At 38.6% G+C, this 72,089-nt stretch overlaps 4 non-coding genes across 4 annotated transcripts in view; 1 reads left to right on the top strand and 3 right to left on the bottom strand.

The window, feature by feature from the left end:
* LOC141603745 (small nucleolar RNA R71) overlaps positions 1 to 100 on the bottom strand; it is a 107-nt gene extending 7 nt beyond the window's left edge. The window contains exon 1 of the small nucleolar RNA XR_012525602.1: positions 1 to 100. This exon is cut by the window's left edge and continues 7 nt beyond it. This is a non-coding gene — a small nucleolar RNA (small nucleolar RNA R71).
* A 29,354-nt stretch (positions 101 to 29,454) lies between these two features.
* On the bottom strand, positions 29,455 to 29,561 carry LOC141602984 (small nucleolar RNA R71). Its single transcript, XR_012524885.1, has one exon. It is a non-coding gene; the product is annotated as a small nucleolar RNA R71 (small nucleolar RNA).
* Positions 29,562 to 49,601: 20,040 nt separating this feature from the next.
* LOC141603940 (small nucleolar RNA R71) lies at positions 49,602 to 49,708 on the bottom strand. The gene has a single exon (XR_012525774.1). It is a non-coding gene; the product is annotated as a small nucleolar RNA R71 (small nucleolar RNA).
* Positions 49,709 to 64,285: 14,577 nt separating this feature from the next.
* LOC141603647 (small nucleolar RNA R71) lies at positions 64,286 to 64,392 on the top strand. Its single transcript, XR_012525507.1, has one exon. It is a non-coding gene; the product is annotated as a small nucleolar RNA R71 (small nucleolar RNA).
* The last annotated feature ends 7,697 nt before the right edge of the window (positions 64,393 to 72,089 follow it).

Below are 72,089 nucleotides of genomic sequence, written 5' to 3'. Positions count from 1 at the left end.
GAGCTCAGATCACGGGCTTTAAACAAGGGCCAGATGAAAATTTCCATGAGGCATGGGTCCGATTCAAGAAGTTGGTGCGAACCATACCGCACCATGGGTTTGCTAAGTGGAGTTTGTGCAATCATTTCTACAATGGGTTGTACGACGATCGAGGGCCATTTTGGATCTTTGCAGACCAATGGGAGATTTGCTGAAAATTTAGGAGCAACCAAGGGGTGGAAGATCATTGACGATCTAGCTACCCACAAGGCCGAGTATGGGAATTCGAGAGGGAACCGAGAGGAGAGTCAGTCTGCTGAATTATCCTCTGTTCTTTGCACTTGAGGCTCTTCTTTGCGAGATTCGACAAATATGAGCTAGGGGAGCATCTAAAGGTGGGATGTACCAAGTCAATGCTTTGTGCGGGACGGTCCGTTCGTCTGTGAAAGGTGTGGAGTTGAGGGCCATGTCTCGAAGAACGCCTAGTCCCTTTGAATCTTGTCTTTGCCTTTCAACCCTATAGGCGAAACAACTCATACTACGAGCCACCGCATCCGAACTTGAGTTGGAGGAGCCAGAATGTCCAAAACCCAACTCAACCTCCGCCACAAAGAAGAGTATATGTTCCACCTCATCAAAAGCAACAAGAAGATGCCGAAGCCTCCTTATGTGCCGCAAAGAAAGAACAATCACAAAATTCTGAGTTTTCTGAGCTTAAGAATCTGCTGCTAAAGGAGTCCCAAGCAAGAGAGGCCGGGATGAAGTTACTTGAGAGCCAAATTGCTCAACTAGCTAGCAAAAGCAACACTCGAGCTCCCGGGCACTTACCCACTCAACCCGAACAAAAGGAGACCCTAAATGCCATCACATTGAGGAGCGGGTCCACCCTTGACGGTCCTGCTATGATTGAGGATCTTTGTTGGGAAAGATGAGCCAGAAACAAGCAAAGAGAAAGCTTCAACGAACAAATCAAAGAAAAAGGAGTGCCGGGAATTTCGGTCGATCGATCGATATCCCTAGTCGATCGATCGAAATACGGGTTCCGGAGCTTCGAATCTGTGCATACCGGTCGATCGATCGAGGAAGGTGGTCGATCGACCACTATCATCGCTGATATTGAAGAGTCTCGTCCTTTAATGCCAAATAATTTACGAGACCACTTGTTTCGGGGTACCACAGTCCCGAAGATTTTAGGGGCAGACCCGAGTGCTGATGGGTCGGTCCCGGCTCCGAAGTTCGATCCAATGACGGTCAATGGGTCTCATTTGAGACGGTCTGAGGAAGGGTCTAGCTTCAACAAGGAGAAGGTGACGGACTTTCAGCCAAAGTCCAAGGACGCCGGCGCGCGCGAATTGGAGGAGAGGGCTAAGGTGCTCCTTACAGCCCCATATCCGGAGAGACTCGTGCCAACCAAGGAACAGGTATCTTTCAGTAAGTTTGAGAAAGTTATCCGTAGTCTGAATGTGCAAGTCCCCTTCCTTGAGCTAGTTAACCAAGTACCCGCTTACACCAAATTTATGAAACAAATTGTTGTCTAAAAAGCGGTCACTTGAAACAGTGCACACTGTCGCACTTACCAAGGAGTCTTGTTCTTATCTGTCTCACACTGCGCCCCTTAAGTTAGAGGACCCGGGCAGTTTTTCCGTCCCTTGTAGCATAGGTACCTTTTCTATCGAAAAGGCTTTATGTGATTTAGGGGCTAGCATAAGTGTCATGCCCTTGAGTCTAGCTAGGAAGCTTAAACTGACCAGGTTTGCTATTACTGAGATGACAGTCCAGATGGCTGACCGATCTGCGGTCGAGCCCATAGGAGTCCTAGAGGACATACCCGTCCAGATAGGGAAGTTTTTCTTCCCTGTCGACTTTGTTGTCCTTGACATGCCTGAGGATGACCATATTCCCATCATTTTGGGTAGGCCATTTCTGCACACTGCTGGTGCAGTCATCGACGTCGGTTTAGGAACCTTGACCTTCAAAGTGGGAAAGCACTCTATTGTTTTTGCCCAGCCGGCTAAGAAAAGGGATGCCATGTGGCCTGTCACCTGTAACACGGTTTCTGAAAAGAAATCGTATATTGTGCTTCCTGAATTACCTGTCCCTATATCTACTGCTGTGTTAACCCCTCCGCCCCGAACTGGGAGCAAGAAGGAGGAAAAACTTGTTGTTTTAGACATCGCAGGAGCTGGTTTGGGGAAGGAAGAGCCGCTGGATGCTCCTGCTGCGACAGAGCAGATCGTTTCAAGAGGAGGTCTTGGATGCTTAAGCTATGGGACTGATGAAGAAGTAGAGGATGAGCCAGCCAAGGTGAGATGGGCTGATTTGGACTCCGATGGTTCTGAGGGAGTCCTTGATTGGGAAGTCGACGACGCCGATCACCGAATTCTCCGTCTGTCGAAGGCTGGAAGGGTGCAACTGATAAGATGAGCACCATTGAGGCTACCTCTAGTAGCCAGAAGCCGACGAAGTGGGCCATACCGTGGTCCTTTTTGATCAACTATTAGTTGATCGAGTTCGTTATAAACTTCATTTTATTGCTTTCGAACTATTTTCTATTACTTTTGTGTGCGCGAAAACTTCGCTTTTATTTTGTTTGCTTAGGATTTTTGAGTACTTTAGACTTCGTTCTGGGTTTTGCGCATTTTTTGGCGCGTACTATTGTGCATTTGCAGGTAATTAGAGCTTATTAGCTCAAATCATTGAGCAATTACGAAGAAATAAGACGCTGCAAGATATTTTTTTCATCGATCGATTGGCACCATTGGTCGATCGACTGAATTGCAGGTTACAAGAGCTACTGTTCACGAGCACCTGGTCGATCGACTGCCTCTTTAGGTCGATCGACCACTGCTGCTGCTATGTTCATTCACGACCTCTCCCCTGCTGTGTTTGGTCGATATGCGGTCCTAAGGGAGTCTTCTACTCCACTTTATTTTCCGTCGAATTGTCTATTTCTTCTTTTGTCTCATTTGTGCACAATATTTACGTTTCAAAATTGTTTTCTTCAGTCTTATGCGTGGTTTCTAATTGTCTTTTCAGGTCCTTATTGGTAGCACTGCTGGCTACTGAAACCTCCTAGCTCACGCTGGTTTGGGGAGGTTTCCTTTGCTGCGCTTAAAGTCTTGTGAGTTCCCAAGTCTTTACTTTATGTCATTATGTTTTAATTTCCCTTTTCTCGCAAATTCCCATTTTCTCTTTCCTTCATCACATGATTTTGCACAATGGGGACATTGTGCGATTTGGTTTGGGGAAGGGTTTTGCGTCGCACTTCATTCATTTGCTTGCATTCACGTTTAAATTTTGTTTTGCATTGTTTATTTCACATTCGCTATTTATAAAATTCAAAAAAAAAATTGAAAAATTTCAAAAAATCCCATAAAATGCACGTTTATTTTAGCATATAGGTCGAGTCGGAACGGTAGTATTTCAAGGATGATTTAGCATTTGCATCTGTTTTGCCTGAGCCTTGCTTGACTTACATGTTATTAGTAGAATCGTAAATGCATATCTACGAGTTTTCGTTACATTCTTCTTTGAACTTGAAACTTGACTTTGAAAATTGGCAACCTACATCATATATTCTGAGTTTTTAGAGCTTATAGCTGGTATCATTCATGACCAGTTCATCTAGGAATGTGAGTAGTACTCCTTATGAGTCATGTTTCCTTAATTTGCATAATTATGAATTTGATCTACTTAATACCTGTATGCATTCGGTTTGTGGTTAGTTGACACATGTGGTAGAGGTCCCCTTTTCTCATTTTACCCATAAGCTTCACTATGCCAAAAATATCCTTTTTGTCCTACTTACTACATCCTACATATAGCCTGTCCTTTTTCAAGCTAGTAGTTTAGTTTTTGGGATTGTTACTCGTTTTTGGTAGCATATGCTCTGTTGAGATGTTGGTTGGGAAAATGAAATAAAGGAGAAAAGAAATGAAAAAGAGAAAAACGTCCTGTACTGTTCACAGCAGTCGATCGACTGCTCATTTAGGTCGATCGACTGATGTCCGTGAAAGAAAAAAGAAAAAAAAAAAAAAGGAAGAAAAGAAAAAAAAAAAATCAATTCGCATAATTTAATCCTTATCTTTTGGCGATTTTTGCTCCCATGTTTCGTTTATATCCTATGGGGAGTTTTATTGATTTGATAGTTGGAGATTGTGAGTTTTGTGCTCGTTATAGCACCGTTTCGTTCGTTATTGAGCAAGAAGTTGGATATTGTCACTTGGTTCCGTTTTGGTACTAGCTTGATCACCTGTACCCCCACTTTACCATAAAATGTTTTGCCTCTTCTTACCCATACCTCACAATTCCATATATATACCTCGGCATGTGTCAATGGTCATTTGTTGGTTGGAATGCATATGTACGGTCGTAGAGGTCATCTTCATATTTTATTGCTGGCATGTTTTCATAGGTCGTAGTTAGGTGAGAGTCACTACAAAATTAATTCTTTCTATCTTACAAATATATCACCTGTGCTTAATTGAGTGATTTGAGCGACCCGCGAGAGTCCAATTTGATAAGTCTCTACAGTCAACGGTTCAGCAGTTTTTGACGACTTTATAATTCGTTTGCATGATTCACATTACTAATTGATTGTTGGTTGTGCATTAAATTGGTTTAGGCCTTACAGTTTGCATTTCGCTCGAGATTGAACTCGTTCCATTAGGTCATTAGATCGAGTCTAGTTCTTGCTTGGGGACAAGCAAGGTTTGGTTTGGGGAGATTTGATGCGTGTCATTTATATGATGTTTTACATCTCTTTTTACACGCATTTCAGAGCTCAATTGTGCTATATATGCCCATATTTCTCTATTTTCCTCTACTTTCGTGCTTTTGTACTTTATTGCGAAATGTGGAGAATTTAGCGAAAATCAAGCCAAATCCGTCCCCGAGTAAGCTGCATTGTAAATGACGTGAAGAAATTGCTTAAGGAACGAGCTTGGTGCGCGATCCAAGGCCCAAAAGACAAGTCCACGAAGAATAAAGAAGTCAAGTAGCAGCTAATCCGGTCGATCGACCATCCACATCAGTCGATCGACCACCTATCGGATTCCAGAACCTACTGTTGCTGAGGAGCAGTCGATCGACCAGCCTGAGTAGTCGATCGACCAGATTTCGATTCCAGACGGAATTAAAAGATTGAGAAACTCAAGGCCCGTGAAGTTTAGGTTTTAGGAAATAGTTGTTGCGCTTATTGGCTATATAACGTAACATAACTTTCAGTTTTTATCATCAAGTTTCATATCACAGACAGTACTTTTAGTTCTAGCTTATTTCCGAATTAGGGTTTGATATATCGACTTTGCATCGGATCTTTCAGTTCTTAATCTTAATCTTCCTTTGAAATCTCGGTATTCCTCTGCCCTAATTCCTGTTCTTCTTTATTTTCGTTAGTATAGAATTGTTAGTTAATTCCCTAAGCCGATTTATCGTTCATGTTTATTGTTTTCTTTATCAATTCAAGCATGAATCCTTTAGTCTTAATCTTTAGCGTTGTTGTAGTTTTCATCATTGCCATGAGTAGCTAAATAGCTTGTGCTAGGATGTAGGCGATTTATGGCTAGGCGGCAATAGGTTAGACACGGATGAACCAGCGTGTCGATCGATCGACTGACATTGTTGGTCGATCGACTGATCTTGTAAGGTTATCTTCGTTTTAATTGTTTTTAAACTTGTATTTAACGAATCGAATGCATGCGACCAGTTAGATACCTCTTTTGTGACCGACCCATTAGATCGAAAGATAGGGAAGGTTATTTGACCGTCAATTAATTCGACTAAACTGTGCTAAGATCGAAAGATAGGTATAGTTTAGACCATTAGTCACTTTTCAGGACGAAAGTTAGTATTAGTGACATTAGGGACCTATAGCGAGATCGAGAGATGCTATTTGTTAGGAGTGGACCGAGAGGACCTCTTATTTCCCGCCTTACTTGTGTTTAATTCAGACCGACCTAGTTTCTTTGCCGCCGTAGCCGTAATGACCCGACCATCCTAGTACCTTTCTCTTATCTGTTTATTTCGTTTATTAGCTTTGTTATCTTTAGACTTAGACCAACTCAATTCAACCCCCATAATAGTACCTTAGACTGATCATAGAACAACTAGAATTTACAACTGCCTCCTTGTGGATCGACCCTGTTACCACTAGCCTAGGTTAGTCTTAATAGGAGTTTATAAATTTTATCTTTGGTACTCACAGCGACGGGTATCACCTAGCTACATTCAATACTTGCCTCCCTTGTGAAGCTAGTAGCTATGTCAGTGGTGTTAGGGTGCTAATTTGAGATATGCTTTGATTGTGTCATTGTGAGCTTGGTTAGTCGGAATTGCTATTTTTGGAATTTGATTTTGAAAGAAGAGTTAAAGTGAAAAGAAAGTTGGAAAAAGAAGATAAAAAAATGGAAGAAATTGAAAAGAAAAATATGTGAAAAGAAATGAAAAAAAAAGAAGCATGAATTGATAAGAAAAAAGAAAAAAAGAAGAAGAAGAGGTTGAGGTAGGAAGCTCTCATGTTATTACGATGAATTTTTTGAGAGTATTCTTATGATTTATATTGAAAGTGTTCATTATGTTGTTGTTTTTGGCTTCTAATATTGGGTTTAATTTTGTATTTGGGATTGAGCATCCTTTCACTTGGTTGTTGCTATATGGACTTAACTCCACATTCTATATTTCATATGATCCCCCTTATTACCCATTGCCTATTGCCTTTTTCTTGACCATTGGCTTCTTACATGGTTACATTTGATTATTTTGACTTATTATATGAAATGGCTACCATATTAGATTGCGGACACACTCTCATGAGTCGAGGATAGGTGAGTGCTACTAACACAAATATCCTTTGACACATAAATGAGTATTGAGTGAATCGTGAGAGTCCTGAGTCAAAAGATCATGCAAGGGCCAAAACGTTCATTTGAAGTCATTCATGCTACGCCGCTATGTTAATCTCATCCATGTTTTTGCATTATCCTTATGCCCATGTAGTTTCGGATTTGAATCATTATGCTTGTTAGCTTGTTTTGGGATTATGCAATTGATGTAATTTGTTTGCTTGCTTGGGGACAAGCAAGGGTTTAGCTTGGGGGAGTTTGATATGTCTAATTTATATGTGATTTTATTTTCGCTCGGTTTTATTTGATTATTGCACTTTTATAAGTGTATTTGTGAACTAATTCTGTGTTCTAGGTGTCTTTACTTGTATTCATTGCATTTTGTAGGAAATGAAGCATTCGGTAGCTTTTTTCCATCAAATTAGCAAGCACTAAAGTTCACGAGGCTAAAAGAAACAAGACTTGACCATGGAGAGGCGTTTTGACAAATTCCGAGCATAAAAATCCCGAGTATGAAGAAACTAACTTGGGTTGATGCACAAGTAAAGAAATGGAAAAGAAGCCCAAGTAAAGTCCAAACAATCAAAACGTAGTGCAAGCTTAGGATTCCTAATCATGCAATAAGTCGTGGAATTATGGAGCATTAACACTGAACTATGGATACCATTTGCTAATTAATCAAGGATTAAAGGCATTTAACCCTGATTACCACGTCCCCGATTGGGGTGGGGTGTCCCTGATCGGGGTCACCTGCATCTATGATTTTAACGTTTTACCCTTTATTCCTATATAAAGGGTGCTTAATCCGTCATTAGGAGATATCTTCCATATATCTTTTCATACACTTAAGCACACAATACTCTAGTTTTCATAATAGTTTACATTTCTTTTAAGCATTTCATTGTTTTAAACAATTTCCTTTTAGCATTTCAAGTTATCAATTCAAGCTTTCTATTCAAGTTATTTTGATTTCTCATTGATGTTCTTTATTATTCAAGTTCTATTTCCTTCTTACGGTAATTTCGTTACTAGCTTTATTTCATTAATTCACTCCTCATTTTCATTGTTACATTGTTTTCATTATCATTAGCATTTCCATTTTGTTATTAGATTGTTGCATTTTATTATCTAGTCATTCCCATCATAAGTTTAATCATAGCATTTTCATATTCACATTTCATCATAATCATCTTGTCATTTAAATGTTATCATCATTCCTTAGTTATTGTATAAAGTATTGTTTCTAATATTTATGTTGTCATCATTTAGCATATTACTAATTCTTAATTATTCATTTAGTTATAATTCTTTTATCATCATGTTTATCATATCATATCTTATTAGTTTAGTTTTCCATACAAGTGAGTAGTTAAGTTTGTCTAGGGAATAGGGAAGCCATGCATAAATAGTATTTGCAATTGTGGAATTAGGATGCTATACTAATCGTTTAATAGTTTCTATCACATGCTTGTATTATATGTTAGTCTTTGATAATTGAACACTATCTTTGATTAAATTTGTTAATTCACTTTTATAAGTCGAGAGGCACGAAATTGCACTAGACTAAGCATGTTTTAGTAAACGGATCTAGTCATAGCAAGAGCTCACTAGAACCCTTTCTATGGTTGACAATAAGGCCGAGAGGTGGTTGTCATTAGACCTAAACAGTTAACGTTTTTATCAATTCCTAATATAACATGAGCATTTACATATTTGTGTGTGACCCGACTCCCCTAGACTCTTTTATCATTATTAATTTACATCATTTTAATACAATTTTTACCAACCAAACCAAACAAACAATCGTAATCGACCTAGATAGAATTCTACTCATAGCAATTCACTACGCAACTCCCGTCTCCTTTTGTTCGACCCCTAATTTACTACATTTATTTGTTAGCCAAGTCTAGGGTATTTTTGTTAGGTGTGTGATAGCCTATCAGATGCATCCTACATTAAGCACACAAACAAATCAAAGGGTGCATCTACAAAAGAATAGCCACTTTCTTCATCTAAGTGGCGGAAATCAACTAAAAGGGAAACCATTCAAGAGTACACACTCCATTATAGATACTAGTTCTACAAACTAGTATGTCCAAGAGGATAAAAACAAGTCACCTCCAAGTAGTGGCGAACTAGGCTACTTTTATCCACAATCACTAAATGCTTTCGTCAAGGGCGATCGGATGGGTTGGAAGATGATCCCTATTGTGTTAGTGGCATATGACATGACAAGTCTCTAATTGCTTCTAATTTAAAAGGTCATGGATCGTCCCAAGCTCAAAAAGGTGGCAAAACTAAAAGGTTTTTAGCAGTGAAATGCTCAAGTCAACATACAAAAGTGGACTAGACTACCATTCCAAATTTGACCTCATTGAACTTTCACAACTTTCACATTTTGAAACTTTGAGACGGGGTTTGTCCCTCGTTTGTTAGTGTCCTTTGCTTTCGTCAATCGCTTATTAGGCAACCGGTTAACCTCTAGAGAATAGCCTTTCCAGGTGATAGTCACTCTGACTTTGGGTGGCTAAATTCACAAGCATGTAGGGGCCCAATTTAATGAATCCCTCTCCAAAGCACATCGAAGTGGTAAGCCTCCATCAAAATGACTAACTTTCGCAAATCTCAACATTTCAAAACACTTGAGGTTTACTTGGATATTAAAAACAATGCCACAACACAAAATCTTTGAAATGAGCACTTCAAACTTATTCATGAAAAGTAATTTTGGATTGTCAAACCACCAAGTCAATCAAGGTCACCTAGACAAGTTGATCATGTCCATATCACATCACAGGGTTGGTTAGGGGACTCACATACAAACCCTTAACTAGGCCTTAGCTCATGGATCAAAAGATACTAGTATGATACTACCTAGGGTGTCTTGATTCTATTCTAGTAGAAAAAGTCTTAAGGAGAAAAAATATCTACAAGGGCCTATCTATATACACCTGTCAAGCTTCCAATTAGGCATTTCAAAACTTTTACTTAAATGCAACTACATACCATGATGCAACTAACATATATATACAAGTCTAATGCATATGCAACTATCCAACTAAATGCCATATAATCTAATGCATACTTCTAACATGACACAGTCACAAACCGTAATATCAAAATTTCACGACATTGTTATTAACTTATAGGGTATGACAAAAGAGATATGAGGGATCATACAATGAGGTTCTTCATGAATCCTTTAAGGATGTCTCAAATGTGATGAAGTACCTATGTGAAAAGAGTGACAAACACACAAGTATATATAATTCTACATTACTTAAAGTATAGAACACATTTTTGGGTTTTGGAATTTTCAAATTTTTAGGGATTTTGTTGGTTTTTCAAATTAAAGAACATGTTTTTGGATTTTTTCAAATTATTCAAATTTTTATGATTTTTAAAATTATTTTCCCATCCCCATACTAGCATGTACATTGTCCTCATTGGAAAAAGCGATAGGAAAATTGGTGCAAGTGCAATGCATGAAGCTATTCTAAGTGCAAATACATGAACCAAGAGTAAATGCAATACTATATATATATTACAAATTATGTAAACAAAACTAAACTAAGTGATGCATGCTTTTAATTGTTAGAAGAGCTAATATTAATTAACTCGGGTTCCTTGTGACTAAACTTCCCGAAACAGATTAAGGCTAAGAAGAGGAAGTTTGGCAACAAAGCCATGCATGTATGCAATTCTCATTTTGGATTTTCATTGAGGAAGCAAATATTTGTCTTCACCTTGATGTTGCTAAAGTTCAAAAGTCCTTTAATGGTGCTAGGACAACAATCAAGCAAATTCCAAAATAACACTAAAAATGCAATATGAAATACAAGTTATGTTACATGGGAGAAAAGAAATAAAAGGAACATACAAATACCATGGCATGGATTCTAAGTGAGTCTACATCCACCAAGTATTTGTTATCATTTTCCTGCAATTGTATTCAACATCCATCCCATCATCATCGTATTTCTCATCTTCATTTTCATCACTTGAGGCAGCCATATCATCACTCTCACCATCCTCTTTATCACTCTCTTCATCATCATCATCACTCACAGTGATAGCTTCATCATTGACCTTATCACTCCCTCCATCACTGAAAGGATTCATTAACCCTCAAATGAAAATCTTTTAATTAATATCTAAAATACTCATTAAAATAGATGTTGATCTTATGCATGCATAACGTAATAAAATAGAAAAGTAAGAACAAGGTTCCTTACAATGACGAAAACGGTTTAAAGGGCACAAGTAAGAACACCTTTCTTAACTTATTCTTGAGCTCAAAGTAAATGGATGATCCCTTTAGTCCCATTAGTGTGAGAACCTCCTATCAATTGCACCAAGACTTCCCTTAAAACTACTAATTAATTGACTAGATTATATTAGTAGTTAACCTTAAATATAATCTAATATTATTTTGTATTACTACTTCTAGTAATTTATAAATTAGATTTTAGATCAATTATTTCTCAAACTTTATTTTTAGAGAAAATGTGTAGAGAAAGAAGTAAGTAAAAATGTAAGAATGAATGAATGAATAAGAACAATTCTTATTATTGTTCTTCTCAAAAATACTAGGGCGTAGTTTAGGTTTAGAAGGTAATCATTGTGTTTACCACTAATAAAACAATTTAACCGTTCCACCTAACCCACCCCATAAAATCGGTGCCCCTTGGTTAAAATGGAGTCCCTTTTATTTTTGTCAATTTGTTATTTTGTCATATAATTTGTGACATCTGACATGTAACATGTTATTAATAATATTAATGCATATTTAACAATTAAATATCACTACATATATTAATTTAATTATATACAACATTTGACTAGTAATTCACAATTACAAGTAAATAAAATGGTTCATGTTAATATAATCTACTACATATTGCAATTATAATTAACCGTTCATTCTTAATTTAATTGTTTCATAAAACAAAATTTTTTGTAATATAACATCTTAATTACTAAAACGAATCTCATTTAATCGAATTAAAATAAGATTCATATTCTTACTCACATACGTGAATTGTTCAAATTTTTAAGGAATTAATTAATCTGTATCAATATACAATTAATTAATTTATCTATTACGGGAATCGTCCTTAAGGTGTGAGCTTAAGGGATCAACTGATCACCATCGTCAAACGACAGTAATGTCAAACTCTAGTCAGCCAATCATTACTGATTAATGTTGATCAGTTGACGTATAAATATGAATCATCCCTTCATGTATTCTTATCATGAGTTTTAATAATCTGATCGCATTATCGTCAAGGACACATACTCCAACAATCTCCCACTTGTCCGAGACAAGTGTGCGTTACCAATTCTCTTGTCCTATTACTATCTCCCACTCAATGCAAGGTATTTTGCAGGTCGTCCTTACAAGTGGTCATATCAAGAGTGGTTTCCTCGATCTGGAGAGTAACTGTCTGACCGGAATTATCTACCGTAGATACCTTCCGAGCGTGGCCACGCATTTTCAGTTCACTACTCCTCGAGTGGCCCTGAGATTTTAAATAACCCTAACAAGGGGATGGAAAATTCCTATCGCACTATTCCCCTTGTTTAGCCACAGCTCATCATGACCCAAAAGATGCCCATTTGACCTCATTTACGAAAGTCGTAGAGCATAATTTAAAGTCACTCAGAAATTGTGCCACCTTGGGTGAACAGTCTCTAGTCAAAGAATTGACCCAAAAAAAAACTATAGTAGCTCTTGCCACGACCAGGCTATATGAATTACCAGAACTCTATAAGCGGTCACTGCCCGACAAAGTGTCTCTAACAGTCTGTCTACGTGATCGACTAGTCATCTCTTATGACCCTATGGCACTTGAACTTGCCATCAATCGACTCACACTCTAGTCATTTAGAGACGTCACCTCATATGAGTGACTAGGGGCAATTACTATGTTATTCCGGTTCACTTTAATAGGGTTCAATGTTGTCTCAACAACCTATTTGGATATAACAAAGTAATAGATGAGTTTAAGAAACTCAAACGATAAAATGCGATTATCACATATGAATAGTCAATACCATATTACTACTTCATATCTTATAATCTAAAGTGTATATTTTACACTTATCAAGGTGCAATAAAAGCTTGGTTAGTGGATATACCATGTATCCATTTAGTCCAACTTTATGAATTGCTATTTCCTTCTATTCAATGTAATTTCTAATGTCATGAACTTTTATAAGTACATGTCTAAGCTTCTCCTTAGACTTGGGCTCTTTAGCTTGAAATATGCTCCCACTGTCGTCATATAACTTGTGATAAAATACTTGGTGGAAGGGTCTACCTATAGTCCCTTTATGAACCACCTTATCACAATGTACTTAGACTCCATTTGTAGAATTTGCAATGGTTGATTCTAAAACATTTTTTTAGTCACTTACTCCTGCGTCAATAAAATTATCCTAGGATTTAAATAAATCCTTATAGGTTTGGAATTTAGAGTTTGTGAACTCTTCAACACACAACTTAGTATGTTACCTAAACACAAGAATTGATCCTCATTCCTTCTCAGGAATTTTTAATGGATGTTCTTGAAGGCTTTCAAATGACTTTTATTTGAAATAACTTGTCATTGACTCATTATGCTCCAAGCATATGATTCATCATGGCATGTGCATATATCAGCATACATGATCGTTCTAATGGCGGAAACATTAGCAATTGATTTCATGTGATCAAAAACTCATGTGGTTCAGTGAATGACTATGACTCTCTCATAGCAATTCTACTTTCATCTAAATGAAAAACCTCCTCAACCTATGTTGATATTAAACAGATAAATAATCTTATCAATCATAAGATACTTATCTAAGTGCCAATCTAAATTTTCCTATATCATGATAGATTTGGAATTTTAGAAAGCATTATGTCTTCTTTCATCGAAAATTGAAAACAAAAACACTCCTTCATCGATGGTAGTGTTAGCATGTCATCCTCAATGACGTTAACACAAAAGACAATTTATCCCACTGATCTCCATGTCTAAATATGACAATATTGACTCCCACTTAAATCCATGTACATTCATGACTTCTCGACAACTCGAGTGAAACCATTTTGGCATCACATAATTGCAATGATCATTACAATTTTAAGTGTTAATTAAAACATTGTGCTTATCTCATACACACACTCTTTTCTAATGATTATTTAGAAATTGGTCTTAACTTTCTTATTCACACTATGAGGTATAGCAATGATGATATGGATCTTTTGCATAGTTACCTTTTAACTTAGCTTTGTAGACAACTTTAGTGTCTATCCATACAACTCTTATGCATAGATATCACATTGGTTCATTAGGCTCTTATGTAAAATTTAATTGAAATTTCTTGATACAACCACTTCATAATTTTTATTGAAGATCACTTTCTTTTGGTATCCTCACTAGCCTTGAGTTTGACCTATTGAAGATCACCTTCTTTTGGTCTCCTCACTAGCCTTGAGTTTGACCTAATAAGGTTTCTTTTGGTCTCCTCAGTAGCCTTGAGTTTGACCTATTGAAGATCACTTACTTTTGGTCTCCTCACTAGTCTCGAGTTTGTTGCTAATTTTTAAAAATAGACCTATTTTTCTTGAAATATAGCTATATAAGCAACAAACAATTTGATACTTATCCTTTTGAATGAAGAAAATATCGCACATTATGACCTTAAAAGATGACCCTCTTGTAGTGACATTGTAATCTAGTAGTAAGATAAACTAGCCTTTATAAGATAAAGGATTGGATTCACATCTATGTCTTATACAATTTTAGGGTCTTAAGTCCTCTCATAGCTCGTATGGAGTCTTATAAGTGGTTAAAAGTCTTTACTATAAGTGGCATTCTCAATTGGTTTATTAAATTCCCTACCTTGAGTTCAAATAACTCTATTTGTCTTTACAATCGTTCTTCCTTATGTCAAATAAGATGTGATATTTAGTCATAAAAGCATAAGAGGGAATCAAATTCATGGCTTATGAACTCATTACAATGATCCAATCGATGTAATTTTTTTATGATCAATTTAAGTCAAATTAATTTATGTTGTTGATGTAAAAGGTGTGTAATGACAAGTTTTTAGAACAAAGAAAATTCCATAAACCGAATGACTTGGGTTGAAAGCCAAGTCATTAAAATTCATACAACCATTGTTTGCAAAATGGAAATAGAACAAATTTCCATGTCCAACCCGGAAATCAAAACGAGTTCTAAAACAACAAGTCAAAATACAACAATACTAAGAGGACAATACAAAATAAAAGCCAAGTTTCCATAGGTCTTCTACAATAGGCGGCTACCCTAGCATCCCTTTGTTGATGATCTTCTTTAAGCTTGCTTCTCCTTGCCTTTGTCTTTGCTCACATGCCCTAAATTACATTTAAAGGGGGTGAGAATCACAACTTGTATCTAAATACCAAAGTCGGGATTTATATCAATAACACAATACATTAGAGAATTTATTATCTACTGGAGTCACACGTCCAGCTTTGACATCTCCTAGATACTTTGGACAATTACGTTTCCAATGGCCCGTACCACAACAATAGTGGCACTTATCTTCGGAAGATGCACCCTTGTGGGCTTGGATGAGCTATTCCCAATAGCTTTCCCTTTGCCCTTGTTGGGAGTGGGTTTCTTACCCTTTCTAGCGCTTTTCTTGAATTTCCCCTTGCTCTTATCATTAATATTGAGCACATCCTTGGTCGTATTCACATTGAGACCCATGTCTCTCTCGGCTCGTACAAGCAAGTTGTGCAATTCATGGAGAGAGGTATTCATGTTTTGCATGTTGTAGTTTACCTTAAACTGAACATATGCTTTGATGCGATTCAAGGAATGGAGAACTCGGTCAATGACGAGTTGTTCGTAAATTTTAACCTCTTGCAAATTGAGCGTCTCTACATGCTCAATCAATTTGAGGACATGGGGGCTAACCTTTTGACCCTCTTTAATGTTGAGCTTAAAGAATGCGGAGGCCTCCTCATATTGGATTATCCTAGGAGCTTGTGAAAACATGGTCACAAGTTTGGTGTAGATCTCATAGGCGGTGCCTATCTTAATAGCACTCCTTTGGAGATCGGCTTCCATAGAGAAGATCAAGACATTCTTTCGCGGCCGATTCATTTAGGTAAGCCTCATAGGCCTCCCTAACCGCGGAGATGGACCTAGTAGTAGGTATAGCGGGAGCGGCTTCGGTAAGGTAACGAAGCTTGTCGTCACCTTCAGCGGCTAAGCGAAGTTGCGCGTCCCAATCGGCAAACTTAGTCCCATTCTTATCAAGTTTACATCGATCCATAAAGGATCGGAGCCAAGAAGCATTGGTGAGAGGTGGAGCGGTTCCACTTGTAGAAGCGGATGAAATCGGAGTTGCCATTGCAAATTAATCAAATTGACTACAAAAAGGAATTGAAGGAAACAATTAACATTTATCATTTTACTTGTAAACATATTTAACAAGGTTTTAAAATTATGCATTTATATAATGAACTTGCACCTAAATTATATAAATGATTCCGAGATCCATCTTTACACAAACATGGGCACGGAAAACCGATACATCCCATGCTTGCATAAATTTGGTGAATTAACTTTTTAATTGATTCTACTATAGATTTCTCGGTCGATGTATTTCATAAATTCCATCTCTAGCCCCGGAACATAAGACTAGTCTTTATATCCCGTTGAGTCCAACCAAATTTTGCATGTAATAACGTTTTATTACCCTACTTACCCAATTATTAATGAAAGTACCCCGGGGAATCCAATCTACCCCAAATGTCAAAGGGATTCATGATTACTAGTATTTGGTGAGGCTAATCTCAATTTTAAATATGTGTGAGGTCTTGTCGATTTATTATCTATCATCTTTAAGTGAACTAAGTCAATGAATACTCGATAATTATAATTGACAATAGTCGATAGGACGATAAAATATGCACGTGAAGTTATGACGATTTGGCAATGCATGCAAACATATAAAGCAAGCAAATAAAGAAATAAATTTCCTAGTATGGCCATTCCTAAAATAGAAAATCTTATATTCTATTACAAATTCAGAAACCAACTCCTTTGGTCCCTTGATTCTTCACGTGACACGCCTCCCAAGGATAAACATACACCATCTTGATCGGAACTCCTTCCCGAATGCCACCGTCTTTAGGAAACTCCGGAATTACAAATAATTAAATAATAAAATGTATATAGCACTTCCTATTATACATTTGTAAAATAAAATCTAATAAAATAAAATAAAAGTGATACGAGATCACAATATATTACAACCGAATCAATATTCTCTTACATTACGGGTAATATCGATTAAAACTAAGCCATACTAAGATAAAAGTACACAATTCAAAATTATATAAAAGAAATCTGACATTCATCAATAAAAAATGCAGTATTATAATATGTATCTAACATGCCAAAATGTGTCAAATCGCCCTATATAAACTTATATCGTAAATATAATCCGGTTTTATGTATATTTGCGATCTTTAACTTATTAAAATTACACAAAATATTACTAAAATCTAATTTTAGTCCAAGTTAATTATCCTAACACCTTAGGACTCAAAAATTAGTCATTAATTAATTTTTGACAATAATTCAACTTGATTAAACATTTATGCTCATTTTTTACCTTAAAATCATAACCTTTTATGAAATAAATCCAAATTTAATTACAATAGTTTTAAAATTTTAATTTTAAATTTTTGAACATTCTAGAATAATTCCATGACACTCATAATGTCAAAAATCAAGGTTAAAATTTTCGAATTTATTTCAAGAAAAATATAGTTGCAATTAATCGGTTTTATCAAATAAAATATCTAAAGCATATGAAAATTAATCTAATCAATGTTCCAACTTTATATCTGATATATGGGATAATAATGCAACCTAAAATAATTTTCTCATGCCATGTATTTCATTTTAGCTATTTTTGCAAAAATAGTCACTATTTATGTCATGTTTACACTAAAACTTCATAAATCATGCAAAATGAATCAAGTTCATCTAAAATTTTATACACAGTGAGTAAAATATGCATGTGACAACATATTAAAATTTCATGGCCTGTTTCGAAATTTAACTAATTTTAATCATTTTACCTCCATTTATCTCATTTTTATCTCATAAAAATTATAAATCATGCAAAATAAATCAAATTTATACGAAATTTTATATATAATAAGTAAAATATGCATGTGAGGTCATTAAAAAAAATTTAAGGTCAGAAACTTAGTCTAACTATTTTTAGCATTTTAAACACCATTTTATACATTAAAATGTAATAAATTACTAAAATCATTAAAATAAGCCATAAATCACCATAAATCATCAAAATGACCTAAATTCATTTTAGGACTAGAATACTAAACATGCAAAATATTTTCGTGGCTTAATCATATAAATCACAAATTTCTAGTTTTAATTTAGTCGGAAAACCTAAGCCGATTATGCATGCAACAACCTAAGCTCTGATACCACTTGAAAGGATTTATTAACCCTCATATTAAAATCTTTTAATTAATATCTAAAATACTCCTTAAAATAGATGTTGATCTAATGCATGCATAACATAATAAAATAGAAAAGTAAGAACAAGGTTCCTTACAATGATGAAAACGGTTTAAAGAGCATAAGTAAGAACACTTTTCTTAACTTGTTCTTGACCTCAAAGTAAATGGATGGTCCCCTTAGTCCCAATAATGTGAAAACCTCATATCAATTGCACCAAGACATCCCTTAAAACTACTAATTAATTGACTAGATTATATTAGTAGCTAACCTTAAATATAATCTAATATTATTTTGGATTACTACTTCTAGTAATTTATAAATTAGATTTTAGAACAATTATTTCTCAAACTTTATTTTTAGAGAAAATGTGTAGAGAAAGAAGTAAGTAAAAATGTAAGAATGAATAAGAACAATTCTTATTATTGTTGGGGGAGTGGAAAACCAGTGGAGGGAGAGGGACAAGGGAGCCAATGCATGCAAAAATACTTTTTCAATTGTTCTTCTCAAAAATACTAGGGTGTAGTTTAGGTTTAGAAAATAATCATTGTGTTTAGCACTAATAAAACAATTTAACCATTCCACCTAAACCACCCTATAAAACCGGTGACCCTTGGTTAAAATGGAGTCCATTTTATTTTTGTCAATTTGCTATTTTATCATATAATTTGTGACATGTGACATGTAACATGTTATTAATAATATTAATGCATATTTAACAATTAAATATCATTACATATATTAATTTAATTATATACAACATTTGACTAGTAATTCACAATTACAAGTAAATAAAATGGTACATGTTAATATAATATACAACATATTGTAATTATAATTAACCGTTCATTCTTAGTTCAATTGTTTCATAAAACAAAATTTTTAGTAATATAACATCTTAATTACTAAAACGAAAACGAATCTCATTTAATCGAATTACAATAAGATTCATATTCTTACTCACATACGTGAATTGTTCAAATTTTTAAGGAATTAATTAATCTGTATCAATATACAATTAATTAATTTATCTATTAAGGGAATCGTCCTTTGGGTGTGACCTTAAGGGATCAACTGATGACCATCGTCAAACGACAGTAATGTCAAACTCTAGTCAGCCAATCATTACTGATTAATGCTGATCAGTTGACGTATAAATATGAATCATCCCTTCATGTATTCTTATCATGATTTTAATAATGTGATCGCATTATTGTTGAGGATACATACTCCAACAATAACTCCCATTTCCATCTCCACACACCACCTCTTTATCTATTGAAGTGTACAAGTCTGGGAAGAAAACTTTTCTATCCACCCACTCCGGCAATGACCCGTTAGGGTCAAGCAACCCTTTCCTAGCCAAATTGTATGAAGGCGGGTATTGGCCATAATAACTATTGGCCCGATCTTTCTACATCTCTTTATGGATATTTTTCATTAAACCAGAGACATAGTCTTTCCCTTTCATGACATTGGTATCATCGTAGACATAAGGCTTGTATGGAAAAAGATAAGGAGGAATTACCAAGGTTGAGGGAGGTACTTGAGAACTTGAAGGCGAAGGCGACTCATCTCCTTGAGTTGTTGTGTTTGTTTTATATATTGAGAGAAGATAGTTTTCCCTTCACTTTGCAAGGCGAGAGAATACATTATCCGTTAATGGGAGATAAGGGGAATCCTTCATCAACCATTCTACGGTCTTGTTATCGTCATTCTTCTTTACCCAATTGAAACGGTAAGCTAGCATATACATGTCCATGCATGTTTCCCCTTTGATAGGCTTGTAAGTGCCATCAAGGTTGAAGTTGGGGTCAAAGTGTTTTGCTAGCTTAGTTCTAAAACCACCATTGATAATGAAAGTCATCTTTTCCTTGCCCGATGATAAGTCCATCCAACGGTCTATCAAAAATTGAAAAATGTTGTCATCAGATTTGGAAGACCCTTGGACATTGAGAACAGACTCAAAGAAAGGCATATTAAGCTCCGATAGAGTAAAAGCATCTTTTCTTTCTATCAAAGTATTAGCCACGAAACGATGCCAAATCCTAATAGCTGGGAGATGAACAAATAAGGCTGAGCCTTGAAAGTAGTAAACTCTTTCCCCAAAATGGCTTTCCATAAAGGCTTGGCATCAAACTTGTGTGGTTTCTTTGATGATCGAAAAGGCATTTTTACTCCAAGTACTTTAGCAAAAGCACGAATTTCAATTTTACAGGATTTGTTGGCAAGACGAAATTCCAAGTATTTTTGATCCTCTTGTCTAGTTATCTTCAATAAACAAATGAATTCAAGGGTCAATACTTTATATTTCATTTCATGCATGTCGAAAAATGTGCCTAGACTCATAGACTCGAAGAAGGATCGTGTATCTTTCAAGATACCAAGTTTGTATAATGTATCATAGCATAGGAACTTGGTAGCTAAAATATTCTTACTTAGTAGAGAAGCAAAGGATTTCTTATGATCTACGTCAATAAAGATTTAACTCCGAAAATCCTTCAAGTGGCTCGATTGTTTGAATGTCGGGAACCATAACCGTTTGATGTTGCCTCTCCACAATATTTGATACCTTAATTGCCTTAGATGCCAATGTTCTTTGCTTTTTTGTTAGATTAGCCTCACTTGGTGCCTTGGTGTTTCCTTTGTCCTAGCCATCCCAAAGAAAATGCCTTGAATTTCTTAAAACTTTGACAAGATAGTATTAATTAGCCTTGAATATTGTAGATACTCGTATTCGTCACTATACTGGCATTTATAAGACTCCTGAAAAATACCCGATGATGATAGGACGTTAGTGTATGAGCGGGGGTAAAATCCAACTGACGAGATCAATGGAGTTAGATTGATGATATAGATCGAATAAAAGTGTCTTTATTTTGGTTAATTTTTATAAGGTCTTTAAATGTTTTATTTATTTGAAATTAATTTAAAAGTTTATTTGAAAAATAACTTCTTAACAAATTGATTTTAAACAAAATGCATTTTTGACCAAATGATTTTTAATGAAATAATTTCAAATTTTCGAGTTTTTATTTTGATTATTTATCATTCGTTTATTCGTTTTAAAAAGAGTTTTCAAAGCGATAAAAAGACAATTTTTAATCCGATTAAACCCGATTATCTTGAACTCACCTAGCCTCCCATAGTCCATGGTTCGAACACCCTTACTAGTAGCCCAAACCAGCCATTTTCGAGTTCCAACCAGTCCACACGAAATAGCCCAACACCGTTCAATTTCTCATCACCAAACCTGCTCCTTTTCCGCCCAAAACTCGTATCTACCAACTACACAAACCAAGACCCGACTACCTCCTTTCCATACCTATATTACCGTGCCTTAAACCTCAAGAAACCCACTCTCCAAACCCTAGCAAACTCACGAAACCAGCAGCAATACGACCCGAGCCTAACTGCTAATTATTTCGTAAATATACCCCATTACCTACACCCTTCACAGAAGACATGAACACCTCCCATTATCACATGAAAACCTAGCTTAGAACTGTGATACCTGAGGTTTATGAGCTGTTGGGTACTCTATCGAGTAGGGCTTACTCTGTCGAGTAAGTGTGTGTTGGCGTTCCACACAGTGTTCTGTCTGTTTCTGTTGGGTACTTGACCGAGTAGGGGCCACTCGATCGAGTAACTCACGTACTCGATCGAGTGCGAGGGTTTTTACGGGTTTTTGGCCGGGTTTTGATAGCAACGCGAGATTGGTATATAAGGGATATTTACTAGTTTCTTTTTAATTTTACATCATATTAAGTTTCATAAAAGAGAAAACAAAGTTACATAGCTCTTCTCTCTCACATTGCTACGAAATCCAAGGGCTTGAGTCGTCGGAATCGATAGTTCTTTACACCGTTGAGACCGTCGTATTGTGGGTAAGATCCTAGTACAGTTTTTGTATTATTTCGTTGATTTTGATTTAAACCCTAATTGGGTAATTTGGGGGTTTTGGGAGTATTTTGGTAATAGATGGTGATTGTATGATTGTATGATTGATATGAGGTGATTTCGTAGAGGAACGTTTCTGATCTGCTATTGTGATGATTGCGGTGATTGCATTTCCAGGTAGGGTTTCCTTCTCAGTTATTGTTTACATGTATATTAGATGGTTGATTGGTTGTTGATGGTTGGTTGATGTCATTTTATCTATATCGTATTAAATTGTTAATTGTTGATGTTGTAGTTGGTTATTGTTGTTTGTCTGTGATTCACGAGGTGTGCCCTCGCCTGAGTGTAGTCACTTGTGGGAGTGGCTTCATGCCCTTGATTCGCCCCTTGTGGAACCCGCAACAAGAGGGGATGTGCACATTAAGGAACATGGGTTTTCGCTCGGTAAAGATGAACGAGGCTTATGTGGGAACGGCTGCGGTCTCCCACTGGCGGTGTGGATTACTGGTTGCGGCTGTAATCTGGCAGGGCTACACCTTCAGGCTAGTCAGGTGATTGGTAATGTGATGGTGTTGGAGAATTGTGTAAGTGTGTTGTTGTTGTATTATCTTATATTGTGTAATACTACGGTTTTATGAGTCTCTGGGTGCTCTATCGAGTGGGCCTTACTCTGTCGAGTAAGGGTGTTTTGCGATTTAAAATAGTTTCTGACCTGTAGGGTACTCGATCGAGTACGTCAGTTACTCGATCGAGTAGCCCGGTTTACGGGTAATGTTTTGTCGGGTTTTGTTAATAATGCGAATTAATATATTAACACTTCCGTCACTTTCATAATACGCTTTTACAAACCTAATTACTTTGAAAAAGAGATTTCAACCTACGTACTTCGCATTCATCGCATTATTGACAAATCCCGGAGCTTGGAAGGTCGGAATTTATCTTTCTTTACATCGTTCTGATCCTTACGTCGAGGGTAAGATCTACGTACCGAATTTGTTAAATTTAGTTAAGTTTTGTTAAACCCTAATTTTGGGATTTGGGGATTTGTGTTAGTTTTGTGTGGTTAGTGATATATGTGGTGGTAGGAGGAGGATTCGTAGAGGAGGCCTTTTGATAACAGCTGTTGAGATCGTCTGACTGTGTTGCTTTCCAGGTAGGGTTTCCCTACTCAGTATTAGTCCTATAATGTGTTGGTGGTGATTTGTGATTGTTGATTGTTATCATACGAGTATTGTGACGGTTGTTGGTTTTGATTGCTGATTAGTAGTTGTGATTGTTTGTATCTGTCTGTGTTCTTCGTGGTGCGTCCCTGGCTGAGTGGAGTCACTTGCGGGAGTGGCTTCACGCCCATTATTCGCCTTCTGTGGAACCCGCCACAGAAGGGATGTGCACATTAATGGATTTGGGTTTATCGCTCGAAGGAGATGAGCAGGGCTTAGGTGGGAACGGCCTGCGGTCCCCCACTGGTGGCGAGGAGTAACCTGTTGCAATGGGTACTCTGGCAGGGCTACACACTTTAATGTGTAGTCAGTGTTGTGGAGTTGGTGATGGAGTTCGGAGTATATCTGTGACGATTGAGCTGTGTTGTTTGTTGTGTTGTTGAGTTATATACATTGGGTGATTAGTACTGACCCCGTTTATTGTTTTAAAAACTGTGGTGATCCATTCGGGGATGGTGAGCAGTTGTTAAGCAGGTATAAGTCGAGATACATGGGCTAGCTGGGATGTGTCACCTTCAGATGATAGAGTCTTCCGCTGTAGCTTTAGTAATTTGTCAGACATTTTCATTTAGTTGGTTAGATAATTGTTTTGAGAACATGTAACCTGTATTTTTGGGCATTTGGTTTTGGATTGTATTCTTTCACTAAACTTATACTATTTAAATGTTGTTTCGTTATTGTCTTATGATTATCATTGCCTCGGGGAACCGAGATGGTAACAGCTTTATACCTGAGTGGTCCTGGTAAGGCACTTGGAGTATGGGGGTGTTACAAAATGGTATCAGAGCGACGATCCTGAAACCTGTAACTAATGAATCTAATGAATATAGGGAGTCAATTAAAATGAACCCGGGGTAAAGGTTGTAGGAGTTAATGCAAAGGCTTGTGAGACATCCTAAAGTCGCGAACTCGCCCTACAATTTTGAACCGGTCACATGGGAAGGGTATGTGTCAAGGTCGTATGTGGTGTTTGTCAGCTTATATGTGAAAGTAATGATATGTGCTGTGAGTTGTAGGATGTTGGGAGTGGAGAATTGGAATGGTGATTGAAAATTTGGTGGGGTGTGTTTTTATGTTGGTTTGTATAAAGAAGCATGATGGTTGTTTATTATGTGGCATTTAATAACATGAAGTAGATTCTTTTGTTGATTGTATGAGAAATTGTGTAGAATTGCGTGCTTAGTAATATTATAATGTTGAGGTTATGAGGTTGTATAGTATGTTGGGTTATGAGAGATAACATGCAGGTAGTATGTACGAGTCAGCATAACTCGATCGAGTAGGGGGCACTCGATCGAGTAGGTGAGGTACTCGATCGAGTGGGTAATTTGACGTTTTTATGACCAGAATCGTGTTTTTATGCTACTCGGTCGAGTATTTCAGAGATCAGAAGGTCTGTTTGGGGTCTGGAGTCGGGGCACTCGATCGAGTAGCCGCTACTCGATCGAGTAGGTTTAGACACTCGATCGAGTGGGTTCTGGGCAGGATGTTTTCGTGTTTTGGGTTATGGTATGTATGTTTATATCTACCTTTTCTTATATAGTTTCAAGATGCCGCCAAAGAAAACCGCTTTGTATGCGAGAGCTGAGAGCATGAACATCGACGATATAGTTAAGATGTTGGAGCATCAAGATGCTCTTACGGAGGCCCTAAAGAGAGTGGGGAAGGATAAGGGGGTTGATCACTCTAAGATCAGTCTTTATATAGCGAGGTTCAACCCGAAAGAGTACAAGGGGACTGGGGAGCCAATTCTTCTTGATAATTGGCATCATGAGATGGAGAACATTCTGGACCTGATACATTGTCCTGATGAGATGAAAGTAGAATAAGTTGCGTTCTACTTGAGGGAGGCAGCTGGTGAGTGGTGGGATAAGGTGAAAGTGAGTGCTAGAGAGATGTATACGAAGCAGGGCCTACCTACTATACCTTGGGAAGAGTTTCGGAGGGCTATGAGGAGAGAGTTTGTACCTGAGCATGTGAGGAGTAAGCTGAGGGAGGAGTTCGATGGGTTTAGGAATACATCTGATATGTCGGTTGCTGAGTACTACAAGCAGTTTAATGAGAAGTCTAGATATGCTGAGGACATGGGTTTGAGTGAGGAGAACCTAGCGCTGAGATTTGAGAGGGGGTTGACACCCAGGATTATGGACAAGTTACCCGTGGGAGTCCTTACTGATGTTAAGGAAGCTTATGAGAGGGCTGGGAGAGCTGAGAGGTTAGTGGAGATGGCCCGGGAGAGAAGTAGTGAGAAAAGAATGGCTGAGAATGAAGGTGGTGGCCAATTTAATTACAAGAAAGGCAACCACAGTCAGGCTAGAGCGTTTTCTTCTGGTTCGGGGTTCAGTGCTGGGGCTTCCTTTGGGAGTGGCCGTGGGAGCGGTAGTGGTAGTTGGGGGATGACTTGCTTTGGCTGTGGCGGTGTAGGCCACATGAGACATGAGTGCACGAGTGTACCAGGGGCTTTTCAGAGATCGGCTCAGGGGAGCTATTCTCAGGGGCCGACACAGAGTTATGCGAGTAACAGACCGGCTGGATCATGGTCTAACCGGGGAGGTCAGAGCAACAAGGGTGGAGGTAACCACAATGGCGGTAATTCTTATTAGAAACTAGCTACGAACAACAACAACAATCAGGGGTCCGGTGCTAAGCCGACCACATCAGCCAGTACTGTCCAGGGAGGTGGACAGAAGACTAGTGGAAAGCTGTTTACGATGGACAAGAAAGCAGCTGAGGACGACGCACATGTTATAACTGGTACTTTTCTTGTTAACGGTATTCATACCTTTGTTTTGTTTGATTCAGGGGCGTCTCAGTCGTTTATATCTTCGAGTCATGTTAAACGGTTGGGTTTGAGGGTATATGAGTCTGTAAGTGAGAAAGTTTTTATACCTTCGGGTGAGTCTGTATCATGTGGGAGGTTGTATAAGGATGTATCTATGATAGTTGGACAAGTTGATCTACCTGTAGACTTGCTAGAGTTTCCTTTAGACGGTTTTGAGATGATAGTCGGGATGGATTGGTTGGGAAAGTACAAAGCTAAGATAGACTGTCATCAAAAGAAAGTGTCTTTGAGAGGTCCTAAGGGTGTTAGTGTGTCTTATCGTGGGTTTGTGGTCAAACCCAAAGTTAAGTTGATTGCAGCTGTGACCTTGAAGTCCTATCTGAGGAAGGGATTCCCTTTGATCTTGTGCCATGTGAGAGATGACCGGATAGAGAGTCCGATAGTTGATCAGATACCAGTGGTGGGTGAGTTTGCAGATGTCTTTCTAGAGGAGATTCCGGGGTTGCCACCGAAGAGGGAGATAGATTTCACGGCTGAGTTGAAACCGGGGACGGCGCCAATCTCTAAGGCACTGTACCGGATGGGTCCTAAAGAGATGGAGGAACTCAGGAAACGGTTAGATGATCTGATAGAGAAGGGATACATTAGACCTAGTGTATCACCGTGGGGAGCACCAGTTCTTTTTGTGAAGAAGAAAGATGGGAGCTTGAGGCTGTGTATAGTGATGCGACCATAATTGGCGCATATTTAGCCCCCGAATTACCATTGTTTCTATGCTTTTTAGTGCCTATTTGGGTCATTTCTTATCTTTAGTTCTTTGTTTTTCATATTCTTTGAGATTTTGATCCCTTGGTAGGAAAGGAGTAAGAATCTTGCATTTTCATGGCAAAACAAGGCTAAATTGATCATATTCAATGACCAAGCATCAAGGAGAGACAAGACTAGAAGGCCTTTGTACATAGCATAGTAGAAGAGCATTGTTGAGAAAAGGATCCTTGAGTCCCCAAGGAAATCCCCAAGGAATTCATAAAGAAAAGGGAAGAAAAAGAAGAAGGAAAGCTGCTGAACTACAATCCGAACGGATTGTAGGGAATCCGTCCGTCCTCACCAGTCCGAGCGTCCTCACCAGGAATCCGCTCGGATTCCCCATGCCCAGTCCGAGCGTCTTGTTCCTTGATCCGCTCGGATCGTCCATCCCAGATCCGGCCGTCCCGACTCCCAGCCGCACGGATCACGGCCACAAAGACACGCTTTCGTTCTTCAAGCTACGAAATGGAGAAGCCCTTCTCTCGGACAATCCCGGAGGCTCCTTGCTCAACTTAAAAAGTGTAATTACTAGTTTAGCCCTTAGTTAACCCTAATGCATCCTCCCTAATTTTCACTATAAATACCCCATTAGTCTAATTAGAGGGGCATGTTCTTCTTATCAATAATTAGAGTAGTTAATATCAATCAAATCTCTCTTCAATATTGTAATCAAATATTAATCAAGTTTTAATCCAAGTTTTAGTTCCTTAATCTCTCTCTAGTTCTTCATTTATTTTGGATAATTAGAAGATTATTGGGTTTATTGGGAGATTGACAACCTTCCATCAATCATCAAGTTCTTCTATTATTCTTGCTTTATTATTGGAATCATTAGTAGGTATAATCTCTTAATCCCTTTTTAATTATTGCTAATTACTTTCATTTATTCATCATGTTTCATTATGTTAGTATGATTGACAACCTTTCTAGCATGATCAATATGATAATGAGTGATTAGTCTCTTAGCTAGGGTTTAATGGGTGATTAGGGGAAACCAACATGGGAATGATTCATGCTTAAATTAATATGCTTTCATATCTTATTTGCTTGCTTGTTTTGATCTTAATACATGCACATGTTATATTTGATGAAATGCTAAGCCTATGAATCCTTGCATTTACTATCATCTTCTATCCTTTCAACTTGACTTGTAAGACATAACCCAACTCGAGTCTTGTTAGACCATGCATGTGTTAAGTAGGGAAGATTAAGTCGACTTGTAGGTGTTGTACAATCCAAGAGATTCGGCTCAGGGACCCAAACTTTCCTAGGATTGTAAGATATAACCCAACTCAATCCATCACAACAATAATTGCTTGCTTATAATTTGAGAACATGTTTGTATGATCATATCCCATGATTCCCCTATGAACCCATGACACCCTAGTGCTTTTAATCAATTGTTTACACCCTTATTTCACTTACCTTGTTAGTTTATTTTCATTGCTATTTTAGTTTAGTGACCTTCTACATCAACCCAATTTGTGACACCCCTAGACACCACTAGTTACAATAGAATCTTCATTTCAATACCCGTCCCTTGGGATCCGACCTTTACTTGCCTCTTTACTAATTGTAGAGTTGTTTGTGAAGTATAAATTGTGTTTTGTATCGACCATTGACCAACGACCACATATGCTTAATTGTGAACACCAAATGGCACCGATCAAAAATGGCGCCGTTGCCGGGGACGGTGTTTAATTGATTTAAGATTTCTTTTATTGTTTTTAGTTGTGTCTTTTTCACCTTGGGGAAGTAAAACTCTTCAAGGTTTGTTCTAATTGTTTTCTAGTTGTTTGATATTTTGCATGTCTAGAAGGTTACAAAGAGATTTGTTACCTTTTGACCGTGAAATCGAAAGAACCTTGACGAATAATAGGAGACTTGTTAGGAGGAATTTGGGAGGTGTTGGTGAAGTTGTTCAACCCACTAGTGAGTTTGTCAATCCTTTCGCAATAGAAGGAGAAGAGAGCCCATTAAACAATACCACACAAAATCCACCTACAATGCCTAAATTCTCGTCACACTCTATACCCACCGAGGAGGATCTACCAAATGGTACTCCTACCCCGCAACATCTTACCGGAAACTTTATTGCCAAGTCCGCCTTCATTCAACTAGTTGAGAGGAGCCAATTCGGGGGAATGCCTAGTGAGGACCCTCATTCTCATATGGAAACATTTTGTGATTATTGTGAAGCTATCTCTCAAACGGGCGTGACTCAAGACCAAATAAGATGGGTCTTATTTCCTTTTTCGTTAATCGGCACCGCAAAGCAATGGTTGAAGGGCCTTGATAAGGCCACCCTTGGAATAGATTCTTGGAAGAAGCTAGCTCTAGCTTTCTACAAAAAATTCTACCCACCGGAGAAGACCAATATGCTAAGAGCTCAAATTACGGGTTTTAAGCAAAGGGATGAAGAGTCTTTGTATGAAGCTTGGGAGCGGTTCAAAGGTATTTGTCGCTCATGTCCTCACCATGGACTTAGCGAATGGTTTTTAGTGCAACAATTTTGGAATGGTTTATATGAAGATTCAAGGAACATTCTCAATATGGGATCAAATGGAATGTTCACCGGAGTTGATGACAATCAAACATGGAACAAGATTGAGGAAATGGCGGTCCATAATTCGCAATATAGTAGGCCTCGCAAGGCTACTAGAGGAGGAAAGTATGAAGTGGACACCGTGACTCAATTGGGTGCTCAACTTAGTGCTCACATTGACACAATCAACTTGAAGTTTGAACAAGCTATGGCTAGACTTGAGGAAAGCTCAAAATCATCAAAGCATCATGTCAATGCCATGACGGCATCCTCATCAATCCCAAGCGGGATATGTGAGAATTGTGGAACCTTGGGTCATGACTCAAGTGAATGTAGGGGAACAACCGAACAAGTCAATGCTTTCCAAGCTTACAAAAGTGGCACCCCTTATTCAAATTTTTACAATGAAAACACCAAGTTCCACCCAAATCTCTCATACAAAAGCCAAAATGTCCAAAACCCTCAAACTACATACACTCCACCACCCATGAGAAATCAAAATCAAAGACCCTTTTTCAATCAAAACCAAGGCTACCAAAATCAAAATCCATACAATCACCACAATGACCAAAGTTTTGATGTCCAAAAAGCGGTCATTCAAATGCAAAAAAATCAACAAGAATTCTTCACCCAAATGCAAAAGGATAGCCAAGCAAAGGATACCACCATCAACAACATTCTAGCTCACACCAAGATGTTGGAAACACAATTGACCCAACTAGCATCTTCAAGCTCATCAAGACAAAAGGGGCAATTACCACCTCAAGGTAATCCCCTAGACATGAAACGGTTAGTGCCATTCACTTGAGAAGTGGTACAAGATATGAAGCAATCAAGAAGCAAGTTGAGGATGAAGTTGTGAGAGCTAGTGAGAATGAAGTTGTGGTGCAAGGTCCCAAGGAAGGGGAATCATCAAAAGAAGAAAGTTCAAAGAAAAATGAAGACAAAACCAAAGAAAAGGAGCCCATTGTGATTAGACTTCCTTTTCCAAGTCGTCAAGCCAAGCCCAAATTTGATGATCAACTTGGAAAGTTCATGGAAATCGTGAAGAACTTAGAAGTCTCAATTCCTTTCACGAAATTAATCAATCACGTTCCGGCCTATGCAAAGTACATGAAAGATATCCTCACAAAGAAGAAGTCAATCCGGAAACTTGAGACTATCGCCTTCACTAAGGTGAGTAGTGCAATTCTTCAAGGGAGTTTACCTCCAAAGTTAAAGGATCCGGGAAGCTTCTCAATACCGTGTACCATTGGCGACACAACGATCAACAAAACCTTATGTGATCTAGGGGCTAGTGTGAGTGTCATGCCGTACTCGGTAAGTAAAAGGTTGGGAATGGGAGAGCTTAAATGTACCAACATCACTCTTCAAATGGCCGATAGATCGACGAAGACACCGCTAGGGATATGGGAAGATGTCCCCGTGCGAATTGGGAAGTTTTTCATCCCGGTGGACTTTGTCATTGTTGATATGGAGGAAGATTCCAACATTCCAATCATCTTAGGAAGACCTTTCCTACACACCGCGGGTGCGGTGATTGATGTGAAACATGGAGAGCTCACTCTAGAAGTGGGAGATGAAAGCATAACTTTTAATCTTGACAAGACCATGAGAGCTCCTCGTTTGCATGAACCATGTTTCATGATTGATCATTATAGCCGGAAAGATGAAAAGAAGAAATCGGAACTCCAATGGAAGAAGAAAGTTGAAGATGCTCCATTCAAAGAGCAAGTGAATTGTGAAAAGGAGAGCTTGCAAAGCTCATCAAAATCAACCAAGGAAGAAGATGATGGCCTCATTGGCCAAGAGAAGAAATTGGGAGAGTTGTCTCCATCCAAGCAAGAGATTTTCAATGATCAACTCAATGAAGTTTGTGGTCTTTGGGACGACGAATTTGAAGGGATCTTTAATCCCTACATTGGGCATGCCATCGATCATGATCAACAACAAGGGCCACGGTCTATTGAGGACCTCTACCACAACAATGAACAAGCTTTTAATTACTTCTTCGAGGTGTTGAGCAACATCAACAACACCTTGAACATGCCCCTTGACATCTCATCAAGAATGAGAGTTTGGTGGAGTCCTCCCTAAACCACCACTTGTAAATATTTCTAACTCCCTAACTTACATTTTAATTTTTGTATTGCATTTTTGTCATTTTTGGATTTCATTTACTTTGATCAAAATAATTGTCATGAAAAGAGAGAAGTGAGGGAGGGACTAATGCTTTTAATTGATGTGTAGTGCTTTACCTTAGTGTGGGGATGGCAATTGCCTAGGCTATTCATGCCTTAGTAGTGCCCCCGCAATGAAGAACACAAGATTTGAAAGAAAGAAAGAATGATAAGGGAATGCGTTGGTGCACGGATGGAATCAATCCGTGTACACAAGGACCAATCCGAGCGGATTCACGAGAATCTGCCCGTCTGCCTCGAGGAGGATCCGAGCGTCTGCCGAGAAGACGCCTGTCTTGGGTCAATGAAAACGCAAATTCTTGATCGTTGAAGAATCCGAGCGGATTTCGAAAGACGCCGTCTCTCGAATCCGTCCGTCTTGTGATCAATCCGCCCGTCTTGCGGCTGAAGAAAAACAAAGAAAAATCTCGGATAAGAATCCGTCCGTCTGTCGAAAATGCCCGTCTCATCCAAAAAGAATCCGAGCGGATTCTCCAGAATCCGCCCGTCTCTAGGCGGGATTTTTGAAAATTTGAAGCTGAAGAATCCGAGCGGATTGCGCCTAATCCGCACGGATTGTCCCAGCAATTCGAAAATGTCGAGTTCTTTAAATACCCACCCCACCTTCATTCATTCATTCATTCACTCATAAACACTACCCATAACATCAAAACCCTCATCCTCTCCATCTCAAAAACAAAAACCCTCAACAAAACTCACCAAAATCAAATCAAACCATCTTTCAAATAACAAATCAATCACTCCATCTTCATTAACAATCAAAACCAAGCACAAAATCTTCACCTTTGAATTGATTTTTGTTCTCATAAAGGCAAAGCCTTTCACCTTCAAAATCGATTTGGGCATTCTACAAATTGAAGATTTTTGATCTTTTTCTTGGTTAGCTCATCAAATGGCAAGAACAAAGGGAGCAACAAAAGCAAAAGCAAAGGCACCAAAGACTACAACTCTCTCTCAAAGGCAAAAAGCTCTACAAATGAAGAAAGCTTTGGCAATGGTGGTATCAACACCAAGCTTGGAAGTGCAACCACCTCAACAAATTTCTATGGAAGCATCACCCTCCACTCCGGTAATTAATCAACTCTTGCATTACCCGGAGGTAACATTCATTTCCGATTCTCATAGAAATACATTTGTCAAGTTTGCTATGAAACAAATTCAATCCACCAAATTCATATGTCAAGATGCTTTAGAGAAGTTGGGTGTTCTTGAACAAACAAGAGTCTTTTTCAATGCCATGGGTTTAAAGAAATTGTTTGAAATGAAGGAAGTAACATACCCCTCCCTTGTCTTGGAATTCTTAAGTTCTTTAAAAGTGACAAAAGTTGAGAATAGAGAAAATATTGAGTTTCGTCTAGCTAACACTAGTAGACGCATTACCTTTCCTAATTGGGTAAAATTTTGGGTCTTAGCGATGAACATAAATTCTATAAGCAATATGGGAAGTATGATCCCGAGCCTCTTTGGGAGGCAATCTCCGGGAAGAAATTTGAAGATTTTAAAGCTTGTCGTGCTCTTTTGGTCCATCATCCGGGCATAAGAATATGGCACAAAGTTGTGGGAAATACCATAATTGCTAGGAAAGACACCAATCATTTTACGGGACTCGATTTTATTCTCCTTGAATCAACTTTGAATATTGGAAGAATTCACACCAAGCCTTACAATTCTTTGAGGCTATTGGTTGATAGATGGCTCCATGTAGATAGTGGGAAGAAGGGTCAAACCGTAATTGTTAATGACGGCCTTGTCACGGTCCTAGCCAAGCACTTTGATCCTAATTTCAATAAGGATAGCAAGTACAAGGCTAAGGATGGTGGCCATCTTATTGATATGTCCACCTTGATTAACAAGTTTAAGTGGGTTGCTCACAATCCCCTTGATACCAAGTATGGGTGGCTTACAAGTGAGGCTCGATCATTCACTCTACCCGCAAAGATTTGCCGTCTTAGTGTCCACCGGACCAACTATTTACTCCCCCTATCCACGGAAGCCGAGTACATCATTCAACAATAAAAGGGTGATCATGAAACTCCCTCCTCTTCCATTGTTATACCACCTTACCCCTATGATTATGAAGAGTTCAAACCGCAAGGAGTTGAAATTGAAAAAGATTATGTCACTCTTCTAATGCAAGCCATGCACAAGCAAGCTTATGAAGATCGGAAGAATGCTTATTTGGCTCAATATCCTCCCCTCCTACATCTAGCTAGGCAAGGACTCCTTGATCCATCTTGTCCTTTGCCTAGTTGGGCGGATAGAGAAGCCTTATTTCCGGGTGCATCTAGGGACGTGGTGGAAGGCAATGAGGTTGTTGGAAATGATGAGGAATTTGATGATAACATTGAGGAAGAAGCAAGTGGAGATGAAGAAAGAGATGGTGAAGATAATGATGAGGAAGATGGTGATGAGGAAAGCAAAGAAGAAAGTGCCAAGGAAAGTGGCAATGTGACCACTTCTCATGAGGGAAGTGATGATGATAGTAGCATGATGGAAGACTAGCCTTGGAGATTCCTACTCTCCCACGGTTTGTCTATCTCTCTTTGTATTTTATTTCATTTTGATCATTGTTGGTTTAGTCCTAGCAACATCAAAGGACTCGCACCTCGGTTCCTTTGAGGTGTTCTTTATTGTTCCCACTTTTGTAAAATCCAAAATGACAATTTAGTCTCATGCATAGCATAGCATGTGCATGAACTCCCCCATGCTTTGACATTAGCAATAGTGTCTTACTTGGTTTGGGGAAGTTAATGCATACGCAACGGGAGGTAATTTAAATTATCCTCTCCGTCATAACAAAAATCATGCATCATGTAGTATAGTTTAGTGTAGAATTGCATTTAGTATAGAAAATCATGCATCATCTTGGCATAATTTCCATCATTTTGGCCATTGAGGACAATGCCCATATTAGTGTGGGGATGGGAATTCTAACGCTTAACTTTTATTCAAAAACCATAAAAATTGAAAAAATTTCAAAAATCATAAAAATTGAAAAAATTGAAAAACCAAAAACAAGTTCATTTCCCTTGTATATATTGTCTTGTATATATTGTGTTTGTTTCATCCTTGTTCACTTTGATTGACTACGCCACATCCAAGACATGAGGATATTGAAGACCGCATGGTATGATCTTTCCAATCTCCTTTTTCCTCTTTATGTTAATGACTATGTGGCTTTATTTTGATTGATGCGGTATAACAATGTGAACTTAGGATTGCATCTAGTTTATTTGGCATACTAGTTGGTAGAATCATTTGCATTAGGATGTTTATATGTTAGTTGCATCATGGCATATAGTTGCATGTTAGAAAATTTTGCGAAACCGTCTACTTGGGAAGCTTGACAAGTATATATAGGCCCTAGTAGATGCTTTTTGTTCTTAAGACTTTGCTTGTTAGAATATTTGTAAAACACCCTAGGATGTGTCATGCTAGTATCCTTTGACCCATGGATTAAGGCCTAGTCAAGAGTACCTTGTGGTGTGATAACTCCTTGGCTACCGTTTATTCCAAGGTGACCCTTGAAACCATGCATACTTCTATCATTCATCCATGTTCTACCACATTTTTGTCACAAAAAGGGAATGGGCACAAAACAAAAAGAAATCTATTTGAGTTCAATGAAATGAAAAAGTGAAAGAAAGTTTGCAAAATGCATCAAAAGAAAAGAGGAGCAAAAATAGACTCCTAAAGCTTCAAATACAAGGCACCCTCGTTACTAATTGGGGTGACTTTGAAAATGTTCAAAAAGAAATGCAAAAAAAAAATTGTCAAGTATTGAAATGCCAAAAATCAAAAAGAAATGGCAAAAAAGAAAGTGTTCTCAAATGTTATATGCCACAAGAAATTGGGGGGAAAAACAAAAAACAAAGCAAACTCCCAAAGTGAAACTCAAAATCTATCGATCCCTTTATCCACCATATCCATCTTTGTGCATGGTAGAGAGGGGACGACCCTTCTTCTTGTCTAGGCAAGAGGGGGAATTCCGCGATCCTCCAGTGTTTCTAACACCATAGGGAGTCTACTCTTGACAAAAGCATTTAACGATTGAGGACAAAGGTACCCTAGCTTGACACCTTTTGGAGGTGATTTATTGGTATCCTTCTAGGCTTAGTAGTTTGAAGAAATTGCATCTATGAAGGATTGTGTACCCTTGAATTGCTTCCCTTGTAGATAATTTCCGCCACTTAGATGAGGAAAGTGGCTATTCTTTTGTAGATGCATCCATTATGTGTTTTTGTGTGCTTAATGTTTGGATGTGTCGCCATTTTGGCAAGACCCACCTTGCCTTGCAAGAAGGCATCCTACCTCATGGTTGTCTTGTTGTGAGTTGAAGGGGCGGAGTGAGACCCGCTAATTGTCTCATATCGGCTATTATTATTAGGTTAGGTTAGTATTGGTCCTAGTCTTTGTCACCTCTTTACTCGGGACGAGCAAAGGTTCGGTTTGGGGATATTTGATGCGACCATAATTGGCGCATATTTAGCCCCCGAATTACCATTGTTTCTATGCTTTTTAGTGCCTATTTGGGTCATTTCTTATCTTTAGTTCTTTGTTTTGCATATTCTTTGAGATTTTGATCCCTTGGTAGGAAAGGAGTAAGAATCTTGCATTTTCATGGCAAAACAAGGCTAAATTGATCATATTCAATGACCAAGCATCAAGGAGAGACAAGACTAGAAGGCCTTTGTACATAGCATAGTAGAAGAGCATTGTTGAGAAAAGGATCCTTGAGTCCCCAAGGAAATCCCCAAGGAATTCATGAAGAAAAGGGAAGAAAAAGAAGAAGGAAAGTTGCTGAACTACAATCCGAACGGATTGTAGGGAATCCGTCCGTCCTCACCATCCGCGTCCTCCTCACCAGAATCCGCTCGGATTCCCCATGCCCAGTCCGAGCGTCTTGTTCCTTGATCCGCTCGGATCGTCCATCCCAGATCCGGCCGTCCCGACTCCCGGCCGCACGGATCACAAAGACAAAGACATTTCGTTCTTCAAGCTACGAAATGGAGAAGCCCTTCTCTCGGACAATCCCGGAGGCTCCTTGCTCAACTTAAAAGTGTAATTACTAGTTTAGCCCTTAGTTAACCCTAATGCATCCTCCCTAATTTTCACTATAAATACCCCATTAGTCTAATTAGAGGGGCATGTTCTTCTTATCAATAATTAGAGTAGTTAATATCAATCAAATCTCTCTTCAATATTGTAATCAAATATTAATCAAGTTTTAATCCAAGTTTTAGTTCCTTAATCTCTCTCTAGTTCTTCATTTATTTTGGATAATTAGAAGATTATTGGGTTTATTGGGAGATTGACAACCTTCCATCAATCATCAAGTTCTTCTATTATTCTTGCTTTATTATTGGAATCATTAGTAGGTATAATCTCTTAATCCCTTTTTAATTATTGCTAATTACTTTCATTTATTCATCATGTTTCATTATGTTAGTATGATTGACAACCTTTCTAGCATGATCAATATGATAATGAGTGAGTAGTCTCTTAGCTAGGGTTTAATGGGTGATTAGGGGAAACCAACATGGGGAATGATTCATGCTTAAATTAATATGCTTTCATATCTTATTTGCTTGCTTGTTTTGATCTTAATACATGCACATGTTATATTTGATGAAATGCTAAGCCTATGAATCCTTGCATTTACTATCATCTTCTATCCTTTCAACTTGACTTGTAAGACATAACCCAACTCGAGTCTTGTTAGACCATGCATGTGTTAAGTAGGGAAGATTAAGTCGACTTGTAGGTGTTGTACAATCCAAGAGATTCGGCTCCGGGACCCAAACTTTCCTAGGATTGTAAGATATAACCCAACTCAATCCATCACAACAATAATTGCTTGCTTATAATTTGAGAACATGTTTGTATGATCATATCCCATGATTCCCCTATGAACCCATGACACCCTAGTGCTTTTAATCAATTGTTTACACCCTTATTTCACTTACCTTGTTAGTTTATTTTCATTGCTATTTTAGTTTAGTGACCTTCTACATCAACCCAATTTGTGACACCCCTAGACACCACTAGTTACAATAGAATCTTTATTTCAATACCCGTCCCTTGGGATCCGACCTTTACTTGCCTCTTTACTAATTGTAGAGTTGTTTGTGAAGTATAAATTGTGTTTTGTATCGACCATTGACCAACGACCACATATGCTTAATTGTGAACACCAAATGGCACCGATCATATAGATTACAGGGAGCTGAACCGAGTGACGGTGAAGAACAAGTATCCTTTGCCAAGGATAGACGACCTGTTTGATCAGTTTAGTGGTGCATTAGTCTTTTCCAAGATTGATTTGAGGTCGGGGTACCATCAGGTGAAGATTAGAGAGGTGGACATACCGAAGACAGCTTTCACGTCGAGGTATGAACATTATGAGTACGTGGTGATGCCTTTTGGGTTATCTAATGCACCGGCTGTGTTTATGGATTTGATGAATAGAATCTTCAGATAGTTTTTGGACAAGTTTGTGGTGGTATTTATCGACGATATCTTAGTCTATTCCAAGACTAAGGAGGAACATGAGGAGCATCTGAGGATTGTGTTGCAGACCTTGAGGGAGCATGAGTTATATGCTAAGTTGTCTAAGTGTGAGTTCTGGTTAGAGAGAGTTGCTTTTCTGGGACAGGTGATCTCTAAGGATGGGGTAGCTATGGATCCGGCAAAGATTGAGGCAGTGACAAAGTGGGAAGCACCAAAGAATGTTGCTGAGATCATGAGTTTCTTGTGTTTAGCTGGATATTACAGACAGTTCGTGAAAGATTTCTCCAAGATTGCTAGACCTATGACAACTTTGATGAGGAAAGAGAACAGGTTTCGTTGGGATGAGAGTTGTGAGACGGCGTTCCAAACATTAAAGGAGCGTTTGACCACAGCTCCTGTCTTAGCATTGCCTGAAGGGATTGAGAACTTTGAGGTGTATACAGATGCCTCAAAGAATGGGTTGGGATGTGTGTTGATGCAGAACGGTAAAGTGATTGCCAATGCTTCTTGGCAATTGAAGCCTTATGAGGATAATTATCCCACACACGATCTAGAGTTGGGTGCAGTGGTGTTTGCTCTCAAGATTTGGAGACATTACCTTTATGGGGCGACCTTTAAGGTATTTTCTGATCACAAGAGTCTCAAGTACATCTTCACTCAAAAGGAGCTGAACATGAGACATAGGAGGTGGATGGAGCTCATTGGCGATTATGACATGGATATTATCTACCATGAAGGGAAAGCCAATGTTGTTGCAGATGCTTTGAGTAGGAAGAATGTACATTCTTTGTGTACAGCTTTATCTTTGATGAGGTTGAGAGATGAGGTGGGGAAGTTTGGGATACATATGATGCAGAGAGGGGATGCCATGGGAGATTTGACGGTGCAGCCTGATCTTTATGATGATATTCGAGGTAAACAGTTGTTGGATCCTAAGATGGTAGAGTGAAGAGCTGGAGTAGAAATGGGACAGTGTCCAGATTCTCTATTCATACAGATGGTAGTCTGAGGTTTGATTGGAGGTGGTATGTCCCTAATGATGAGGAGCTGAAAAAGATAATCATGACAGAGGCACATTGTACACCGTATTCAGTACATCCAGGTGGTGACAAGCAATACAAGGATTTAAAGAACACGTTCTGGTGGCCTGGGATGAAGAAAGAAACAGCTGAGTTTGTGGCCCGTTGTTTGACATGTCAGAGAGTTAAAGGGGAACAGCGATGACCACAAGGTAAGATTCAGTCTTTAGAGGTACCTGAGTGGAAGTGGGAATCCATTTCTATAGATTTTATCGTTGGTTTGCCGAAGAGTCAACAGGGTAACAACATGATATGGGTAATAGTGGATCGACTGACCAAGTCAGCTCATTTTGTGCCAATGAAAGATACATGGACTAAGGCACAATTAGCTATGGCTTATTGGAAGAATGTGCTAAAGTTGCATGGAGTCCCTAAGGACATAGTATCTGATAGAGATGCGAGGTTTATCTCAAAGTTTTGGAAAGAGTTGCAGGAATCTTTGGGAACGACTTTGAAGATGAGTACATCATTTCATCCTGCGACAGACGGTCAGACTGAGAGAACAATCAAGACTCTTGAGGATATGTTACGAGTATGTGTGATGGACTTTGGCGGTAGCTGGGAACAGAGGTTAGATTTGATTGAGTTTTCTTACAACAACAGCTATCACACCAGTATTGGCATGACACCGTTTGAGGCCTTATATGGGAGGAGATGTAGGAGTCCGATTTTTTGGGACGACAGTGCTAAGGCAGAGATGGTACATGAGATGGTTGAGCAGATTAAGATGATCAGGGAAAGGATGAGAGCGGCTCAGGATAGGCAAAAGAGTTATGCAGATCTACATCGCCGGGATATAGAGTTTCAGGTTGGGGACAAGGTTCTTCTGAAAGTGTCTCCTATGCGTGGGGTTATGAGATTTGGGAAGAAAGGCAAGCTGAGTTAGAAGTTCATAGGGCCTTATGAGATCTTAGAAAGGGTTGGAGAGGTTGCTTATCGTTTGGCTTTACCAGCTGCGTTGAAGAGGGTGCATAATGTGTTTCATGTATCTCCGTTGCGCAAGTATGTGAGTGATCCGTCACATGTGTTAGATGCAGAGAGAATAGAACTAGATGAGTCCTTGTCTTATCTGGAGGTACCTAAACAGATTCTTGACCGGAAGGTTAGGAAGACTAGGAGTGGTGAGACAGTTTTGCTCAAAATCCTTTGGTCTAATCACGAGACTGAGGAAGCTACATGGGAGGCAGAGGAGGCCATGAGAGAGCGTTACCCTTTCCTTTTTGATCAGGTATGTATGGTTACGGGGACGTAACCTTGTTTCTTTTAAGGGGGTAGGAGATGATCGCAAAGAGTTTTTAAGAGTTTTTACACCCTTTTTGTGTTGTGTCGGTACGTTTTGTTGTGGTTGAGTCAGGTTGAGTTTGGTTAGTAACATGTTTTTATGTTGGGTTTTGTTTTGGTTGTTGTGTCGGGAGTGTAGTAGTATGTCTTTGTTTTGTTGTGGTTTGAACTTCGGGGACGAAGTTCTTTTTAAGGAGGGAAGACTGTAATACTACGGTTTTATGAGTCTCTGGGTGCTCTATCGAGTGGGCCTTACTTTGTCGAGTAAGGGTGTTTTGCGATTTAAAATAGTTTCTGACCTGTAGGGTACACGATCGAGTAGCCTTGGTACTCGATCGAGTAGGCGACACTCGATCGAGTACGTCAGTTACTCGATCGAGTAGGCGACACTCGATCGAGTACGTCAGTTACTCGATCGAGTAGCCCGGTTTACGGGTAATGTTTTGTCGGGTTTTGTTAATAATGCGAATTAATATATAAACACTTCCGTCACTTTCATAATACGCTTTTATAAACCTAATTACTTTGAAAAAGAGATTTCAACCTACGTACTTCGCATTCATCGCATTATTGACAAATCCCGGAGCTTGGAAGGTCGGAATTCATCTTTCTTTACATCTTTGTGATCCTTGCGTCGAGGGTAAGATTTACGTACCGAATTTGTTATATTTAGTTAAGTCTTGTTAAACCCTAATTTTGGGATTTGGGGATTTGTGTTAGTTTTGTGTGGTTAGTGATATATGTGGTGTTATGGTAGAAGGAGGATTCGTAGAGGAGGCCTTTTGATAACAGCTGGTGAGATCGTCTGACTGTGTTGCTTTCCAGGTAGGGTTTCCCTACTCAGTATTAGTCCCATAATGTGTTGGTGGTGATTTGTGATTGTTGATTGTTATCATACGAGTATTGTGACGGTTGTTGGTTTTGATTGCTGATTAGTAGTTGTGATTGTTTGTATCTGTCTGTGTTCTTCGGGGTGCGTCCCTGGCTGAGTGGAGTCACTTGCGGGAGTGGCTTCACGCCCATTATTCGCCTTTTGTGGAACCCGCCACAGAAGGGATGTGCACATTAATGGATTTGGGTTTATCGCTCGATGGAGATGAGCGGGACTTAGGTGGGAATGGCTGCGGTCCCCCACTGGCGGCGAGGAGTAACCTATTGCGATGGGTACTCTGGCAGGGCTGCACACTTTAGTGTGTAGTCAGTGTTGTGGAGCTGGTGATGGAGTTCGGAATTGAGCTGTGTTGTTTGTTGTGTGGTTGAGTTATATAAATTTTGTGATTAGTACTGACCCCGTTTATTGTTTTAAAAATTGTGGTGATCCATTCGGGGATGGTGAGCAGTTGTTGAGCAGGTATGAGTCGAGATACATGGGCTAGCTGGGATGTGTCACCTTCAGATGATAGAGTCTTCCGCTGTAGCTTTAGTAGCTTGTCAGACATTTTCATTTAGTTGGTTAGATAGTTGTTTTGAGAACATGTAACCTGTATTTTTGGGCATTTGGTTTTGGATTGTACTCTTTCATTAAACTTATACTATTTAATGTTGTTTCGTTATTGTCTTATGATTATCATTGCCTCGGGGAACCGAGATGATAACAGCTTTATACCTGAGTGGTCCTGGTAAGGCACTTGGAGTATGGGGGTGTTACATATTATGTATGCACTAACTGACCCCGTTTAATTATTTTAAAAACTGTGGTGATCCATTCGGAGATGGTGAGCAGTTATTGAGCCGGTATAATTTGGATGCGCGAGGGATTAGTCGGGCATGAGTCACCACGAGTCATCTAGGAGGCTTCCGTTGTTGTGTCGAACATTTATTTACTTTAGTTTGTTGGGTTTTTGGAACAGTTGTATCGTACTTTGCAGTTTTGGATTTTGGCATGTAATCACTTTAAACATATTTATTTAAAGTACGTTCTTTGATGGTCTATTTGATATACATTGCCTCGGGTAACCGAGATAGTAGCACTCTCATGAGTTAGGTGGTCTTGATAAGGCAGCTTGGTGTATGGGGGTGTTACGAAGTGGTATCAGAGCGACGATTTTTGAACCTGTAACTAATGAATCTAATGAACTTAGAGAGTCAAACTAAAATGAACCCGGGTAGGAGTTGTTAGGAGCTAATGCAAAGACTTGGGAGACGTCCGAAAGTCGCGAACTCGCCCTACAACTTTGAACCGGTCACTATGGGGTGTCATGGGACCGCTACGTGTTTACTATTGTTCGTGTGCATTTGTTGGATGAATAGGTTGGATGAATATGTTGGATGAATATGTGGTATGATGGATGAATTGGTGAAAAAAGATAAATAATCGTTGCATGATAATATGATTTATGGTTAAGCTTGTTGTATGATGGAAGTGATTTTATAATGTTGTTATGTTAGTAATATGTGAATAAGGGATTTGATGTCGTATATTACGTTATTGTTTTTACGTAAAGTTATAAAATAAAAGCATGTGGGTAGTACATTATTTATAAGTTGAATGTTGTATGAGCATGATGAGTGATCTTGTTTGGCTTTTGTAGATAGTAACATGTGGTTAGGGATACTAGTTTTACAAGTATCGAGTCGCTTTTGTTTACTTTATTGATGTTTATGTTGTTTGGAAGGAAAAATCAAGTAGTTATGTTGTCCGATTATAGAGAAGTTGTCTTTAAACTGTTATAACTTGAGACATATACGATATTGATGTGATTCCACTTGGAGGTGATAGCTTGTTCTCTTACGATTCTAACGATAGGTCACACGCTTAGAATGACCAAGAAACGAGTGAGATATGACCGTTTTATGAAAATTGGACAGTGTTGAGAACCGCGTAGGGTACTCGATTGAGTAGCCCTTATTCGATCGAGTGAACCTCTTGGTACTCGATCGAGTATCTCTTACTCGATCGAGTAGACTTGGTAATTTATTGTACGTGCTTCTAATCTTCACCTACTCGATCGAGTAGGCCGTACTCGATCTAGTGACCCCTGTATTGGTCTTATACTTATCTTTTTGACCTCCATGCATATCATAATTATTTCAAAGATGTTCTTTTGCTGCTTTATGCATTCTTTTACATATGTGTTGGTCCTGATGCGTAAATTACCAGACATTGCGTTGTAAGGAGTAGCACCTTATGATGCGTATGAGTTTGGTGAGGAGGACATGAGTTATATGCGGTTGTGATGGATAGTGGAAAAAGAAAAGGGAGATTAATGAGATTATTGAGGCATGGAGCATGTTTTATGAGACGTGGTGAGTGATATAATTGCGAGTTTGAGTAATGTAAGGTAAGTGTAGATGGGCAAGGGTTGATGTAAGTGTAAGGAACGTGAGAATGAAAAGGTTGAGATGAGGGTTGCGAATAGTGGCAAATTGGGATGTGTAAGGATTTATGGAGGGAGATGGTTAGGATTGTGTTGGTTAAGGATATATGTGATGGAAGGTCGTTATATAGGGATGGAAACGAATAGTGTATAGTAAGATCGAGTTATGCCGCGATGTGTAGGTATAGTGGCCGAGTTTGGGATTTTATATCATAAAGAGGTGAAACTAGTGTGTGATTTCCTTGGGCAATTAACGGTATGAAATGAATTTTAGTTTCTAGATGCAAAAAAAAAAATACAATTAGTTGAAGAGTAAACGTTGATTGTGTCGACTGATTGGCATCAAGTGTGAGTGATAACATGATGAGAGAAGATCCATGGTAAGAAAGAGTGAGATGGTACTAATATGAAATAATGGGATTTGAGTTTTGGAGCAATGAGAAGGTAACTGGAGCATTAAAGAGTTAGGTAGTAGGAATAAGGAGTTGAATTGTTAATTGATTTTGTCGAGTGTAAAAAGAAAAGACTAAGAGGAGTAAACTCAGAGAATGTTGACCGGAGTTATGCGATATGAAGGTAAGTATTCGTCGAGATGTAGGATACTATCATGAGGGTGTGAGTTAATGGTTATATAGGAATTTCAAGACGACATGTTAATCATGAATTCGAGGAATTAAGGGGAGTAAAAAGTTGGTAGAGTATTTGCACGATATGTGATTTTGGTGGTGAGTTAGGTGACGATACAATTAAGGATATAATTGGAATGAATGCTGAGGTAATTTTTATTGATTGATTTGATGCTCGTTATTTGGGATGTTAACCGAAGATAGGAAAAGAACTGTTATATGTAGAGGTGAGTGTAAGATATTTGTTATGCGAACAGTGGTGGTGTTGTGGTGTTGTCACTAGTGTTTAAGGGTGACGATAAATATGAAAGGTAGACATTTTAAAGAGGTTGATTTTGTAGAGGCCGGATTGGTATGTATGGTTGCGAGGGAGTATAAGATGTTATTATTGGAGGCGGTTGCTAGTACTTGGGTATTAATGATATGAGTACTTTTGTCAGGAGGTGATAGTTATGCAAATGGGAGAATGTGCTATGAAGGGTATGCGAGTTAATCTCGGGCGAGAGATAACCTTTATCAAGTGGTAACTTACGTGATCAGGATTGACTAGTTAGAGGTGATTATAGGTCTATGATGTGTGTAAATGTTTGTGTGAGGTTCTGATCTCAAGAGTAGTGGTATGGTGTGATAGTTATAAAGTCGTTACCTAAGTGTTCCGCGTCATATGTTGTGTACGGTAACCTAATAGGATGGTATTCAAAAAGTGGAAATTTGGGTGCTCTGGAATGACTAGTTATACTTGTATGTGTTGTATGATATCTGTAAGTGATAGTGTGAGGTTCTGACCTCATGAGTAATAGTATGGATGATTTTCATAAGGTTATTATCTGTTTATTCCGAGTAATATGTTGCATTGTGATCTAGTAAAGCAGTTTTGAGGAAGTTTTCTTAACCAGGAAGTTATACTGAGTCAGTCTTTATGGGATTGTATAAGTTGCGATGACTATCGATGTGGTTTTTGTGCCTCGGGTGGCGATCCGGGCACAGTACTTCGTGTTGTGATACGAGTATTTTTGCGCTGCGGTGCGGCTGTTGCTGGTGATGTTACGATGACGTGTGGTGGATTAGGCGGGATACTAATGAGACGAACTTTCGAAAGTGTGTATCAGTTATATATATTGTTGTTTTGTTTACTGTTGTTTTCTGTTAGTTTCGGTCTGGGCATATAGATTGGTATTTTGTTATTGATGTTTCTTACCAGTTTTGGGTTGGGAGTGAGGGTAGAGTATGCTATGGAAGAGAGTTGCGTATGTTTTCGTTGTTAACATGGTATAGTGATATTCTGTTAATGGGACATACTTGTGAGAGGTTGTTGGAGTACTTTTGCTTTTGTTTTAGAGGAGGCATCGGTTGACATAGTAGTGGCAAGTGATTTGTGGAACATGTGCTGTACTAAACTGAAACCTACAGGTGGTTTATAACTTTTATCGTGACAGTGGGTATGGAGTATTGGGACTTAATATCATGTAAAGTTATGGGTGAGTTTTGCGGTAATAAAAGAAAAGAACTTAAGGATCTAGTGTGAGTGTGTGTAACAATTGTGGATCATGAATTATGATTATGGAGATAAGCGCATGTATAGTGGAGTATGTCGCCTTGCGGTACTGTGCAAGAGTTAGAGTATTAGTTATGCTTAGGATTTTTCGGTATAGGTTAGGTGGTGTGCCGAATGATTTGAGGTATGAGAACTGTTAGAGAAAGAGAGCTGTGGATATAGGCATTGTTGTAGGTGTTGAGATTATAGTCGGTTATCGTTGACATGCGGTGGTTATGAGGGTTATGGGAGGTATAACAAAGGATCTAGTATTAGTGGGTTACGAGGACGTAACATTTATCTTAAAAGGAGTAGGATGTGACAAAGAGAGTTTGATGGTTGTACATGTTGCGGTATATTTGGAAGTTTGAGCCTTGGTGTAGAATAAAGGATGGATTTATGTTGTGGTTGATACTATTAAAGGTCATGGCCGTGCTTGTAGTAGTATGATGTTTATGGGTGTGAGTAAACATCGATAGTGTTGATAGTTTGGGTGATGATCGATGTTTATGAGTATGAGTAAACTTCGAGGACGAAGTTCATTTTAAGGGTGGTAGAATGTAACATTCCGTTTTGTGGTTGATCTCGCTTGGTGGATTGTCTTGATATTGGATTTGCTAGTGGATAATAGTTAGTGAGACGGAGCTAGCGGCGTTTGTGGATGGTATTCGGTAGTGTATGGAGTTAGTGACGAGAGGCTATAATGTAGTTGATACCATATCGTGAGCCATGTTGTGGAGGTAGGCATAGTTGGTGGAGTTAGTGTTAGGAGTTAATGTTTTATAGGTTGGGTTTGAACTTCGAGGACGAAGTTCGTTTTACAGAAGGGAAGACTTTAATAGCTCAGGTTTTTCAGCTATTAGGTACTGTATCGAGTAGGGCTTACTCTGTCGAGTAAGTGTGTGTTGGCGTTCTGGACGGTGTTCTGTCTGTTGGGTACTCGATTGAGTAGGGGCCACTCGATCGAGTAACTCACTTACTCGATCGAGTGCGAGGGTTTTTACGGGTTTTTGGCCGGGTTTTGATAGCAACGCGAGATTGGTATATAAATGATTTTTACCATTTTTTTTTTACTTTTACATGATTATAAGTTTCATAAAAGAGAAAATAAAGTTATGTAGCTCTTCTCTCTCACATTGATATCAAATCCAAGGGCTTGAGTCGTCGGAATTCAGAGTTCTTTACACCATTGAGACCGTCGCATTGTGGGTAAGATCCTTGATGCGTGTCTTTAATATGATGTTTTACACCCTATTTTACACGCATTTCAGAGCTCAATTATGTAGTTTAAAGCTACTATTTGCCCCGTTTCGTCTACTTTCGTATTTTTATGTAATATTGAAGATTTATGCGGAAATGAGTAGATATTGAGCTAAATCCGTCCCCGAGTAACTTGCATTGCATTTGTCATGAAGTATTTACTCAAGGAACGAGCTTGGTGCGCATTTCGAGGCCTGAAAGACAACTTTACGAAGAATTTAGAAGCGGACTATCAGCTAAAGCAGTCGATCGACTGGCCTTCATGGTCGATCGACCAACGCACGACTTACAGGAGCTACGGTTCAGCATATATCAGTCGATCGACCGGCTGCTATGGTCAATCGACCATACCGTTAATTCTGGCGTGAATTAATTGAACGAGATTTCCAAAGACCATTGTATATTAGGTTTAGGAATAAGTGTAACGCGATATTCTATATAACGTAACCTAGGTTCTTCAGAATAACCATCAAGTCTTTCATCATTAATAATTAGGGTTCTTAAGATTATTATTCTTTCATCAATAAAGTTTCTATTTTACATTCGGTTTTGATCTTTCCTTTACAATTCCTCTATACGGTATTCTTCAGTCCCATTATTCAGTTTTATTGCTTTCATTCGTAGTGTAGAATTGCTAGGTTAGATCTCCCGGAAGCCAAATTATTGTTTTATGTTAATTGTTCATTTAATTAATTTAAGTATGAATTCAAATGCTTTAATTGTTAAGTTTATTGTTGTTATTATTTCTAGTATAAGTAGCTAAATACCTTGTGCTAGGATGTAGGGAATCTGTAGAAGTAGGCGGCATTAGAATAGTAGACCCGTATCGCGCCTTGGTCGATCGACTGGCCTGCCTGGTCGATCGACCGGCCACGTGAGATCACCTTCGTTTTAATTAATTTAATTGCTATGTTTGACGAATCGAGTGCACGCGACTAGTTAAATGCCTAGGATTTGTCCGACCCAATAATGATCGAAAGATAGGGAAGGGAGATAGCCTACCTAATTAAGACGACTAAATTAATAAGATCGAGAGATGAGTTAATTTAGACTTTTTAGTCACTTTTCAGGACGAAAGTTAGTATTAGTGATATTAGGGACCTGTAGCGGGATCGAAAGATGCTACCTGTAAGAATGGACCGAGAGGACTTCTTATTTTCCCGTCTCATGTGTTTGTTTTAGACCTACCTAGTACATTGCCGCCGAAACTATAGTGAACCGAACATCTTAGCACCCTTTTAATATTTGTTTTCATCTTTTAGTTTAGTTTACTTTTCATTTGTTGCCATTAGTTATAGAACAAATCAAATCAAACCCCCACATTTGTTACCTTGGACTTAAATTAGACAACTAATAATTGCATCGCCTCCCTGTGGTTCGACCCTGTTACCACTAGCTTCTGTTAGTTTTAATAGGTATTATAAATATTATCTTTGGTGCACACAACGACGGGCATCAAATTTTGGCGCCTTGCCGGGGAGGCAATTGTTTAAAATTTTTAGTTGTTTTTATTTTTAGTCTTTCTATTAGTTTATGGGACATCTGTTCCTTAAACTATTCTCATATTCTACTTGGAGTTTCTTCTTATACGCAGGTCACAGGGTGGTGAATTACTACCGTTCAATCCTGAGATTGAGAAGACTTTGCGTGAGTTGAGACGATCATCTAGAGTATTGTCGACAGAGGAAGAGCTAAGTACTCTGTCTAGTTACTACGAGAACGAGCTTTTTGAGGAGGATCCACCTTCGTCACCTATTTCTACTTCTTCAGCTAAGACCATCACATCTCCAGACATGGCTGAAGAAGCAAGTATAGCCAGTCACTCGAGCCGACAAATGAGAATCTCTATAAGGGATTCGCATTACCGGGACGGACGAAAAATTCGAGCCGAAACCGTCCTATATCAACTTGGTTGAGAGAAACCAATTTGGGGGAGCTGCAAATGAAGATGCAGCTAAGCATATGGAGACTTTCATTGATTATTGTTGTTCCATACCCCCACCAACCGGTGTGACCCAGGACCAGGTGAAGGAGACCATGTTCATATTCTCTCTTCGTGACGCTGCAAGGGAGTGGTACAGAGACCTGGATCGAGCTGCTAACGGGATCACTGATTGGAAGTCGCTGGCCCTGGCATTCTACAAGAAATATTTATCTGCCTCGAAGACAAATGCCATTAGAGCTCAGATCACGAGCTTTAAACAGGGTCCTGATGAAAATTTTCATGAGGCATGGGTCCATTTCAAGAAGCTAGTGCGAACTATTCCGCACCATGGGTTTGAGAAGTGGAGCCTATGCAATCAATTTTATAATGGGCTTTATGACGATCAGAGGGCTATCCTGGATGCGGCAGCAAATGGTAGATTCCAGGAGAATGTTGGAGAGACTAAGGGGTGGAAAATTATTGATGATTTGGCCACCCATAAAGCTGAGTATGGGAATTCCAGGGGAAATCAAAGGAGATGTGCTGGATCCCCTTCTGTAGCTGCATTAGAGGCTCTCACGGCGAGATTTGATAAGTACGAGTTGAGAGGAGCTTCAAAAGGAGGGATCTATCATGTGAATGCTGTTTCAGACGGTCTTTTCGTCTGCAAGAGATGTGGAGGAGAAGGACATGTTTCGACAAACCGCAAAGATTTCCTATGAGTCTTGTGCTGCCTTTCAACATTATAGGCAGACAAACACCTATTTTGAGCCGAATGTCCATCCTAACTTGAGGTGGAGTAGCCAAGATGTCCTAAGTCCGACTCCACCTCCACAGCAGCAGCAGCAGCAGAATTATGTGCCCCCTCATAAGCAGCAGCAGCCATATCAAAAGCCTCCGTATGTTCCACAGCAGCAGCAGCAGTCCCAAGGTTCCGAATTTGCCGAGTTGAAAAATTTGTTGATGAAAGAGTCTCAAGCTAGAGAGGCCGGGATGAAAATGTTGGAGAGCCAAATTGCTCAATTGGCTAGCAAGAGTGCAACTCGAGCTCCGGGGCATTTACCGTCGCAGACGGATCAAAAGGAGACCCTTAATGCTATTACTTTGAGGAGTGGATCTACCGTTGATGGGCCCGCTATGGTCGAGGAAGCTACTAGAAAAGATGAGGCGGAACCAAGCAAGAAGAAGGCAGTGGCGAATAATAGCAAGAAAAAGACGATCACCAGGTATGTCAGTCGATCGACTGACATACCCAGTCGATCGACCAGTCCGCGAAGTGAAACAGCTTCTGGTCCTGTAGAAGTCAGTCGATCAACTGACCAACAGGGTCGATCGACTGACATCGCTGCTGATGGTGAGTCTTTTCGTCCTCCAATGCCAAATAACTTGAGGGACCACTTGTTTCGGGGTACGACTACTCTGAAAATATTGAGGGAAGACCCAAATGCTGATGCGTCAGTTCCGGTTCCGAAATATGACCCGATGTCGATTAATGGTTCATTTTTGAGACGGTCTGAAGAGGGTTCGAGCTTCAACAAGGAGATGGTAGTGGATTTTCAGCCTAAATCCACCGATGCCGGCATGAGAGACCTAGAGGAGAGGGCTAAGTTACTTCTTTCAGCCCCTTATCCAGAGAGATTGGTGCCGACGAAGGAACAAGTATCGTTTAACAAATTAAAAATGTTATTTGTAGCTTAAACGTACAAGTTCCTTTTATTGAGTTAGTCAATCAAGTGCCTGCTTACATGAAATTTATGAAGCAACTTTTATCTAAAAAGAAGTCACTTGAAACCGTGCAATCTGTCGCACTAACTGAGGAGTCATGTTCTTATTTGACCCACACTGCACCTCATAAGCTAGAAGACCCAGGTAGCTTTTCAGTCCTATGTAGTATTGGCACCTTTTCTATTGAGAAGGCCTTGTGTGACCTATGAGCCAGTATTAGTGTCATGCCCTTGAGTCTTGTTAGGAAGTTGAAATTGACTAGGTTTGCAGTCACAAACATGACAGTACAGATGGCTGATCGATCTGCGGTCCAGCCTACAGGAGTCTTAGAGGACATTCCTGTGCAAATAGGAAAGTTCTTTTTCCCTGTTGACTTCGTTGTACTAGATATGCCCGAGGATGCCCACATTCCTGTTATATTGGGTAGACCATTTCTGCACACTGCTGGTGCAGCTATAGATGTTGGTTCAGGGACTCTGACCTTCAAAGTGGGGAGGCACTCCATTGTCTTTGCCCAGACAGCTAAGAAGAAAGACCCCATGTGGCCAGTCACTTGTAATACGGTTTCTGAAAAGAAATCCTATTTTATGCTATGTGACATGCCTGTTTCTATGCCTGTTTCTGCTATAACACCTCCGCCCCAGATTGGGAGCAAATTGGAGGAAGATTTTTCTGATTTGGATGTTGCAGGAGCTGGTTTGGGGAAGGAAGAGCCGCATGTTGCTCCAGCTGTGAAGGAGCCAATCGTTCAAAGAGGCGGTCTAGGATGTCTTAGCTATGGCACTGATGAGAAGCCTGATGATGAGCCAGTCAAAGTGACGGAATCCGATTTGGATTCTGATGAGCCGGACGAGGTCATTGATTGGGGAGATGCTGAATCCGTTGATCCGTTGAGTTCCGCGGATGTTGGAGTTGAGAAGAGTGCAGCTGAAGAGATGAGCACTGTAGAGGCTACTTCTTGTAGCCAGAAGCCGAGCAAGTGGGCCATCCCGTGGCCATTCTTGATCAACTACTAGTTGATTAAGACTTTTTCAAAAACCATTCATTTTATCGCTTTTGGACTTTTTATTGCTTTTGTGTGCGCGAGACTTCGCATTTTAATAAGTTTGCTTAGGATTTTATATGCTTTAGACTGTTACTTTGGGTTTTTGCGCAACTTTGGGCACGTTATTATGTGTATTTGCAGGTTTATAGACCTTGATAGCACAATTTATTAAGCTAATTCGAAGAAATCAGAAATTACAGCAGGTTTTTCAGTCGATCAACTGGCCTGTGTGGTCGATCGACTGAGCTACGACTTCCAGGAGCTTCTGTTCTTGTTCACATGGTCGATCGACTGGGTGATGTGGTCGATCGACCATGTCCGCTACTGTACTTGTTTTCGATCATTCCCCTGCTGAGTTTGGTCGATATGCGGAGTTGAGGGAGTCTTTTCTCCACTTTATTCTCCGACTCATTTCTGTTTTCTTCCGTTTCTTTATTTTACACATAATGTTGCGTTTCAATAATTGTTTTCTCGGTTTTATGCGCGGTACTTTTGTTTGTTCTTTTCGGTACTTATTGGTAGCATCATGCCATCGAAACCTCCTAGCTCACGCTGGTTTGGGGAGGTTTCCTTTTGCTGCGCTTAAAGTCTTGTGAGTTTCCGAGTTCTTACTTCATGTTTTGTTTGGTTAATTTAACGCAAATTCCCGTTTTCTTTTATTTCATTATATGATTTTGCACAATGGGGACATTATGCGATTTGGTTTGGGGAAGGGTTTTGCGTTGCATTTCATTTGCTTGCATTCACGTTTACATTATACAGAAAATTCAAAAAAATTGAAAATTGTTCCAAAACTTCAAAAAATTGCACGTTTATTTTAGCATTTAGGTCGAGTCGGAACGGTAGTATTTCTATGATGACATTGCATTTTCATCTGTTTTTGCCTAAGCCTTGCTTAATTGACACGTTATTAGTAGAATCACATATGCATATCTACGAGTTTTCGTTAATATCTTGCTGAACTTGAGACTTGACTTTGAATTTTGGCAAACTACTTTCATTTTCTGAGGTTTAGAGCCTATAACTGGTGTCATCTGTGACCGGTTTATTTAGGAATGTGAGTACTTACTCCTTATGAGACATGTTAAATAAACTTGCATAAATATGAACTTAATCTGCTGAATACCTGTATGCATTCGGTTCGTGGTTTGTTGACACATGTGGAAGAGGTCATCCTTTTATTCATTTTGTCCATAAGCTTCACACTGCCAGAAATAGCCTTTTTGTCCCGCTAACTACATCTTACTTTTAGCCTGCCCTTGTCAAGCTAGTAGTTTATGTTTTCGGGATTGTCACTTCTTTTTTGGTTGCAAATGCTCTTTTGAGATGATGTTGGGAAAATGAAAAAGAAAGGAAAGGAAGAAGAAAAAAAATATAGAATTGAAAAGAAATAAAAAAAAAGAAAGAGGAACGCATGTGTACTGTAGAGGACGGTCGATCGATTGGACTCATTAGTCGATCGACAGAAGCCCGAGAAAAGAAGTTTCCCATAATTCAAAGTCTTTATTAAATGGCGATTTTTGCTCCCATGTTCCATTCATATCTTATGGGGAGTTGATTATATCGGAGATTGTGAGATTTGTGTTTGCTATTAGCACCGTTTTGATTGGAATTTTGAGCAAGAAATTGGATGTTGTTATAATTTTGTTCCCTTAGTTACTAGCTTGGCTTTTAACTCTGTTTTTATCCAAATTTATCTTAGCCTCTTCTTAACCATACCTCACATATCCATATTTACCTAGGCATGTGTCATGGTCATTTGTTTGGTTGGAATGCATATGCACGGTTGTAGAGATCATTTTCATATTAGATTGCAGGCATGTTCTTATAGGTCGTAGTTAGGTGAGTGTCACTACAAAATGAATTCTTTCTATCTTTACATTATTCACCTGTGCTTATGTGTGATATGAGCGACCCGTGAGAGTCCGAATTGATAAGTCTCTACAGTTGACGGTTCAGCAGGTTTTTAACGACTTCGTAACTCGTTTGCATGATTCATATTGCTAATTGATTGTTAGTTGTTGCATTTAAATTGGTTTAGATTTTGCAGTTTGCATTTCGCTCTGAGTTTGAACTCGTTCCATTAGGTTTTAGGATCGAGTCTAGTTCTTGCTTGAGGACAAGCAAGGGTTTGGTTTGGGGAAGTTTGATGCGTGTCTTTTATATGATGTTTTACACCCTATTTTACACGCATTTCAGAGCTCAATTATGTAGTTTAAAGCTACTATTTGCCCCGTTTCGTCTACTTTCGTATTTTTATGTAATATTGCAGATTTATGCGGAAATGAGTAGATATTGAGCTAAATCCGTCCCCGAGTATCTTGCATTGCATTTGTCATGAAGTATTTACTCAAGGAACGAGCTTGGTGCGCATTTCGAGGCCTGAAAGACAACTTTACGAAGAATTTAGAAGCGGACTATCAGCTAAAGCAGTCGATCGACTGGCCTTCATGGTCGATCGACCAACGCACGACTTACAGGAGCTACTGTTCAGCATAGATCGGTCGATCGACCGGCTGCTATGGTCGATCGGCCATACCGTTAATTCTGACGTGAATTAATAGAACGAGATTTCCAAAGCCCATTGTATATTAGGTTTAGGAATAAGTGTTACGCGATATTCTATATAACGTAACCTAGGTTATTCAGAATAATCATCAAGTCTTTCATCATTAATAATTAGGGTTCTTAAAATTATTATTCTTTCATCAATAAAGTTTCTGTTTTACATTCGGTTTTGATCTTTCCTTTACAATTCCTCTATACGGTATTCTTCTGTCGCATTATTCAGTTTTATTTCTTTCATTCGTAGTGTAGAATTGCTAGGTTAGATCTCCCGGCAGCCAAATTATTGTTTTATGTTAATTGTTCATTTAATTAATTTAAGTATGAATTCGAATGTTTTAATTGTTAAGTTTATTGCTGTTATTATTTCTAGTATGAGTAGATAAATACCTTATGCTAGGATGTAGGGAATCTGTAGAAGTAGGCCGCATTAGAATAGTAGACCCGAATCGCGCCTTGGTCGATCGACTGGCCTGCCTGGTCGATCGACCGACCACATGAGATCACCTTCGTTTTAATTAATTTAATTGCTATGTTTGACGAATCGAGTGCACGCGACTAGTTAAATGCCTAGGATTTGACCGACCCAATAAAGATCGAAAGATAGGGAAGGGAGATAGCCTACCTAATTAAGACGACTAAATTAATAAGATCGAGAGATGAGTTAATTTAGCCTTTTTAGTCACTTTTCAGGACGGAAGTTAGTATTAGTGATATTAGGGACCTGTAGCGGGATCGAAAGATGCTACCTGTAAGAATGGACCGAGAGGACTTCTTATTTTCCCATCTCATGTGTTTGTTTTAGACCTACCTAGTACATTGTCGCCGAAACTATAGTGAACCGAACATCTTAGCACCCTTTTAATATTTGTTTTCATCTTTTAGTTTAGTTTACTTTTCATTTGTTGCCATTAGTTTACTTAAATTAGACAACTAATAATTGCATCGCCTCCCTGTGGTTCGACCCTGTTACCACTATCTTCTGTTAGTTTTAATAGGTATAATAAATATTATCTTTGGTGCACACAACGACGGGCATCAATCCTAGTACAGTTTTTGTATTGTTTCGTCGTTTTTGGTTTAAACCCTAATTGAGTAATTTGGGGGTTTTGGGAGTATTTTGGTATTAGATGGTGATTGTATGATTGTATGATTGATAGGAGGTGATTTCGCAGTGGACCATTTCTGATCTGCTATTGTGACGATTGTGGTGATTTCATTCCCACGTAGGGTTTCCTACTCAGTTATTGTTTACATGTATATTAGATGGTTGATTGGTTATTGATGGTTGGTTGATGTCATTTATCTATATTGTATTGAATAGGTAATTGTTGATGTTGTAGTTGGTTGTTGTTGTTTGTCTATGATTCGCGAGGTGCGCCCTCAGCTGAGTCAAATCACTTGCAGGAGTGTCTTCACGCCCTTGATTCGCCCCATTGGGGTACCCGCCACAAGAGGGAATGTGTACATTAAGGAACATGGGTTTTCGCTCAGTAAAGATGAGCAGGGCTTAGGTGGGAACGGTTGCGGTCTCCCACTAGCGTAGTGGATTACTGATTGGTGATGTGACGGTGTTGGAGAATTGTGTCTATGTATTGTTTTTGTTTTATGTTATAGTGTGTATGCAGTAACTGACCCCGTTTAATTGTTTTAAAAACTTCGGTGATCCATTAGGGGATGGTGAGCAGTGATTGAGCTGGTATGATTTGGATGCGCGAGGGATTAGCCGGGCATGAGTCACCACGAGTCATCTAGGAGTCTTCCGCTGTTGTGACGAACATTTATTTACTTTAGTTGGTTGGGTTTTTGGAACAGTTGTATCGTACTTTGCAGTTTTGGGTTTGGCATGTAATCACTTTAAACTTATTTATTTAAAGTACGTTCTTTTATGGTCTATTTGATATACATTGCCTCGGGTAACCAAGATGGTAGCACTCTCATGCGTTAGGTGGTCTTGATAAGGAACCTTGGTGTGTGGTGGGTGTTACACGAACCCTAGAAAATCGAGCCAAAACAGACGCACACAACCACGAGAAACAGCCCCTGTTTTGCGATAAACTGAGCATGCGAACCAGGCCTGTTCTCGCCCCTTTTAGCACCTCTTAGGACCATCTTAGACCAAAAGTCTTTCCATATTCACAAAATTTGCAGTCTCACAATTCCGAAACTTTCAAAAACTCAAATTCTCATTATTGTTTAACCCTTCAACGACCTCACCAAAGACAGTCGCAAACAAGAACCCTATTTTCGAAAAACCGACTTTAAATGTCATACCTTCTATCAACTTAGCATATTTCGAAATGGATATCGACTCCAAGTCAGGCATCCTGTCTCATACATGTAATTTGAGGGTGAAACAACTCTTTTTACTAGTTCCATTTCTCTTCTTTTTTTTCGTTTTATGGCAAGTTTTAGCATCGTTCATTTGTTTCGCTATTTTCCCCTTTCCCCATGTTATGCCCCTCGTTTACCATCGTTAGCATATAAATTTAGTTATTAAATTGATGTAACTTAAGTTCGTTTGTTAATAGTCATGACGTAGCATCGATAGAAAGCATGTTAATGACTTGGCCAATTTGTAACAATAAACTCATGTTTTCGACATTTAAGACCGAGTATGACCAGCCCCTGTTCTTGCCCTCAAAACCACCATCTAACACCACCAGCTTCCACAACTCACACAACCACGATCTTCCTTAGACTTCAAACTACGACTGTATTAAATTTCAGACCTAGAGGAGCAATCTAACCTCTTCAAAAAACCATCGAAACAAGCCCTGGCTATGCGCATCAAACCAGTTTGACCACCCTTAGGATGACCATTGACCAGTTTGACCACACTTGCTACTGTTTTCGAAATGCTTAATATGGAATTTTATATCAATTTAACACCTCATTTGTATACTAACCATAACCGTGTGTTAATCTATCTTATGCTAAGCGTAAGCCTTTTTATCCCTCTCTTCGTTTGCGTTTTTATTTAAAATTAATTTGCTAAACCACTCGACGAGTTAATTGCACTAAATTGACATAAAACGTAATTCACATGTTAGGATCAAAAAGGGTGTTTTCACTTTTATACAACGATTATAGTCTTATCCGATTAGCCATCATAGTCCATTAGTAGAGGCCGTTATTAACAACGGGCGGGGGTGTGTATTTTGTTAAGGAACCTCACACCACGTACTTTCACATTAAGCTCAAATCTCTTTTCAAAATGGTTTCCAAATTTCCCTAAATTTGGTGGCGACTCCATTTTCAAAACCCCCCTGGATTATCAAATTCCCATTTCCACATTTTCGTGACTCTGGTAGGGACTGTGTAACTCGAAGAGGAAAATTATGACTAATAGGACTAACATTATGATCGTTTTTTGCATTCATACATTACCCATTTTGAGACGTTAGGAGGACCACCTCACCCATTAGATCGATTTCAATGGTAAGGAGGTGACGTCCACTATGCCTGATTTAAGTATCAAGATGGTACCGCAGAGGTCTTCAAGTATTCGCTCTAACCATATTGCACACTTCTGATTATGGGAGGCTTAACTTTCATTGACAAGGTGGATCATTGGCATATACCCCTTTAGAGGTCCGACCGAGACTTAGAAGAGTCTAGGCTCATGCACAATTAATTTGTGCATGCTTATATGCTACGCGATCGTCCTCCATGTCTTTTTCGAAAATCACAAATGTTTTCTAAAATCATTTCTTCGAAATAACAGTTTTCAAATCAAACATGTTTTCAACTCAGAATGCTGTCGAAATAGATATAAGTGTTTGACCAAAATGAGCCTTTTATAGGTGACATGCTGCCCATTTAAAATCTCATTTTCAATCATCCATTTTCAATCGATTCCAAAATGTTTTTCTCAACAAACCGTTCCCAAGCATAAAATATGTTTTGAGTCAAGTTTGGTCGTGTCATAGGTTCAAGAGAACCGTGTGTCTAGCCAATAAACAACCCTAGTGGGTTACCCAAGCCATCTCGTGGGTCCAAGTCAAGTATGTCGACCATTTGGTGAAAGTCAAACCAAAAAATGCCCCACTTAGGACACCTATGATGTTTTTTCACGAGGCACGAGCCAAGTTGGTCCAAGTACGGGTTAGTCACACCAAGTCTAGGCTAGGTCGAGTCTAAGCCAAGTCTTTGTGCGAGTCAAAACGTAAGTCGAACCTATTGTCGAGTCAAGTTTAAACCAAGTCTATGTCTAAGTCAGAACATGAGTCGAATCTGTTATCAAGTCGATGTCTATTTGGGTTTAAGACCATGTTGTTCGTTTCAGAGTCTAATCATGTCCAATCCAGTCCAGTCCATTTACATCCCGAGTTGTTAAGTAGAGTGAATCCTCTGTCTGTTTACGAGTAGCCTCGAAACCCTATCGATCTCTGTCAACCCGGGTCACATAGTTTCTTCCCAAGTCAAACCGAGTTGCAAAAGCGGGCCAACTTTCAAACCGAACATCTCAGTCGACTCTTGAAAAGAGAAAATTTCAAAACCGATGTTGACAATTACAAGTCGTAATTTGCGTTCGAGTCTTAGTCTGAGTCGAGTCTAAGATTTATTTTCCTACAACTATGTCTAACTCCTTTTCATATCAATGAAATTGATTCCATTTCTGTTTTCATTCCAATCAACAAATCAACTCAAAATGCACATCACATTCAAAGGCACCCCCTGGGTAAAAGTATATTCCGTTTTAAATGGTAGGGTACATTAGGATCCCATGTTTGCATCCTTTACCTATTCCATGTCTGGCGGTAGAAAACCTCCATAAAAACCAGTGCTATAAGACAAGATCTTAGATGATCCTATGACAAACTCAGACTTTTCCGTGTTTCTCATATCCATGACGAAAGGCAAGCCCATTCCCCACAAAATCATCCCATCTCGAAGAGAGAAAAGACCGACCTATGTAAGTACTGACCCAATCCATTGGTGAAGACCAAATTTTCAATGAGAAATCAATTATGACAAGCATCAGAACGTCAACGCAAAAGCCAAAAAGAAAAAAGAAAAAGCAAAAGGCAAAAAAAATAAGGCAAAAAAAAGCAAAAGGTAAAAAAAAAAAAAAAACAAACAAAAGAAAAAAAAAATATCAAAGTTGTAGAAGCCAAAAGTCAAAGATCATGCACTCATGATCAAGGCTCAAAAGGCAGAGCCAAAACGGTCAGCTAGCACCATCAACAAACTTTCTACAATTATACCCATAAGTCCTTCTTGAGACAGTAACAGGGAAATAGTAAGGAATTTTGAGGATTCATTAAGCTTGTGTCATTACACCCAAGCCTATATGGTCCAGACATGGAAATTTGAACCTACATCATTTTCCAACCCATTTGGACTCGGGTTTCATCAAACCCGAGACACCATTTCCAACCACATCAGCAGCCATAACCCATTGGCCTAAGCACTACAAAGCAAACCTCCAGAGTGATAGTTTACCATTCAAAACCCTTATTACCAAACTCCACACCCAAAGCATCCAAGCCTTTTACACCAACTCCAAACACACGATTTAATGGTACCTTGCAGGCTAGAACGGGATACAACACGATACCTTAGGTGAAACCTTTGGGTGTGTACGCACAAAAAACAAAAACACCAATTTTATGCACCTCATCGAACTACGTCGGATTTGATTTCGCTCCACGCAAATACGTAAGCAGTCCTTCAAAATAAGGCATTCAATCCACCCACCAACCACCTTTCATCTTGTCGATTTCTTATGGGTCTTACCTAAGTCCAAATTAAGCCACCTTCAACCGCGTCAGTCTTAGTATTCGATTTAGGCTAAGATGAGGATCTAGATTCAAATGAGTAATTGTCAGGTTTCATAATGAGCTTTATCTGACGGTGTTGGCAAAAATGTTCGACTTGATATGGTCCGCCTTCCATAAAAGACTCGCTTGGCAGTTATAATACCTTTCCACTTTTGATTCACGTCGTCTATCAATCGTCTTAGCTAAGTTTCCTGCAGACTTAGGAGTCTGTTCTAATTCGAGTCAACCTCGGTCAACTTCATATGTCAAGTACCCGAGTCATCAAGAGTCATCCGGTCTCTCGAATTTCAAATCATCCAAGTCAAATTTAATGTAGAAAATTCAAAATTCAAGCCTCATTTTAGTCAAATTCAAATCCTTCAACTTTCAAATTCAAAATTCAAACCTCATTTCAAATCAAATTCAAATCTTTCGATTTTCAAATTCAAATTTCAAGCAACTTTCAAATTCAAATCCAAGTCTTTTGAATTTCGATGATTTCAAAATAATCAACTTTTTTCAATAATACTAACTTTCGAAAAATCAAAATCAAAGTCAATCTTCAAATTTTCTATGTGATTTAACTATGTGATTTATTTTTACTTTCTATAGTACTATACTAGTTTGTTACAGGTACATTTGCAAAAGCAAAGCACCATTGCTAACAGGTTTGTACACCCGATACCATCACAAAGATATCAACAATCAACTGGGGGCTCTAAAACATTCCGTTTTAGAACCCATTTTCAATGGGGGCTCTGTGAGCCAAAAGAAGCAAATTAAATCCACAAGTTTATCACAGCTAGCCATCACCCGTAAGCAGCTCAAACATAACTCAGCTATGGGTTACGTCCGTTGAAGCAAATGGGTTCCATGAACAGCTCGACATACTGAGCTATGGATCACATTCTCTAAGAACCAGCAAGTCAGCGAACCTTCCAATAATTAACACCAGCAGGTCAGCGAACCTTCCAGCAATATGCACTACCAGGTCAGCGAACCTTCCAACAATAAGCACCAGCATGTCAGCGAACCTTCCATCAATAAGCATCAGCAGGTCTGCGAACCTTCCAAAAATAAGCACCAGCAGGTCAGCGAACCTTCCAACAATAAGCACCAGCAGGTTCGCGAACCTTCCAGCAATAAGCAAAAGCAGGTCGATAAGACCTTCGAACGATATGTCTCTTTTGGGATATTTCCGTTCACCATCAACCAGTAACCAGCAACTAGCACTAGCACCAGCACCAGCACCAGGCTTTGTTTTCAAATAGAAGGCTGAGCCACCCCAGCACACATGAAGCAGTCAGTTTGATATTAACTCGCTAGTAGCACATTCGAAAGTTTGAGGCGTCCAAAACCGTGTTTCAGGTATGATCTCTGCTTATGGCTGGCGAGCTTATACACACAAGTCTAATGGACAATAAACGACCCACGGAATCCTCAGGTCTTTGACTTTCGTCTTGTCCAAACCTTAGTTAATGTGGGGGCTCTGTAGATACCCGTATCCGTCACGATACTGGCATTTATAAGACTCCCGAAAAGCAAACGATGATTATAGGACGTTAATGTATGAGCGGGGTAAAATCCTACTGACGAGATCAATGGAGTTCGATTGATGATATAGATCAAATAAAAGTGTCTTTATTTTGGTTAATTTTTATAAGGTCTTTATATGTTTTATTTATTTAAAGTTAATTTAAAGTTTATTTAAAAAATAACTTCTCAAGAAATTGATTTTAAATAAAATGCATTTTTGACCTAATGATTTTTAATCAAATAATTTCTATTTTCGAGTTTTTATTTTGATTATTTATCGTTCATTTATTCGTTTTAAAATGCGTTTTCAAAACGATTAAAAGACGATTTTTAATCCGATTAAACCCAATTTTCTTCCACTCACCTAGCCTCCCATAGTCCCTGGTTCGAACGCCCTTACTAACAGCCCAAACCAGCCATTTTCGATCTCTAACCAGTCCACACGAAACAGCCCAACGCCGTTCGATTTCTCATCACCAAACCTGCTCCTTTTCAGCCAAAAACTCGCATCTACCAACTACACAAACCAAGACCCAACTACCCCCTATCCATGCCATATTCTCGTTAATTAACCCTCAGGAAAACCACTCTCCAAACCCTAGAAAAATCACGAAATCAGCAGCAACACCACCCGAGCCCAACTGTTACACCTCCTCTAAAACCCTACATTTGCACCCTAATTCTCTCCTATATATACCCCATTACCTACACCCTTGACAAAAGACATGAATATCTCCCATTATCACCTGAAAACCTTGCTTAGAACCCTAGAAAATCAAGCCAAAACGGACACACAAAACCACGAGAAAAAACCCCTGTTTTGCGATAAACAGAGCACGCGAACCAGGCATGTTCTCGTCCATTTTAGCACCTCTTCAAGGAGATCTTCGAGTACAGGTTACGTCATCATCCAAGCTTGATTAATCTTTAGACGGACTTCGTCTTTACATAATTCTTGAATGAATCTTGAACCGTTTGATCTTGATTGAAGGCTTGAACGTTTCATGCAGTTGTCATAATCTCCCTTGTTGCTTGTAATAGGTTAATTCTAAAATACTTAACAAACGATTATACACAACAAGTATATAAATTGTAAAGCACCTTGACATCATCAAAACATAAACATATAAGCTATATGGGTCAACAACCATATTGAGAGCTATGAGTAGCCATCTCTTCCCTTTTCACCCAAGTTTAGTTGTCATCAACTTCGGTGAACATACAATTTGACTGTGGGATTTATCTGTATACATCCCTTTATTTTTAAGGATTATAACGAATTATAAAGTGATGATTACGAGTCATAAAAATAAAATGCATAAACAAAACGTAAAGGATTAATAAATAACCTTCGGTCCTAGCTTTTATGGCCTATGAACAATATCGCAATGATATTCTCCTATCAGTTGCACCCAAGACGATATGAGAAATGCCCTTTGATTTTGCTAGAATCAATCCAAAAATTAACTGATTAATTTTTAGGTTTTTTTTTGTGTTTTTTTACGATGAGAGGTGGCAAGGTTGAGTTAGGGCAAAAATTAGGTTAGAATGAATTCACCCATCTCACCCTCTTAAACCGTGTATAAGGGTAGATTAGGGTGGATTTTTCATCCTCTAATTTCCGGCCCAATTACCGAAACAATAAGGAGTTTTAATTCCTTATTTTCGGTTTCCAAAAATGTAAAAATGTGTTAAATATAAATTGTCATCTAGTGAGGATCGAACCCATGACCTCTTGGTTTGAGTACCCTCACTATTACCACTATGACACATTCATCTTGTTGATATTAAATATAACCGATTACATTTAATTACGAATTAACAGATTAATTCGTCCAAGCTAACATTACATACATTTAATTAAATATAACTTATTATATTCAATTTACGAAATGACAGTTAATTCGTCTCAACTAATATTATTTAATCTTCATTAAATAATTGTCTCATCAACATATTGACTAACTGTTTAGTCATATAAGGAATCAATGTGATTATATTTCTATAACCACATCTCTCAAACACATCCTATAGGTGTTACCTTTAGGGACCAGTTGATCACCGCCATCTGTATGATAATAACGTCAAACTTTCTAGCAAGCCAACCGTTATTAGGTAATCGTTAATCAACTGATTAAAATACGAAGTATACCCTTGTGAACCTGTAAGAGATTTACAAATGTTATCACACTAATTTGTGGAGGAGACAAGCTCCAACATTGACCCCATGTTAAAAACATTTCTTGAATCTTCATTAAGTCCATTCCAAAATTGTTGAACTAGAAACCATTAACTAAGACCATGATGAGGACAAGACCGACAAATGGCCTTTAAACGCGCCCAAGCTTCATATAGTTATTCTTCATCTTTTTGCTTAATTCCCATGACTTGAGCTCTAGGCATGTTGGTCTTCTCCGGTGGGTAGAATTTATTATAGAAAGCTAAGGCTAGCTTTTTCCATGAATCAATGCCAAGAGTATCTTTGTCCAAGCTCTTAAGCCATTGCTTTGCGGCTCCTATAAATAAAAATGGAAAGAGTACCCATCGTATTTGATCTTGATTCACACCCGTTTGAGAGATAGCTTTACAATAATTACAAAAGGTTTCCATGTGAAGATATGGATCCTCACTTGCCATGCCCCAAATTGGCTTCTTTTAACCAATTGAATGAAAGCGGATTTTGCTATAAAGTTTCCCGTTAGTTGTGTGGGTGTAGGAGTACCATTCTGTAGACTTTCTTCGGTAGGTACGGACTATGATGATAATATTAGCATGGTTGGTAGATTTTGTGGGTGATTTTGAGGGTTAGATTGTGGGTTGGTTTGGGTTCCCTTCACTATGCCAAATATGCGCATTAACAACGAAAAAAACACAACATTTAATAATATATAATAACGGTACTAAGAGTACCGTTGTCAAACATTGGAGGAAACCTAGGCGCGAAACTTATTCATCGTTTTTACAACAGTTGTTAGAAGAACTGTTGTAAAAATTATGACAAACGACACTGGTTATTAGAAGAACCGTTGTAAATGACAAAAGACAACGGTTGTTGGCATAAACGTTGTTAAAAGTATGAGAAAAGACAACGGTTGTGCAAGAACCGTTGTTAAAAGTGTGACAAACGACAACGGTTCTTGCATAACCGTTGTTAAAAGTAGGAAAAAAGACAATGGTTATGCAAGAACCATTGTAAAAAGTGTGACAAAAGATAACGGTTAATATAAGAACCGTTGTAAATGATAAAAGACATTGGTTATTCAAGAACCGTTGTAAAAAATGTGACAAACAACAATGGTTATTAGAAGAACCATTGTAATATTTCACACTCCTATATATATACACTTATTAAAACCCCTTCAATTCAACTATTCCTAATAACCCTTTGACACAAACCCTCTTTCTCGCAACCCCTCACTACTACAAATGAGCACTTGGGCCACGGCTAAATTAGTGGCGCAAGTGCTAAATTTCCGTGGCTAAATGATTTTGCCACGTGAATACCTTCCGTGACGCAAGTGGCCGTGGCTAAGAGATAGCCACGGGAAAAACAAGAATGTGGCTATATTGAATTTTTGGCCACAGAGTCTCTTGTGGCTAATAACTCCCGTGGCCAAAAAAATTTCCCGTGGCTAAAAAATAATTCCCGTGGCAAACAATATATATGAAAATTAAATAAACAAAACGTAAATTTTTTTTTTCCCACAATGGGTATTTTATCATATATGGAACCGTGACAATCCAGGTACTTGTTTCGCTAGTTAACAAGATTCACTTGAATGTTATTTGATTTCACCAGTCATGCATCCGTGCGCATCGGAGAGGCTTCCCAGGAGGTCACTGATGAGGGTTTGGAACGTCGTCAATTCTCCTTATCAAACACTATTTATAATCTCAACAAACTACTTTTAGTAGAGTGGTAAGTAAAGGTCGGATCCCAAGGGATGGGTATTGGATTAAGTTATTGATTGTAGAAAGTTATGTCTTAGGGTATCACAATTTGGGTTTAGTTTAAGGTTTGCAATCTAAACTACATAACAAAGGAAATGTAAACAAATAAAAGTAAAGTAAAGCAAGCAAATGGGGTTGTAAACAATTGATTAAAGCACTAGGGAGTCATGGGTTCTTAAGGGAATAATGGTGAGATCATACAAACAAATTTCACAGATGCAAGCAAGTTATTGTTGTAGTGGAATCGCGTTAGTTTATATCTTACAATTCCTAGGAAGATTTGGGTCTCGGAGCCGAGTCGGTGAAGACTTTAAAACACCTATAAGTCGACTTAGTTTCTTCGTATTCAAATATATGCGTGGCTAACAAGCCTTGAGTTAGTTTATGTCTTACAAGTCTTGTTGAATGGATAAGAGGGTCATGCTAAGATGACAATCAAGCATTTCATCAAGTATACCATGTGCATAAGTTGAAAATACAACAAGCAAGCAATCATATGAACTTATTAAGTAAAGATCTACCCCATGATTAATTCCCCTAATAACCCATTAACCCTAGCTAAGAGACTACTCACTCGTGATCATGGAAAACACGCTAATAAGGGTGTCAATCATATTAACAAGGCTAAACATGATGGAGGAGTAAAGTAATAAACAATAATTAAGCAAAGGGTAAAAGAGATTGTACTAACTTAGGATGATCCAAATAATAAGCAAAGAATAATAGAAGAAAACTTGATGAATGATGAAGAGTTGTCAATTCTCCAATAAACCCAAATAGTCTTCAAATTACTTAACTAAATCTAAGAACACTTGAATGATTAAGGAAAGATTAAGATTGGATTAAGATTAAATTGTGTTATACAACTTGATTAACTTGGTAATTAACCCTACTAAAACACTATTAAAGCTTGATTCAGAATTGGTAAATAACTTGGTAATTAATCTCCTAATTCAATGGGGTATTTATACTTAGTACAAGTATTAGGGTACCTAAGGGCTTAAATGACGATTAAGTCCCTAAGATGAAGATTAACGACTTGCAAGTCCTCTAAGGAGCCGCTCGACCCGACCCTGTTGGACGCCCATGCTGTAAGGAAATTCGCATGTCCTGCTTGTGGGACGCTCGGGCTGTGTCTTTGTGACGCCCGTCTTGTTCATCAGGACGCTAGGGCTGAGCTTGGGACGCCCGTCCTATAGGCCAGTGTGGCTTCTTCTTCAATTTACTGCCTCATAATCCATGGGGATAGTTGAGGAGCCTTGGAGGTCCTTCATCATTGCCCAAATACTTGTTTTATTCACTTAGGCCTTTAGTACTGGTCTCCTTTTTGTTGCTTGGTCGTTAGATGTGATCCATTTAGCTCCATTTTGCTCCATATATGCAAGGTTAACATTCCTCTCCTACCAAGGATACAAAACCTCAAAGAATATGCAAAGTAGGAAGCTAAAGATGAGAAACGACCCTAATGTATGCAAGAAAGCATAGGAACAAGGCTAGTTCGGGGACTAAATGTGTGCAAATATGAGTCACATCAAATATGTAACACCCCGTATTTTATTAAGTTGGATAAAATTCTTTTAATTGCTATTTTGAATTTAATTACATCATTTAACGATTTATATATATATGCTTGGCTAATTAATTAATTTCATCATAATTCGATACGTTAATTTTAATAATCATTAATAAGTTTATTTAAAGTTAGTTCGAGTTTATTGAAGTTAGTTCGAGTTTATTTATTTAATAATTTCCGATCCTTTTACAAGTCCTTTATGAAAGTCGGCCCTTAGTGGATTCAAAACGGATTTAGGAAAAGTCATCCAATTAGCTATTTTGAGTTATTTTGCTAAATTATCAAATTTCGTTAAACTCCGCTAATTTAGTAAAAATCGTTAATAACTCCGATTCGAATCGAATTCCTATTATTTCTGTTAGCTGGCTGAGTTTATTTTATTTTCACTCATTAAATTTATTTATTATTGATTCCGTTTTATTACTGAAACTTTTACTAAAACCGATTTTATTAACTCGAGACGGTTTTAAAAACGAGCGAAATTACTTAACGATGAAGAAAGATACGTATAATAAATAGCAGGCTAGCAGGCTGCTGTCTCATTTTCACGAACTCACGTCTCTTTTCTTCTTCTTCCTTCCTTTTTCTTCTTTTCGTTCTGTTTTAATTTTTATCAGATTTTAAATTGATCCTGCCACTCCGTTTGTCATCCGTTATCAATGATTTTCGTTCCATATTGCTGCTCCCATCGTTCCTGTCAATCCATTGTAAGTAAAATTCATTTTCATTACGAATTTTTACAAACCCAAGTTATATTTTCAGCTTTATTTATTATAAGACGGTTGTAGATGCTAAGATAGATGGTCTTGTAGAAGATTTCTTAGTCATAAACGATTAGTTCAATCGGAAAAAGGTAACAATTATAGGTTACTCGATATTACTTGTAAAATATGTTTATTTCGAATGCTGGTTAGTCTGTTTTATAATTGAGACGGTGTATAATTATATATAGGGATCCTTATGGATGTTAATTAGTCAGTTGTATAGTTGAGACGGTGTATACTGATATGTAGAGACGATTGAGACGGTGTATACTGACCTGTAGGGATCATTTAGGATGCTAGCTAGTAAGTGGTATATTTGAGACGGTGTATACTGACATGTAGGGATTGTTTTGGGATGCTATTTGGGATAAAGATGATTGTGTTAGAATAATAAAAGGAATTACGGATGGTTGCCATGTTAGGTGTAACTAATTTATAAATGGAAGAGGAGGTGGGATATGTGAGACGAAAGAGATCATGATGGATATATAAAGCGTTATACGTTGAATTGCAGAGAGATATTCATAGCCCTTGTACCGTCAGTTGATTAATGGCTTTGAGGTTCAGATTTGGACTATGGATTTGGGGTATTGTATATTAATTTGTGTTCCTGGCAGTAGCCTAGCTAAGCCACGAGTTTGAGGCCATGTGTAGTTGGTGGTTAGGCCGAGTTTGAGGTTGTCATAATAACTTTTGAGCCGTGTCTATAACTTGTTTTGACGCTAGTTTGGTTTATTTAAAATATAATTAAATTAATTTCCGTCTCTTATTTTATATAACGATAATTCGTTAATATCGTCCTTTCACATAATTATTTTAGGTGGCTCATATGTGGTTGAAGATGAAGAGTAATTTTGGGTTTTAGAAGCTTTCTCAAGTTATTATTTGCCTTTTTCTAGCTTAAGGTAACTATTCCGAGTTACTCGACGAATTAATGTCACATTAGTAGTAAATGTTGTGCTTGTTGTTTGTTAAGTGTTTAGGTGATTGATAATGTGTTACTTTCGTTTTTCACATAATAGAAATTGGAAATAGCATGAGATTGATATTGTGATAAATTTTGTAATTTGGGCCAAAGTAGGCCAAGACTCTGAGCTGGGCCAGATTGACCGAACGAGTTTGGTCAAACTAGGTTTAAACCGGTCAGCCTCGATTTGACCGATGACCCGTCGCGGGACTCGGGTCGAGGGTTTGTCTTTGAGGTGAGATTGGTTGTTTTTGGATGTTTTATGTTGATGCCTTAATATTTGTGATTATCATTTCACATGTTGGTTGTTGGATGAATTGGTTGCCGTATACTTGAGTCTTCTTGCCTTGTTGCCATTTTAACTTGTTCTCATGAATTATGAGATTAACAGTTAGCTGGAATTTGGATTATTATTGATATTGGAGATTTTGTTGGATTGTCAGCTGAATATGCTCTTGCGTAACCTTTCATATGCTAGGGTGTGTATGATCATTTGAGTGTGCAAGTTTGGACTCTTTGCCTCTCTTATGGTTAATTGGGTGTCCTACTTGTCTTGTGTGGTGTGGGCTAAAGTATTCAGGCTGGGACCTAGATTGGTTTTATTTAGGTCCTAGGTGAGTATTTCGGCCTTCATCATAGATAGGCCATTATAGTCTTTGACGAGTGTATGTTCACAGCTTAATAGCCTTTGTGTTCCTGGCTTGGTGGGTTTATATCCAAGCTGGGGCATGACCTTTCTGCCTATTTTGTGAGTAGATGGTCAGCTTAAGTACTAGCCAACCCTTTGGTGGACTCCTTAGAGTACTCATGTGGTTTTATCATGAGTCTTGGGTGCGGTGGTTTTATCCGCATTTCTCTAGGTCTGCGCAGTCTAGGATTAGGGTTGAGTCGTATCTTGGCCATGTTTTAAATGTAACCTCTGAGCCAAGATACTAGGTGTTTTGGCCATGTTTTATTCATATTAACCTCTGAGCCAAAATACTAGCTTCCCTACCTCGTGGTATAGACTCGAGTTACAAAGTGACTATTGACTGTACTAGGAACTTATGCATGTCTCTAGATATATTGTCCTTTCTTGTTTGATGATTCTATGAATCATAGAAGGTGAGATGCAAGCCGGCTATGGTTGATAGAGTTTGGTATCCTGGATGTTATGTGATTCACATGATAGTGTAGTATGAGTCAGTCTAGTATTCACATGCTAGGACTATGTGTTGTTAGATTGTTGTTCACATGATAAGCACGACTGTCTAGCATCTATATGCTAAGGCATTGTGTGATTCGTATTCATATTCTTATGTTTACATGTTATATTAATTATGACATTTCGTGGCTGGGAGAACTCGGAGTTACTCCCCACTGACTGTGGCTTTCGTATTTGTATAAAATGCGAATGACAGGTAGGTGATGCATATATGGGGTACATGGACGAGCTAGCGAGCAAAGTAACCTTGGGACCTAGATTGGCTTTATTTTATTGTGACCCTTAAACATTTTTTTATGTCACACATTTTAGGGACATATGTCTCCCTCTTTACATTTGGTTGTATAATTTGCTATTCGCGACTTTAGCGATGGTTATGTTATGAAACTTCTAGTTAGACCTTGTATGTTTGACACCTTCCAATTTGGATATCTTTATAACAGGTTCAGGTTTTAAAAATTACAGGTTTTTATCCAAATGAACCTATTACAAACATATCCATCCAGTTTTATTCTAGAATTACGTGTTTACTTTTCTGCGATTTTTGAGGGTGTCACAAAATATCCCCAACCCGAACCTTTGCTCGTCCCGAGTAAAGAGGTGACTAAAACTATGACCTCTTAGTAATAATACTAGCCGATGTTAGACAATTAGCGGGTCTCACTTCACCCCTTCAACTCTCAACAAGACATCTATGAGGTAAGATGCTTCTTGCAAGGCAAGATGGGGCTTGCCAAAATGCTGATGCGTCCTAACATTTAAGCACATAAAGAAACGTAAGGAATGCATATACAAAAAGAATAGCCAATTTCCTCATCTAAGTGGCGGAAATCACCTGCAAGGGAAGCAATTCAAAGGCACACACTCCACCATAGATATTAGTTCTCCTAGTTACTAAGTCCAAAAGGATACAAACAAGTCACCTCCATGTTTTTTTAAATTAGTCTACCTTTACCCACAATCGCTAAATGCTTTTGTCAAGAATCAATTCCCTATGGTGTTAGAAAACACTGTAGGATCGCGGAATCCCCCCTCTTGCCTAGACAAGAAGAAGGGTCATCCCCTCACCACCATGCAACAAAATAGGATCACCAATGGATGAAAGGGTTTCAAAGTATATGAGTTTCATGGTGGTGGTTTGCATTTTGGGTTTATTTCCCCCCATTTTTGTAGTTTTCGACAATTGAAGAACATTTCTTGCCATTTTTTGATGTTTGGCATTTTGATACTTGGCAATTTCAACTTTGCATTTTTTAACATTTCTCAAAGTAACCCCATTTATAGCAATGGTACTTCTATTAATCCATAGGAATCTATTTTTGCTCCTCATTTCATTTGATGCTAAAGTTTAATTTAAAGTACTTTGGTTTGTTGTACTTTGTTATTCACTACCTCGGGAAACCGAGATGGTAACGCTCTCATTTACTTGGGATGTCTAGCTAAAAGTTCCTGAATAAATGGGGGTGTTACAAAGTGGTATCAGAGTAAAACGATCCTCAGACCTAACCAATGAACAATAATGAACATAGGATGTGTCTAATAAAATGAACCCGGGTAGACACTGTTAGGAGCCCCTTTAGGCTTGGGATGAGTTAGGGGGCCCCTTACACCAAACTTCTGGCCCTTTTAGTTTTGAACCGG

The sequence above is a fragment of the Silene latifolia genome, chromosome 9 (assembly GCF_048544455.1).
Source record: "Silene latifolia isolate original U9 population chromosome 9, ASM4854445v1, whole genome shotgun sequence".
NCBI classification, from domain to species: Eukaryota; Viridiplantae; Streptophyta; class Magnoliopsida; order Caryophyllales; family Caryophyllaceae; genus Silene; species Silene latifolia.
This window is presented reverse-complemented; position numbering and strand designations above follow the sequence as displayed.